Source organism: Cheilinus undulatus, linkage group 14 (genome assembly GCF_018320785.1).
Source record: "Cheilinus undulatus linkage group 14, ASM1832078v1, whole genome shotgun sequence".
Classification (NCBI taxonomy): Eukaryota; Metazoa; Chordata; class Actinopteri; order Labriformes; family Labridae; genus Cheilinus; species Cheilinus undulatus.
The window spans coordinates 43,593,828-43,665,345 of record NC_054878.1 but is presented as its reverse complement, the minus strand read 5'-3'; the positions used below and the strand labels follow the sequence as shown (position 1 = coordinate 43,665,345).

The window sequence follows — 71,518 nt, the reverse complement described above, 5'->3', positions numbered from 1 at the left end:
TGTTCATGTACTTTTGTTCCATCTGACAGTGGGACTCAGACTGATTCGTAACCTGTGGCTTGTGCAACCTGTGTTGTATTAGGGGGTGAAAAATTATAACCCCAGTTCCAAAAAAGTTGGGACACTGTGTACAATGTAAATATAAACAGGAGTCAGTGATAGTTAAATCTCATACATCCATATTTTACTCACAATGACACTGCTGCTCATCCCACAAAAACATGTTCCTTACAAATGTGGCACCATTTAAAAAAAGGGAAATAAACGGGCTTTCCAACAGTATAATATTTATAGTCAAGCAGCATTGCTACAACAAAGAAACAATCTATTAAACACAAATTTCCCTACGTATTGTGCTAAGTTAGGATAATTAAGGCTAGGAGCTTTTGACTTCTTCTAATATTTATTCCTAGATATTTAAATCTCTCAGTGGAAATTCTAAAGGGTAGGTTATTAAGATATTTGAGGTCAAGGCCATCAGAAAGTGGCTAAAGAATGCTCTGATCCCAGTTAATCCTAAACCCTGAGAGCTGTCCAAACTTCTGTTTTAAATCAATAAGAGGTGAGAGGGACATCTTTACATGGGACAGAGTTAATAATCACACCACTACAGACCTATGGTGGAGACAAATGAGCTGAATGATATTCCAGAGATCTTGGGACATGTAAAAGAGATTTATAGAAATAATACAATAGAAATGAGAAGAAACTGCAAGAGGTTTTAAAGCAAGAGTGAGGGACTAAAACCTTTAATGAAACTCTAGAACATTTAATCTTACAACTAAGATTTAAACTAAATTTAAAATAGCTGACAAAATGAACCCTCCCATGTTTCAAAACACGATGCATTCATCCATTTTCTACACCACTTATCCCGTTCAGGTTCACAGGGGGCTGGAGCCTATCCCAGCTGTCACTGGGCGAGAACTGGGGTACATCCTGGACTGGACGGGTCACCAGTCAGAAACAGAGCTGACATGCAGACACAAACAACCAGGCACTCTCACACTCACACCTACAGCCAATTTAGAGTCACTAATTAGCCTAACAAGCATGTTTTTGTGGTGGGAGGAAGCCAGAGTGTCAGAGAGAACAGACACATTCACGGGAAGAGAACCAGGAACCTTCATGCTGTGAGGCGACAGCCTTAACCCTTCACTGCTCTGCAGCCCGTCAATACAATTATCCTCTAAACATGTAAGAGCTTTGACAGCAGAAGAACAAACCTTTAGTTCTGCTCAGATTAGACCTCAGACATGACTGACCACTAACTCCTTAGCTGCTAGCTCAGCTGATTTTACATGTTTATATTAAACACAATCATCAGCATACATTTGCACATCTATACCATGACACACTTTAACACATGTAAAGATAAATCATAGAAAGAGAGTAGTTACCGCCAAACCGGAGCACAAAAATGAAGACCAACCCCAGCAGAGCCATCCTCCATCTGGTCTGAGGAAACTGGCAAAGTTCTCGAGGTGTTTCCTTGTTTGAACTGAAGTTGAGATGGTTGTGCAATTTCCTTTAATGTAGTTAAGTTTCTGAGATAAGCTCATTTTAATACAGCATCAGACACGTCAAGGAAAAATACCCAGAAAGTTTTAGGGCGGAGGGTTATTTCAGAGAATTTTACATCAATGCAAGAAATATCGTAATCTTTTCAGGTGCAGTGAACATGAATGAAATTAGTTCATCTCATTTCTCTAATTTGATATTTTATGGAGGAGTGTTCTCTCCTCTCCAAGTCTGATGTCTGTAATAACAGCAACATGCAGAGCAGAGCATGCAGAGCATCTCTGTTGGCCTGTTTGAGGCTTTAACACAAGCTGTGAGCTGCAACGGATCAACTCAACAGCGACTCATTAAAATCAGCCTAAACGTCTGTCTAAAGGTGTGTTCTACCTGATGATTCTCTCGTCTAAGGCCATGATGACTCAAAGAAGTGCGCTGTCGCTTTAAATGTGGTCAGAGAAGCAGCTGTAAACATGGTAGCGGCACTGCTGCTAAAACTAAGCTGGATCAAGGAGAGACACGTGACTTCTTCTTTTTTTTTTTTAAGATTTTTTGAGGGCACTTTTGTGCCTTTGTTACGATAGAGGACAGTGGATAGAGTCATTGAAAGGGACGAGAGCAGGGGAGAGACATGCAGTAAAGGGCCTCAGGCCAGATTTGATCCCTGGCCGTACACGTATATGGGGCGTGCCTTAAACCACGAGGCCACCTACTCCCCTATACACTCTACTTCTAACAAATTCTTTAGAATAAGTCTGTAGTTCTTATTCTGCCTGAGGGCTATTATTGTGAAAGTCAACGACACTTGAATGAGAGGCATTTACTCATTTGTCCTCTCACTCTTCACACACATACATCCCTCAAACAGACCAAATGATGTGTCAGGAATGTGCCATGTGACCTAGCAGATATTAGGACTCAAACACAGAGTTGTTGGAGTTGTAGCTAATAATACAGGAGCTGTATTCACTCTGAGGTATCAACTATAGTCTATCCCAAACAGATTTACCATGACACTTTGTAGTTTCATTACAAGATTTGCAGGAGGCTCTAACACTGCCAGACACCCACCAGACTGTTAATAATGAGTGTACGCCCCCTGCAGGACATCTGAGGTAGAAGTCACTGCTATTTCTAACAAGGAAGATAGTAAGAGGTGCTGCTACCACTCTGAATCATCAAACAAGCCTCCAAATCAGTGCCTCCCAAAGTCTGAGGGCTCCAGAGGTACTGCAGGTCGTAAGAGGACATTTGCTACAAATAAAATATATAAACCTATTATTAGAATTGAAATAATGGTTAAAATATAAAACAATAACTTCATTTCCTGAATCAACTTTATACTGTGTTTGATGTCAAAGCGGTGTCATGGTTTAACTGGTGTTGGATTAACTGGTGACACTGTTAAATATTCTACTGTGGCACATCACAATTAGAAGAAATGATCAGTGCCTTTGGAGACAGAAAGCATTTGTAGGGTCACAGTGTTTAAAGAGATAAATATTAAAGAAGAAAATAAAAGTGACTTTGCAGATGCCTGATCAAACATAAACACTATGGTCTATGTCTATGTGGACTTTGTGACTCTGCAGAGGCTTTCCTATCAACAATGTCTCTGAAAGTGTTTCTCTGTATATGAAGTCAATGATGGAGGTAAATACTTTGGTAGTCATGTTTTGGTTGTCTGAGGGTTTTGGTGGACCCCTGAAGATTTTCAGGTTTCACTGAGGGCCACAGCATGCTGAAGTCTGGGAAAGGCTGCTCTGAATTATTGAAGAGATCTGAGACACTCAGAGGGATTGTTAATAAAAGCCTTTATTTCATCAGGACTACAGACTCATACAAACATGACAACATGTTTCAGGCCTTCAGTAGGGTAAGTACAAAATGACCACCAAGCTGCTTCCTTTAAGGATTCACATCAGGTCACATGATCACTGCTAGTCACATGATCAGCTAAATAGTAACTCTGTTAAAGCAAATGGTTAAATCTGCACAAGATGTCAAAGTAATGAAACGATAATAAAAGAAATATATATTTACAATTCACAGAGTTAGCATGGAGGAATGCTCTTCTGAAGTTAAGAATAGAGAAGTCCAGTCCCACATTTAGACCAGGACATTGAGCTGTTTTTAATGTTTATATCTAAAATGACTCTTTGTAGAGCTGTTTTATCAGTCTGCCTCTCTGATTGAATTTTAAATATTCTCCTGACCTCTCTGTGCTCTCCAACTTCAGGCCTAGCTATAAACTGTCTGTCCTGTCTGAAGCAGAGGTTCTCAGCCTGGGGTTCAGGACCCTATTGGGGGTCACCAGAAACTGAGAGGTATATTTTTCCCATTTTTATAAAAGTATGTACATAGAATTATTTAAATGCAAAATGTAAACATGGTCATTTGGTGAGATTTACACTCCAATGAAAGAAACATTTAAAAAATTCTGAAAATATGAGTCTGACTATTTTTGACTGTGTATGGCTGTGTTCGACTATGCCTCGACCATCTTCAGGTACAGGTTCTTTGCTGGGAGGTGTTTTCTGCACGCCTCCTGACCGACCTTGGCATCAATTAACAAAGAACCAATGAGATGAAAGCAGTGAGGTGGGCTGTACTGCTGAGAAGATCAACATGTTATCATGTACAGAGGAGGAAAAGACAAAGATAATGCTGACTCTGTCAGTCATCTCCCACTTTCAGAGACACCTAATGGTCCATCATCTGATGAAATGGTGCTAATGTTGGATCAGGACCAAAGCCCACTAATGACATCAGACCAGCTGCAAACAATAAAAGATCCAAAACTCTGGAGGGTACGTGAGTTTATCTTGAGAGGCTGGCAGAATAACCTGGACAGACTTTCTGCCTTACAGAGACAGCATGACCTGAGTGTTCAGGATGGATGTGTGCTGTGGGGAGCCGGCATTGTCCCACCAGAGAAAGGACGAGCATCTTTGATGGAGCAGCTGCATTAAGCGCATCCTGGGATGAGCCGCATGGCCTCAAATGTACAGCCACATGGAAAACAAGGTAAAGTCATGCAGCACATGCCAGGAGCACAGAGAGGCTCCACTATGTGGACTACTTTGGAGTGGCCTGAGAATCCTTGGAGAAGACTCCACATTGATTATTGAGGATCTTTAATGTGTAAAATGTTCTTGTTAACTGTTGATGCACACTCAAAGTGGCTGTAGGTAAACCCAGTGAGCTCTGCTACATCAGAAATGACTGTAAACCACCTTAGAATCAGTTTCAGCACACATGGCACACCAGAGACGATTGTGTCTGACAACGCCCAGTGTTTTGTCAGTGAACAAATGAAAGCGTTTATAACACTACATGGAATCAGACACAGCGGTTCCTGATCATCCTTCATCTAACGGCCTAGGTGAGAGAGCGGTACAGACTTTCAAAGAGCTCATGAAAAAGGGAACAAGAGACATCAGCAGAAAATTCAGTCCCTTCCACCTATACCACAGCCAGCCACAAGAGGGCGACTGAGATATTTTAGCCACATATTTCTAGGGCTGTCATGTTGTTCATCACGGGGTTAAAGTTAAATATGTCTAATCCTGATTGGTGAAAAACACAGGCAGTAAACAGCTCTTTTGTTTTTAATATCCAGGCAGGGAAATTGGTAGGTTGACACCGTAATCAACAGTTCTAATCAAGAATGGACTGATGAGTGTGTTTATCATGCTTCTTATTTACTAGTAATGGCTGACAGGTGGATTTTTGTGAAACTGGTCAAACACCAAGAAAATCCAGAACAAAACGGCTTAACCTCAGTTAATTTTAGGGTTCCTTTAGGAATTTGTGAAAATGAAAAGACACTGTAAATACCATTAAACATTTTCCTCACATTTTCTTAATTCAATAATCTTCAGGGGACCGGAAGGGAAGCTGTGACTTTCTCTTGACTTAATCTTGATCTGGAAGTTGTTGCAGTTCGATGGAAGCAGCACCAAATGCTTCATCATTTTCATTGTCGGCTTCAATGACATCCTCATGCATCTGTGAAATACAACACAACACATGAGATTCAAAACAACAAGAGTCAACAGAGCAAACTCTGCAGAGTCCATCGTCTCAGAGGTTTCATCAGTCAGAAGAAATGTCACACATGGTAGGAGTTAGTTTAAACTCACGCTGGTTTCTTTACGCCGTGGTTTGATGTTACCTGGAAGTAAATAGCAGCATTAATGTTTTACATATGATTAGTTTGAACTATTTCTGCCACATTGATGGTGTTTATTTCCTCACCTCTGAGGGTGAAGACCAAAACAGTGCTCACGATCATCAAAACAAGAGCTGAAATACGCAGAACGAGCATGATGGAGCTCAGAGGAGACCAGTCTGTTGAAGTTTTATGAGAAAAAGAAACATTCATAAGTGAATAACTGTAACTGAACATGTAAGGATATCTGTTAGTTAAGAAGGCTCTGATTGAATTATTAACCCTGGCATTCTGGTCACCACAGTGGCAGCTCTTTAGAAAACATCTTCTACCCTACACTTCTATCTGTCTTGTCATCTGTTTTGTTCCACAGATCTTGTTGAAGCATAAATAATGGTCCTACCTGTGAAGACAGGTGTGTAGTCGGCCTGTATCTCCACATTGTTCTCCTCATCAACAACCTGGCAGGTGAATGTCTTGTTGTGTCCGCTCTGACGAGTCACATTCAGGTCAGAGAAACAGCCTTCATCTCTGAAAGTCTCTGTAACACCGTCAGTAATCTCAGCTCCTGTCTCATTCACCCAGAGGAGACGGTATGGTGGACAAAGATGAAGATCTCTGAATCTGAACAGAGAACACTCTAACTGGAGTTCATTGTTGCTCGTTGGATCAGAGTCTGTCGGTTTTGGAGAGACTGAAGGAAAAAGATCAAAATCTCAATTTAAAGATATTTGACATCTGAATTTAAGTTGACATGACCCTGACAAGTCTCATCTTATCTTTGTCCTTTTTAGCATAACAACCAGGACTGAAGTAGGACTAAGATCTGGTAATGAATGCTAATTTAGAAAGTGACCATTAGATAGAAGAGGAAGGTTAAGCCCACATATCAGATATCTGCTGGCTACACTGGAAGTCTAAAGTCTTGTCTGTCAGATGATAACTGATGTTTCTGAGGTTGAGTGCTGTGCAATACTTTAAACTGATGATAATGAAATGAGACTTACTTAAAAACAGACTGAGATACACTCTGACGCTGTAACGATCATCATAATTACGGCCACACGTGTAGAGACCAACATCCTCATCAGTGACACGTTTGATGACCAAAGAACAGTCGGAGTCCAAACTCAGCCGACCAGCTCGGAGGGACCTAGGATTAACCTTTCCTTCGTTGGCCTCAGTAAAAGCCTCTGATGAAGCTCTGCTATAAAACCAGGACATGTCGGAGCATGGGAGAGGTCCAGAGGGGGACGGAGTACCACAGGGCAGGGTGACGTCTTGTTCAGGTAGGGAGAAGTGATAGAAGTCTTTCTGACTGCTGCGTACTGGAAAGAAAGAGAGAAGAGGCTGAAAACATCAGGGGCTGAGCTCCATTTGAGTCAGAAATGATTCTGAAATATAAATAAAGAGAGAAAATCACAAACATTTAATCCTAACACTGAAGAGTTTTAACTCTTAGGAGTCAAAGAGCCACTGTCAGGAAAAACACTCCTGCATCACTGAAGTCTACAAGTTTGTTGTAGATTTTCATAAGTGGGTCATGTTGAGTCTCCCTCCTTACCTGGACCCTTGATGCTGTCACACAGGTTGTCAGTGAGACTGTTGGTGATGTCCAGCAGATCATCAAAGTCATTGACGATGTACATGTGAGTGTCATGTGGGTCAGAGACGATGGACTTCAACTCTGTCTGATTAGCATCACCCACACCTGAGAGAAAACTGTGGTTAGTAAGTTGAGAAACAAACATTATGCTATCTACCTAAAGACTACCAGAAGAATTTTGACGACCAAATTCTAACATACAAATGAACAAAATGTTCAAAAGCAAGGTCTTCCCATTATCTCATTATCAACCAAAGATCTATTTACAATAGAACATACACAACACAAGCCTTTGTGAAGATTTCTCTTGTGTTCAGTAAAGTCCACACTGTGCAGTTTCAGAGAAGCTCTGTGGTTCTTCTAGAACCTTCTGTTTCACCATGTGGAGGTTGTAATCCTGTCAGCTGAAATACGTCAGTTTAACTTTGAACTCATGATGGTGAAGTGAAGACCAACAGCCTGTGAGTCATGCTGCCACCTCCACCTGAGACACTTTTTGACCAAAAGTTCCAGGAACTTTTAGTTCCAGGAACTTCACTCCAAACAACTTAATGGTTTAGTAAGGGTCATGTTTCTTTTAATGTATTTGTTTGTAAAACACTTTGTTCTACATTGTTTAGTTTGAAAAATGCTAAATAAAGATTTATTGATTGATTTTCAACTCAGTGTGTTTGGTACCTTAAGTATGCTTCTGACGCGTTCTGTAAATTTCAAACCTTGTTGTATCTCTGAATTCTCTTAACTATGATGACAAACACTCATTAAAAAATCTCACCGATGGCGTACAGCTCGATGCCATTATCCCTCAGGTTTTGTGACGGCATGATAACGTCGTCCTGGGCTTGTCCATCTGTAAAGAGGATGACAATTTTTCGTGAGTCCTCTCGCATCCCAACGTTGGGTTGGAAGTCATTCTCCAGGATGTGTGTCAGAGCCCGTCCTGTAAGAAAGGAGGTCAGAGGTTTACTCAGACGGTCAACTCTTTTCTGTTCTTTTCATTATTATTTTTATACAAATACAACCCAACTGCTATGAACAACCAACGAAGAAGAGGAAGAAGCAAAACCAACAGAAAAGTTAGTTTCAGTTAGCTTCCTCTCTCTGTTCTCCACTTCTCTGTGCTGATTTTTAAAAGTCTCTGGATGTGAAAGTAGAGAGGGTCTAAAAATTACAGATACAAATACACACCTCCCTGAATGTGGGCAACCAGGGCGCCCCGCTGGACCCAGACATGATAGAGGAGCTTGACAGCAAGGATCTGATGGTGGGACTTCCCAGTTACACCAAAATCCCATAAATACAAATTTGTGTACTGTAGACTGTGCACAGGAGTTTGTCTGAATGATTTGACTTCTACATTTGTTTCTGTGGTATTTAAAAATGTACTGATATTGATTTTACTAAAATCAGATCAGATTAAAAAATCTGGTATCCTGACAACACTAGATTGATCATATGATCCCACAATGCTCTTCTTACCTGTCTGGGTGCCGCCTCCTATTTGCTGCAGTTTATTAACATCATTCATCAGGGATTCCTTGGTTCTGTGGGCGTTCAGGTGCCACTGGGTCCTTGGCTCAAAACTGTACAGAGTCAGACCTGCAGAAAAGACACAGTGAGGGGTAAAAACCACAGGAACTAAAAAGAGACACTGTTGCACCAACATAGAGAAAACCTGTTTCAGCCATAGCACAGTTTTCAAAACCAGTTATAAAACAGTCAAAACTATGGATGAGGAAGGTGAAGATCATGTGATCTCATCTGTTCTACGGCTAAAACAGGAATGTTGAGACCAGTTTGGTCTGACTAAGGTGAAAGTTTTACCGATCTGAACTCTGTCAGGGCCAATGTCAAACATTCCAACTATGTCAGCGATGCAGCTGAGTATGGTTCTGAATTCTTCAGGGTAGATACTCCCGGACTCGTCCACCAGCAGCACGATGTCAGCTTTAGCGGTCGTCTTACACCGAGTTCCTGTAGAGATGATGAGGAGTGAGAAACACAGCTGGTACACCACAGACTGCCGACTTGAGCTTACCCATGGTTATTAAGATGGAGACTCAGAAACATTCACCAGGCTGAGGAAGAGCACGTTGGTCCATAAGTCACTTCTTGCAAATAAATGCTTGAAAAACATGAGCTTCCTTCCAGACCACATAGTTTTCGTTCAGCTTTCTTTAGAACCCAGCACCCATTTACTGATGTACGTGTCTTGTTTTATTTTTTTAATCTTACAGAAACCCTTGCAACACTCTGTGCTGACTCTTTATCATAACATCAGAGATAAGGAGAGCATCTCTCTGGAGTCTGAACTAAGCTGCTGCAGCTCAAATCAAGCCATCACCTGAAATGCACAGCTGATGGATGAGTCAGGAGTGTTAACAGGATGAAGTTTTTTCTGAGTAAAAACTCAAAAATAGATGTAATCATTTCCAAGAAGCAGATAAATTTGGTAAAGGGAAATGAAAAAAATGGCTCTTGTTTTTCCTGCAGGATGCGTGGTGCTATATAAACTAGTACATGAGAAATTCAAGGCTGTAGGAGCTACATTTGTCTGTGGGAAATCAATTTTTTCTCAGCTGATTTTGTACATACAACAACACTGAGCAAGAAAAGCATTCCTGTGTTCATACATGAAGAAAAATTGTAGAGTCACTCTGAAGACCACCCAACAGTCACAGAGTTACTCTGTTTTCTAGCATTAGTGTTTTGCTCACCAAACAATGTGGCTGCTTGTAAGTGATCAACAACAAGGTTAGAAGCAACAGGTGAGTTTATTACCAACATTTAGATAAATGTCAGACTTGTAGTGACAGTTTAGGTGATTAATGCTCTACGTGGTTCTGCTGTCTGTTTTGAGGCGGCTCGTTACACAGGCAGACTACAGGTTGCAGTGAAAACAGGACGTGGAGTTTCTCTAAAGCAGACGTTCTCTCAGTGAGAAAGCAGAAGGATTACAGGGTAGCAGTAAAAGTGTGGTGGGGAGTTTCATTAGTTTAATTGTTCTATTTAGGATTAGATTTGATTGAAAATAGCACAGACAGTTGTGACCCAGTCAAAGTGAGGGGGTCCAAATGGATGATTTTTCATAGTGTGACAGTCATGTTTGGGTCAAAGTGGAACTCTCAGCTTTCTCTAATTAGATTTATCATGTAATCTTACCTGGTTGGAAAGGTGTGTAGTCGGCCTGTATCTCCACATTGTTCTCCTCGTTAACAGACTGGCAGCTGAATTTCCCGTTGTTGCTGATCTGATGCGTCACATTCAGGTCAGAGAAACAGTCTGCATCTCTGGAACTCTCTGTAACACCATCAGTAATCACAGCTCCTGTCTCATTCACCCAGCGGAGACTGTTTGGTTGACAGGAACTCAAACCTCTGTATCTCAGCAGAGAACACTCTAATGTGGGTTCACTGGTGCCCCATGGATCAGAGCGAGTCAGTGTCGGAAAGACTGAAAGAAAAAAGATCAAAATTTAGTTGGAAAATCTCTGATATCTGATGGAATGTTAGTGACACCCAAACAAGACCCTGAAAAGTTTCTACTTTTTCTTTTTTTGACCAAACAATCATGACTAGAGTGGTATAAGGTCTGATAATAGTACTGGTGATAAACCAAAACCAGCAGATGGAAGGTTGGACACAATGCAATCTTTTCTCCCATAAATGTGCATAAAATCCATTATTATAATCTCCGAATTGAGACTTACCTGTAAAAACACTGAGATACACATTTACATCGTAAGGATCAGAACCACTCCGTCGACACGTGTAGAGACCAACATCCTCAGCAGTGACACGTTTCATGACCAAAGAACAGTTGGAGTCCAAACTCAGCCGGTCAGCTCGGGACGACGTCTGCTTCACCTCCCCACTGCTTGCCTCCATAACGGTCTCTGATGGATCTCTGTTATAAAGCCATGAAATATCAGAGCACTGCAGAGGTCCAGAGGATGACAGAGAGCCACAGGGCAGGGTGGCGTCTTGTTCAGGTTGGAAGATGCGATAAATCTTCTCTTGACTGTTGACCACTGGAAAGACACAAAGAGATGAAGAAGTGTCAGAAACCAACCTCACATCAAACTTCACAGAATCTCTCTGGACATTAACATCTGATCTCTGAAGAGCTGACAAAGATGAAAATAAATCTACAGATTTGGTGGATAATGTCTTTACCCAATAATTCCACATACTCTGCTGTGTTCATGCACACTGTAGTTTTGCTCTGACGGTGGGACACTGACTGATTCTTGACCTGTGGCTTGTGCAACCTGTGTTGTCTTAGGGGATGAAAAATTATAACCCAATTCATAAAAGTTGGGACGATGTGTGCAATGTAAATGACACAGAAGTCACTGATGGTCAAATCTCATAAACCCATGTTTTAATCACAATGACACTGCTGCTCATCCCACAAATGCATGGCGCCATTTAAAAAAAGGGTAAATAAACAGGCTTTCCAGCAGTATAATATTTATAGCCAAGCAGGATTGCTACAACAAAGAAACAATTGATTAAACACAAATTTCCTTAAATTTTGGCTAAGTTAAGATAATTTAGGCTAGAAGCTTTTGGCGTCTTCTATTATTTATTCCCAGATATTTAAATCTCTCAGAAATGGAAATTCTAAAGGGTTTTTAAGATATTTGAGGTCAAGACCATCAGAAAGGGGCTAACAGATGTTCTTATCCCAGTTAATCTTAAACCCTGAGAGCTGTCCAAACTTCTGTATTAAATCAAGAAGAGGTGAGAGGGATGTCTTTACATGGGACAGAGTCAATAATCACACCACAAAGAACCTTTCTGTAATATTCTAAATATTTTACATGCGCATGTATATTTGAATCCTCATTCCTGAATTCTGCAGAAATCATTATCAATAAAATATAAAGAATCAGTCTTCTTTTTTTCAGAACTTAATGGGAAAAAAAATAAATTGGAGAGCTGGAAACATAAGGTAGAAATAGAAAAGTTTAGTAGTTATTGGTGAAAAGTCTCTCAGCTCTCTGATGGTGGGGGTGCAGCCCTGTGCACAGCTTTAGCCAAGGCCTGTTGGACGACTGGGTACAGTTCATAGCATGGAAAAATGAGCTGAATGATATTCCAGAGATTTTGGGACATGTAAAAGAGATTTATAAAAATAATACAATACAAAAAGAAGGAACTGCAAGAAATTCCACAGCAAGAGCAGGAAGCTAAAACCCTTAATGAAACTCTAGAACATTTTGTTGTAGGTTTTACAATAAACCATCCACCTTCAGCTTATGGCTGACACGTTTCAAAAAGTGTGTTCTCTATAAAAAATTCGTCTTCTCAGATATATTGAACAAAAAATACAAAAAATAAACTACATAGAGGAATCCACTCCTTATGTTATCTGTCCAACATGGCCTCAAGTATGTACGAACACCTCCACACAGTCTGAACATGGTCAGAAAAACCGTGAGCTCCTCTTGGCTCTCATGCCGTCTACACCCAGTCACCTAGCACCACCAGACCTTCTTAAAGCTACAGTCTCTTATTTTTATCCTTAGCACTCATCAGTACATCAGCATGAAATAACCAAAATACTATGACCATGTAAATAATAATGATACAAATATTCAATCAAATTATACTCATGTAAGACCTTTTAAATGCGATGCGATTTAAAAATCAAAAATTAATAACTAAACTGAAATTTCCATCAATTACACAAACTATGCATATGGCACCTATACATTTAATTTAACAACTAAGACTAAAACTAAATTTAAAGCTGAGAAAATGAACTCTCCAATGTTTTAAAACACCATCCATCCATTTTCTACATTGCTTATCCTTTTCAGATTCACAGGGGGCTGGAGCCTATCCCAGCTTTCTCTAGGTAGAGGCGGGGTACACCAGTCAGTAACAGAGCTGACATGCAGAGACAAACAACCAGGCACTCTCACACTCACACCTACGACCCATTTAGAATCACTAATTAGAGTCACAGTTAACCTAACAACTATGTTTTTGGTGGTGGGAGGAAGCCAGAGTACTTGGAGAGAGCCCACACATTCACGGGAAGAGAACCAGGAACCTTCATGCTGTGAGGCGACAGCGCTAACCCTTCACTGCTCTGCAGCCTGTCAATACAATTATCCTCTAAACATGTAAGAGCTCTGACAGCAGAAGAACAAACCTTTAGTTCTGCTCATATTAAACCTCAGACATGACTGACCACTAGCTCCTTTGCTGCTAGCTCAGCTGATTTTACATGTTTATATTAAACACAATCATCAGCATACATTTGCACATCTATACCATGACACACTTTCACACATGTAAAGATAAATAATAAAATAAAAGAGTAGTTACCCCCAAACTGGAGCACAAAAATGAAGATCAACCCCAGCGGAGCCATCCTCCATCTGGTCTGAGGAAACAGGCAAAGTTCTCGAGGCATTTCCTTGTTTGATCTGAACCTCAGATGGTTGTGCAATTTCCTTTAATGTGGTTAAGTTTCTGAGATAAGCTAATCTTATCACAGCATTAGACACGTCAAGCAAAAATACCCAGAAACCTTATGGCGGTGGGTTATTTCAGAGTGATCATCAGGGAATTTTACTTTGATGCAGGAAATATCGGAATCTTTTCAGGTGCCATAAACAAACATAAAATGAGTCCATCTTTCTTTTGTAAATTTGATGTTTTTTGGAGGACTGTTCTCTCCTCTCCAAGTCTGATGTCTGTAACAACAGCAACATGCAGAGAAGAGCACGCAGAGCATCTCTGTCAACCTGTTTGAGGCTTTAACACAAGCTGCAAGGGATCAACTCGGTTTGTCTTGAGCCCAGCGCTGCAGTGATTCATTTAAAAATAGCCTAAACGTCTGTGCTCTAACTGATGACTTACTCGTCTAAGGCCATGATGACCCATGGAAGCGCGCTGTAGCTTTAAATGAGGTCAGAGAAGCAGCTGTAAACATGCTGGCAGCACTGTTGTTAAAGCTTAGCTGGATCAATGAGAAACACACCACCTCTAACAAATCCTTTAGAACAAGTCTTTAGTTTTATTTGCCTGAGTGCTTTGATTGTGAAAGCCCACATCAGGAAATGTAGTGTTGTCAGCAGCAGCTTGACACACCTCAGCAGGAGAGAAATGAAACTTAAACTTCAAGATCACTGGGGATCACAGGGTTGTTTTAGGGGGAGAAGGGGGTTCTATCACCTGAATATACAAAATAAATAAACAAAATAAAAAAAAAAAAAATAGAATGAAATGAAATAAAAATTAAACACAATATGAATTTATGTCATAGACCCAGCCCTAATGGAAGGCCAACACATATTGCTGTACCTGAGACAACATGACACCAGTATCTTGTGGCTGTTGTGGTAATGAAGAGGCACTCCTAAAACCTTGTCATAGGGTCCTTTACACCCTAAAGCCTAGAGTTGAAAAAATAAACAAAAGAGAATTAACAGAACAATTTAAAACATAGAAGGACAGAGGTCACACAACTCTAATGCCGGGTTAAAAGCTACAGAATGAAAACAAGTCTTAAGATGATTTTACACCATGAATGAAGTTACCCTCTCAGTTAGGGAAGTCTGGTCTGTTGGGACTAAGTTTAAAATACACTGTAAGACTGAACAATTGAAGATTGTTAAAAGAAATTGAGTTGTGTTAAACTTAAAAATCCAAAATAGCTATTTCAGCTCTATTTATCTGAGTTGATAGAATTTTTTTTGTATTTTTAGTAAACAGTACTTGATCATTCAAAGTACTTTTTGCCATTTGTTCTCAAATTATTTTCATATTCATCCCAAAAGACGGCTGTTAAAACAATATCCCCCATTATGACCAGTGTCTCCCTGAGAGAACAGCTGTTTTCATCTCGACTGCTGTGGTGGCAGCTCTGTTTGAGAGCACAGAAAAAGACGTTTAGCTCCATCTTTTGCTAGAATAAACAGAAGGCCTCGGCTGCTGGTGAAGTACCACTGCTTCTTTTGTTTTTTTTCACTCAACCAGTGAGGAAGAGATGCAATCCCTGAGTGGGTTTTCAGCTCTGGTATCAAGCACTCGGCCCAGCATTGGTTGGTGGTGGGTTTGACTGTTGACATGATGCTGTTGGTGTGTTGGGGACGGCAGTTGAGCCCTACAAATGACATGAAGCGGCGGTTTAGCACCAGTGTGTTATGGGATTCAATCTGCAGAGTTTTTCAAGAATGCCTTTGGGTACCGGATACTTTTGCACCATGAACAAAGTTACTACCTCAGTTGGGGACGAACCACCATTCACAATCGGATGGCGTACAAAGCATGATGCAAAAGAACTTCCTGTTCCAGTGTGTACCAATCAGTTATTCTCAGTTAAATGGTGTAAATGTTTAAAGTGTGTAAGAGAAATAAGAGAAAATTCAGTGAGGCTCACTTAAGAACCACCTTGACAGAGTTTCCTCCCTGAATGAAGTAATCTCATCCAAATACGTTTCCCTGTGGGCGTGTTTCAACAAAGTCCATTGTTTTCCTGCTCTGTGACTTTCTCTCTCAATCATAAAGAAAATCTAGACTCATGTTCTTGCTGTATTTTTCTTACTTTTGTGTGTTTGAAACTGAAGGCCGTCTCCTCTTGGCATTGTGGCAGAGTGAGCGTATGGGTTATACAGGGGAAGAGACGAAATAGTGGATGGGAATGGTGGGGAGGGGGGCAAGCTGAGGTGGTTTTGGATTTTATAGAAAATCTGTACATATTTATAATTTTGTTATGGCAGGATTTTCTAACAGGTACTCCCAAGAAGCCTTTAAGAGTTCTTAAGGAGAACTGGGAAGATAGTGTGGCATTCAAATCAAGAGAGATGGGTCAATCATAGAATGAGAGGCAGGGTAGCTTCAAGTCAACACCTCCCCTGCTCTTGCAAGGTTAGGTTAGGAATGGTGGAATTATGGGTATTGTAGTTTCCAACAGAGAGCAGTCTACTGTATATCGCTAATTGTGTGATAGGTGTATTAGGGTTAGGATAAAACACCACCTAATTATCAAAGAATTGCCCCAATATTACAAGAAATTACTAGATAATTCATACGTTATTACTAGGTAAATGCTTCCTTAATATACAATATTTATGAATTATTACTGAGTTATTTATTATCATAAAATTACTGAATAATTAGGGAAAACTAAGTCCTACCAGTGTCTTTAAAAGTATTTTTCCATTTAAAGTTAAAATATGGAGGTTTGTCCTCATGTTTTGGTTGTCTGAGGGTTTTGGTGGACCCCTGAAGATTTTCAGGTTTCACTGAGGGCCACAGCATGCTGAAGTCTGTGAAAGGCTACTCTGGATGATTGAAGAGATCTGAGACACTCAGAGGGATTGTTAATGAAAGCCTTTATTTCATCAGGACTACAGACTCATACAAACATGACAACATGTTTCAGGCCTTCAGTAGGGTAAGTACAAAATGACCACCAAGCCGCTTCCTTTAAAGATTCTCATCAGGTCACATGATCACTGGTAGTCACATGATCAGCTAAATAGTTGCACACTTTAAAAGTTTGAAGCAAATAGTTAAATCTGCACAATACCAATGTAGATTTAAGTTAACAAGCAGGAACACTCTTCTGAAGTTGGTAAGAACAGTTGAATCCAAGATCAGCTACAGGAAAGGAAATAAGTCCAGTCCCACATTCAGACCAGGAAACTGTGCTGCTTTAATCTTTATATCCAAAAAGACTGTCTTATTTTCAGAGTTGTAGCTGCCATGATCAGCCTCTTTGTAATCCAGAGCCATAGGATGTTGTGGATTGACTGTTCTAATGACATGTTTATGTTCAGCCAATCTTGGCTTTAGTTTACGCTGAATTCTCTGGATTGAAAATCAACCACAAGAATATTTGATTCTGCAAACCAGAGAGGAAAAATGCTGTCAGCAGTAATACAAGACATAAGCTATTTATATAATGTTGTCAAGCTGGGCTTTAAGAGGTGTGCTGCAGTAAAGAAGTGATGACAAAAAAGCATTAAATTTTGATTTTTTTTTTTCCATTTTCATGCAAAGTTGGGTAGTGTATGCATTATTTTGTGATTTTTATCATTATTTCAGGGTGAATTTGCTTTGTAATTTTCACAAACATTTTAGAGAACTATTAGTTATTTTAGGGGGAATTTCTTGAAAATATATATTTTTGGGGAATTTTTCACTGAAACATTTGGAAAATATATAAAGAAATTTTGCCAAAAGATTTTCACTGAAATTCAAGGTTAATTCTTAATCTTTCTCTGTTCTATGTCTGTAACTCTGTTCATAGTGCTGCTGCTTATCTTGGCCAGGACACTCTTGTAAAGAGCTTCTTGATCTCAATGAGGTTCTCGTGGAAAAAGGAATAAATAAAGTACTTTCTTTGAAACTTAAGGGGGAATTTGCTTTGTAATTTTCAGTTATTTTCATGGAAATTTTTGGAGAACCATTTGTAAATTTCTAGGAACTAGATTGGGAAACTTAGTCGGATGGGGGAGTGGTGTCTTATGAAGTTTTCAAGTAGTTTCATGGAAGTTTGGAATTTGATTTTCATGTTTTCTTTAGGAAATGCAAGTTGTACATTTTGGGGAGTCTGATAAGAAATTTTAGGAATTTGGAATTTGCTGCCATAATTTTCTCTGAATTTTGATAGATTAGTATGTACATTCATGGGAATTTGCTCTAAAATTTTTCTGAAATTTAGAGGAGTTTGGGGGATTTTTATTCTATTTTTATATCATAATGTTTCATTCAAATATTCTGGAAACATTCAACGACATTTTGGGATAGTTTTGATTGAAAAATGTGCTCAAGAATTTTCCACTGAAATTTAAGGGAATTTCTTTGAAATGATAGGAAATTGTTGATTCTGGAAGGAAGTCAATTACCCTAAGTTAAAGACAGAAGATAAAAAAAATAAAACAAAAAGTTTGTAATGCAAAATAGAGAAATTTCAAACTGCAACAAAAAAAGGAGATTGATCACAAGATCAGGATCAGGAACAGAAAATCAAATATGTTCTTCCAAAGAGCGTCAAATAGCCCACTGGGGCCTTCATTTCTACCGTACACATCTGTTTGAAACCATCATGAGGTGAAAAAGGTCCATACTGTTGCTGAGTTTGGATAAACAGCCTCTGCAATGACTGAGTCATTTAAGATTGAATTAGACCAGTCCTGTAGAGTGACTGTGATGATGTTTGACTTTTTCTTGGTCTGGAAGTTGTTACAGTTTGACAGAAGAAGCAGCACCAAGTGCTTTATCATTGTTACTGTTGGCTCACGTCCTCCTGCATCTCTGAAATACAACACAACAAATGAGAAGTTAAAGGTCAAAACACTGTTCATGAAAACTGACACAAGTGCTGAAAAATGTAGATCAACTAGTCTGGGAAATCTGTTGAAGCTTAATAAGAAGAAAAATACTAAAAACATATGAATAACTGTAACTGATCATATCAGGATATTAGCCAGGTTATGATTAAATGCTCAACCCTAGCATTCTGGTCACCACAGTGGCAGCTATGTTAGAGCCTTTTTCTACTAAATACATCGGTTTAATGGACTGGTGTGCATGAATAAAGATCCTACCTGGGAAGACAGGTGTGTAGTCAGCTTTCATCACCACATTGTTCTCCCCATTAACAAACTGGCAGGTGAATGTCTGGTTGTGTCCGCTCTGACGAGTCACAATCAGAACAGATTCACAGGATGAAGGTCTTAAAGGATCTGTAATGATAGCTCCTGTCTCATTAAACCAGCGGAAACTGTTTGGTCCACAAGGAGTGTAATCAGGGAATTTCCACACTTTGCACTGTAGCGCGACATCATCTTTGTTTGATTCCTTTAGATATCTGCTTGTCGGTATTTGATAGACTGAAAGAAAAAAATCAAAATGTCAGTATAAAAATATTTGGCACCTGCTGGAAGTTAGAGAGTCTTACATGACTCTGGCAATTTTGTTTGTATCTTTGTCCGGTGTTAGCAAAACTATCCTTTCTAAAGTGGTGCAACCCCAATTCCAAAATACCCTGGATGCTGTGTCAATTGTGAATAAAAAAACAAAACGCAATGATTTGCAAACCTCTTAAGCCCATATTTTAGTCAGGAACACTAACTAAAATACTAGAAACCCCAATATAGATAGATAAATTTATGGCAATTCATATTGAATGCATAAAATAGGTTCAAAAGCCTTAAATCCCTAGTGGCAAGAAATTGAATATGATGGTGCAACAAGCCTTATGCAATAAAGGAGGAGGCTGGGGTGGAGGAGGTGAAGCCTTATGCTATAAAGGAGGAGGCTCGGGTGGAGGAGGTGAAGCCTTATGCTATAAAGGAAGAGGCTCGGGTGGAGGAGGTGAAGCCTTATGCTCTAAAGGAGGAGGCTGGGGTGGAGTAGCTGAAGGAGGAGGCTGGGATGGAGGAGGTGAAGCCTTATGCCCTAAAGGAGGAGGTTGGGGTGGAGAATGTGAAGCCTTATGCTATAAAGGAGGTGAAGTTTTGCCAGCAGCAGCAGCATGGTGAATGTGCTCTGATGCAAGCAGAAATGAGTGAGAATGATGCCATATATACAGACCACAGTGTTGAGAGAAAGAGCTGTGATTGGCTGTGGGAGCTGAAGGGAGATAACCCTCAGCTGGTCACAACTGGATGTATGACTTCTGTGTCCTGCGTGAACTAACGCTAAGCGTCATTTTATTCACATTAGAGCATAAACAACATGTCAGATGTTGGAACTAGGATATTTTTCCATTTGCTGAGAAGTAGAGAGAGGTTTTAGAGCAACATACACTCCCATCCAGACAACGTCTCTTTCAGGGAAGGCTTTGACTATTTAAGCAAGACAATGCTCATCTACATACATCACAACAGCATGGCTTCACAGTAGAAGAGTCCAGGGGCTGAATTGGTCTGCCTGCAGTCCAGACCTTCCACTGACAGAAAAAGGAAAATCTGGCAAAGAAGACCCAGGACTGTTGAGTAGCTAGAGCCTTACGTCAGACAAGAATGGGACAACAGTCCTGCCCCAAAACTCCATCCATTGGTCTCCTAACTTCCCATACGTTTAAAGACTGTTGTTAAAAGAAGAGGGGATGATACATAGTGGTAAACATGGCTAATATTTCCCATGAAATGTTAAAATGTCTCAGTTTCAACATCTGATATGTTGTTTCTGTTCAATTGTGAATCAATATGGGTTTATAAGACTTGACAATAATTGAATTCTGTTTTTACTGGCATTTTATACAGTTTCTTAATATTTTAGGAGGGAATTCAGGTTGTTTCAGGATCTCCAAGGTACTAATAGTAATGAAAAACATGACTTCTAGACAGAAGTAGAAGTTTAGGCCCACATATCTGATATCATTTATCAGAAATCTGCTAGAAGTCTAAAATATTGTCTGTCAGATGATAACTGATGTTTTCTGAGGTTGAGTGTTGTGCAATACTTTAAATTGATTATAATGGAAATGAGACTTACTTGTAAACAGACTGAGATACACATTGACTTTGTAACGATCATCATCGTTCCAGCGACACGTGTAGCGACCAACATCCTCAGCAGTGACACGTTTGATGACCAAAGAACAGTCGGCGCCCAAACTCACCCGACCAGTTTTGAGTGACCTCGGGTTAATCTTTCCTCCATTGACCATATTAAAAGCCTCTGATGAAGCTCTGCTATGAAACCATGACATTTCAGAGCATGGTAGAGGTCCAGAGGGCATTGGAGTACTACAGGGCAGGGTGACGTCTTGTTTAGATTGGTAGAAATGATAGAGGCTTTTACTGCTGCCAACTGGAAAAAAGGAAGAAACAAAAGAAAACCAAAGACATGACAAACTCAGCAGCGTCTCTCTCTACAGATAATAACACACCAAGTTTCCTTTTTACGTTTAAATGAAAAAATGATTGTCTTGCTCTCTGTTTGGTTCCTGCATGTCCAAACTGAAATAGGAGGCATCACCCTAAGACACTGGTACACTGCCCAGAAAGATATTCACCTCCTTGGATGTTTTACCTTTTTATTGACTTTAAAAGTTCAGCCATGGTAAATATAATTCAGCTATTATGACATGATTTTTTTAAAATCCTCTTTAATGTCAAAGTGGAAACAGATTTCTACAAAGTAATGTCAATTAAATAAAAATATGGAGTGTAAAATAAGTGACTGCATAAATATTCACCCCCTTTAAAGTGACTGACCTAATTCATCAGAGGTCCAGATAATTGGGTCTAGTAGTCTCACAATTGGTGAAATGTGGGTCAGCCGAGTGCAGTGAATGCATCTCAGTGATTGTAGTATGAAGACACATGTGTCTTGAAGTCCAGTCACTGGTTCATCAGTATTCTTGGCTACCACTACACTATGGGGACAAAAGAACCCTCCAAGCAACTCAGATAGAAGGTTGTTAAAAAGTAAAAGTCAGGGGATGAATACAAAAATATTTCCAAAGCACTGAACATCCCCTAGAGTTCAGGTAAATCCATCATCAAGAAATGGAATCTGCCTAGATCAAGCTGTTCTCAAGACAGAGACTAGTGAGAGAGACCACCAAGACACCTATGAATACTCTGAAGGAGTTCCAAGCTTCAGCGGCTGAGATGGGAGAGACTCAGCAGCCAACAACTGTTGGCTGGGTTCTTCACCAGTCAGAGCTTTATGGGAGAGTGGCAAAGAGAAAGACACTGTTGAAGAAAACTCAGATTCAATCTGGACTAGAGTTCATCAAAAGGCATGTGGGGGACTTTGATCTTTTTTGGTCTGATGAGACCAAATTGGTGTTTTTGGCCGTCAAACACTGGACATCACCACAAACACACCATCCCCACTGTGAAGCACAGTGGTGGCAGCATCACGCTGTGGGGATGCTTCTCAGCAGCCAGCTCTGGAAGTCTTGTAAAGGTAGAGGGTAAAATGAATTCTGCAAAATAATCCTGCAGGACAATCTTATTCAGTCTGCAAAAGAACTATAGCTTGGGACGAGGTTTATTTTCCAGTAATACAATGACCTGAAGCATACAGAGAAAGCTGCACAGAAATGTTTGAAAGATAATAATATTCTGGAGTGGCCGAGTCAAAGCCCAGACCTCAATCCAATAGAGAATTTGTGGCTGGACTTGAAAAGGGCTGTTCACGCTTTATCCCTGTGTAATCTGACAGAGCTAGAGCAGTTATGCAAAGAAGAATGGAGTAAAACTGCAGAGTCCAGATGTCTGAGCCTGATTGAGACCTATCCACACAGACTCAGAGCTGTGATAGCAGCCAAAGGTGACTCTGCTAAATACTGATTTAAAGGCAGTGAATATTGGTTCAGTCACTTATTTTACATTTCATATTTCTTATTTTGTAGAATTCTACTTTAAATTCGGCATTTAAGAGTTTTTTGGTTAAAAAGTCAACTTATATTGACCATGATTGGTTTATAAAATTAATAAATGGGTAAAACATCCAAGGGGGAGAAGCCTTTTAATGGCACTGTAGGTGAGTTTAAATGATTAGTTATATCTTGCATGTATGTTCCTCTATCATGAATATATCTTAGTTATGTATCTTTACACCACCTTTGTCACCATGAAATTCAGCCTGTTCTATGAAACTGTAGGTAAACTAAGCTGGACGAGCAACTTGAGCCAATCTGAAGGAGCAGGACTGCTTCTGATCAGTCACCAAATATTAAATGTCCAGGAACAACTAAAGTGCTGTTGAAAAGATCTCCTCCGTTGTTTTCAGCTGACTCTAGGTGCTCTCAATTATAAAGACTTTGTCTGAAAAGGACATTTTAAATCAGCACCTCTTCACAGACAAGTCTGTTCCTGCTTAACCTGCCACTACTGTGACCAGGTAGAAGAGAAAATGAACGGATGATGTTGGAATTGAAGCTGTGAACAGCAGGGGCTAAGATCCATTTGAGTCATTAATGGTTTTAAATATAAAGGGAGCAAAATCAGAAACATTTAATCCATTTAATTCTAAGGAGTCAAAGAGCCACCTTCAGGAACAGTCCTGCATCACTGAAGTCTGCAATATTTTACTAAGTTAGTTGTAGGTTTTATCCAAAGATGGATGAAGGTTGAATAAACTCTAATGCAATGTGTAACCTTGACTTACAGTGTGTATGCTCGTGTAAAGCTGATAACGGAAGTAGAAGTTGAGTCTCTCTCCTTACCTGGACCCCTGATGCTTTTACACAGGTTCCTAGAGAGTCCATTGGCGATTGCATGCAGATCTTTAAAGTCGTCAACGTGGTACACATGATCGTCTTTGGATGCAATGCCCTTTAATTCTTTGGTGCTAGCATCACGCACACCTGAGAGCAAAATATACCACCGACAAATAAGTTTTCTTCATCTCTGGTTTGTTGGTGATTTACCCCTAAAAAGGTGCAAACATTATATTATCTCCATACCAGACTGGTACTGGCATAAATACTCAAAACCCAATTCTACTCCTACTTGCAACTCTTATTTCACAGGGAGTGCAATAAGGAGGCAATTTGTTTAATATTGTCCACTTAGAAGTACTTGATGGATTTTTGTCATATTTTGACCACTTAGAAGGGCAATAAAGAGACAAATCTGGAAACAAAGTCCATTCAAAGACCACTTAAGAGGCAGTTTGTCAATTTTTTTCCACTTAAGTGGCAATAAAAAGGCAATTTGTAAAATTTTGTACATTGGGAGGGCAATACAGAGGCAATTTATCAAATATTGTCAACTCAGAGGGCACCATAGAGGCACTTTGTCCATTTTTGTCCTCTTTAGTCACTGTGAATATTTCAGTTTACAGGGGTAAACAACACTATTGTAAGTGGAAAATGTCTGACTTTCAGTCTTAGAGCGGAGCTACAGTTTGCCAGCTAGAAAATATATATCAGAAACTATCATACCTTGACTGGTTTAAGTCCCATCTCAAAACATATCTCTACAGTTTGGCTTTTGAGTCTGAAGCCCAGTGACCTGGTCTTAAAATTAAACATAGCTCGAACAATTTATTAATATTTTTTTTCTCTCTTTCTCTTAATCTATATAAATTTTTAATTTCATTTTTATTTATTGTTTGTTTAGTCATTGTAATAATTTGTGTCACTGCTTGTAGTTTTACGGGTGTGCATCCTGACTTTTCTGTGTGACTCCCTGTCTTGTACAGCACTTTGGTCAGCTGTTGCTGTTTAAAATGTGCTTTATAAATAAATTTGATTGATTGATACCAGCAGGTGTCATTCATACATACATACATACATATTCTACATTTAGTGGCCGGTAAGGGCAAACGGTCTGCAAAAGCCAGACACACTCCAAATGAAACAAAACGGCTTCAATAAGAAAAATAATTCAACTTTGGAGATGTAATCAAAAGTCCAAATGAACTTCAAAAGGGAAAACGCGATGCAACTGACAAAACGCTCTCCAAGAATCAAACAAAAATTCATGAATGACAAACGCGCTTCTAATACACAAACGGTTCCACACTCAAAACAATCCTGGTCCAAAACGCTCTTCAAAACCAGAAACGACAAAAAGCACCAGGCCTCCAGGGGGCGCTCTAGCAGGAAGAGTGAGAGAGACAGACAGATGGAAGAGAGAACAAGCCGAGGACGGACTTGTGATTGTGTTTTTCAAGTCATTATGCAGTAAAAATACTCGTTACCAGTTGTGTAGTTTTATCATCTGTCTCTTCCATCTGTCTCTCCCTCTCCTTTTCCTGCTAGAGCACCTCCTGGAGGCCCGGTGCTTTTTGTCATTACTGGTTTTGAAGAGCGTTTTGGATCAGGATCGTTTTCAGTGTGGAATCGTTTCTGTATTAGAAGCGCGTCTGTCGTTCATTAATTTGTTTTTGATTCTTGGAGAGCGTTTTGTCAGTTGCATCGTGTTTCCCCTTTTGAAGTTCATTTAGACTTTTGATTGCATCTATAAAACTGAAGCGTTTCTCTTATTGAAGCTGTTTTGTTTCATTTGGAGTGTGTCTGGCTTTTGCAGACCGTTTGTCCTTACCGGCCACCGTAACATTTGTCACACTTTCATGTCAATTTCTAGTTTTAAAACTTAACATTTGTTGTTTTCTGTAGCCCCCTGAATATCCTTGCGAGAACAATTTTTTAAAACTTACCTAAGGATGTTTTTTCAAATGTTTTTAGGTATTTATTTCGACATATTTACTTTTACGCTGAAACTGTCATTTTTAATAATTGATTTAAAAACATTGCATTTGTTGCTGCTACCTGTTTGTATGTAAGACGACAATAATTAGGGCCTGAGCACCGAACCCCGAACCACTGGTACTTGATATATGATTTTCCTCAGTAACCCAACATTACATCTTATGTCAGCACTTTGACTTAATGTTGTCTCTAAAAGACACAAATGATAGCTGTTTCATAGTTCAGTTTTTTACAGACATCACTGCGGCAGGGTACTGTTCTGATGACGCCACAACTAGACATGCACCAAGACCTGAAATGTGCAAAAGTTTCGAGGGCTTGTTCAGTGCTGCTTGCAACCCAGTTTATATGGAATAGTATTAAGTTTTAAGCATTTTAAAATGATTGTGATCTTTGAAGAAGAAATCCTGTTCAACTTTACTGGAGCTTTGTGTATCTTACACATAATAGCACCAAAAACTATAAGAATTTTAATTATGATTAAAGAATATCAAGATCAATATCAGTGTTGGCACATATGTACTGGAACCAGATCAGAACTGAAAAAGTGGATTACTGCATCTGTACTCGCTGCTATGATGACAATAGAGTATTGCAGGAACACATCCTAAAACGCGTAAGTGATTTAGCATTTTAGCACTTGCAGTTCCCTCGTCTCAAAGTCTACGGGATTTTTGAATTAGTTTTTGGTTAAAATCCTGAAATAAGGTCTGTGGTGAACACAAGCTCAAATGAGTTTAACGTTTTATCCTACAACATAAAATACATCTGAAATGTGCCCCACCTTTGAATTGTGTATTTTTTCATGTCTTAATAAAGGCGTTTGCTAAAGGACAGCTAACAAGGACTACAGTGTTTGTTGGGAAGATTATGCGTCATCATCCGAAGCATGACAACTGAGCCTGCCGTTCAGTTGTATCAGCAGGTGATGACGTAAAATTCAGTTGACTGTGTTGTAGTTCAATACAGCATGACGTTAGCTTTTTACTTTCATCAGTAAGATAAACGAACCAGCTCTGATGCTTATATTATCAAGTTATGATGATTATCAAGTTATGATGATTATCTTTATGGACAAAAGTTGTAAGTAAAGTAAGATCTTACTTTCAGCAATGATCCAAAAACCCACTGAAAAATCACAGTGGCTTGCCACAAGGAACCCATGTGACGCGAACTTCTGGGTTTTCCTACAAAATTATGTCATGACTGCACCACTCTATTGTCTCAGGACTTTATACTGGTATATTAGCCTCATCGTTATACAGATCGCAGCTAATGTTTGTCTGAAAAATGCACCAGGTTACATTTGTGAAATGCTGCCCCCTTATGAGCCAATGCGCAGCCTTAGATCCCCAGGTGGGGACTTCCTGGTCGTTCCAAAGTCGAGGCTGAAATCTAAAGGAGACAGGGCTTTTGCTGTCAGGGCTTCTCGACTAAAGAACAACCAAGGAGATAAAGCTGGCAGATTTGGGGACGTTTTATATCACTCCTTAAAATCACTTTTACAGACTTTCTTTTGTGTGAATTCCCTTCTAACTTTTTATCTATTTTTCTTTTTCTTTCTTATCTCATGTTCATTTACTTTATTATCTCATGTTTACGTACCTAAATTTTACTCACCTGTCCTCGTTTCTATTACATTTCTGTCTTGAATCTTATCTTTGTTTTATCCCCACTGATGTGATGTGGTCATCTTCATGTATTTGTTTGGTTGTTTGTTTGAATATATGTATTTAACTCTCTCTCCTTTTCCTACATCTTTCGTAATATTATCATAGGAATCATATCATTTTTCACTGACTCCATTATATTTAAGATTTTATATTCTTCTAGCTGCCATTCAAGATTTACTTGTGTCATTTACATTTCTTTTATTTTTGTTATTTTTCCTCTGTGGCCACATTGTTCTTCCCTTCTTGTTTGATTTTACAGAGCTCCTCTTCTGCTCTGATTGTTGATGTTTATTTTTTCCCTGAGTTTTTGCTCTTGCTGTGTGTAAAGCTCTTTGTAACAACTGTTTTTAAAAGTGCTATATAAATAAAGTTATTTATTATAAAGTTATTATAAAGAAAACTCATCTACTGGATATTATGGTACTCATTGTCACATCTTTGTTTCTGGTTATGTGCTGCAGTTGTGTTCTGTATCTTTCAAACCTCACTGTATCACACACATGCATGCTACCTCAACCTCTCTGAAAATGTTGGACCCAGTCTGACGCTGGTCTGGGTTTTTGGACCCATCATTCTGTTTTATATGAGAAACTTGGTTGGTTGTCCTTATATAATAGAAGGATGAAACATTAGTATATCTTTTTTTATAGGGCTATTTTACATGAATTACCTTCTTATCTTTGTTCTTTACTGACTCCAAAAGCTGTCAGTAGCTGTAATCTTCGTTCTCAAGGATTCATCGTGTATGAGATTCCTCGAACTCACTCTGTCTTAGGTCAAAGAGCTTTTAATGATTTTGCTCCGTTGTCTTGGTCTGAGTTACAGGGCCATCTTAAACTTGAGTGTTGTGTTATTTAAGGAGATTTCAAAGCTAGAGTTAGGAACAACTGACCAGTATGTGTACATGTTTTTCTGCTGCGAGCTGCTGATTTGTTGACTGATGTAACCTTTATTTTTATATCCCGTTTAATGTCATATGTGTGAAACTCATGCTGCTGTCTTGGCTGGAACTCCATCGCAAAAGAGATATTTGTATTTCAAAAGTCAAATAAAATAAATACAAATCACTGAAGTCTTTTTAACTCTGATGACATACACACTGGAAAAATGAAATAGCTCACCAATGGCATACAGCTCAATGCCCTGTCTCTTCAGCTCCCACGAAGGATTGACAGTGTCATCTTGGGAAGTTCCATCAACAAGGAGGACGACAATTTTTCGAGAGTCCCTCCGCATCCCAGCCATAGGTTTGAAGTCATTCTCCAGGATGTGTGTCAGAGCCGCTCCTGTAAGAGAGAAGGTCAGAGGTTTACTAAATATTCACATGGTCAGCTTTTTCTGTTCTTTTAACTATGTTATTACAAATACAACCCAACTGCTATGAACAACCAATGAAGCAGACACAACAAGACACTCCAAGAAGAAAAGTGAGCTTCAGTAGAGACCAGCAGAGCTCAGACCTTCTCTATCCTCAGCTGCTGTTTTAAAAAGCCTCTGGATGTGAAAGCAGAAAAGGGTCTAAAAGTTACAGATGCAAATACACACCTCCCTGAAAGAAGGGCCAGACTTGGACGGGGAGCTTGACAGTGAGAATCTGATGATAGGGGCTTCTCGATTACACCAAAAATCCAAGAGTTACATACTTGTGTACTGTAGTTCACAGGAGTTTGTCTGAAAGTTTTGAACTAAAAACTGGGTGCCATGGATTGATATTGTTGATTTTTACAGGAATTACACAGCGTTCCAAATATTATGCAATTTGATTTTAGTGCCATAAACATTGACTTCTTTGGTTTTTAGTTAAACTCATGGATGGTATTGTGTCTCAGGACTCTTTGATCACTGAAATCAATCTCAGACACCTGTGATAATTAGTTTGCCAGGTGAGCCCAATTAAAGGAAAACTACTTAAGAAGGATGTTCCACATCATCAGGCAGGCCACAGTTTTCAGCAATATGGGAAAGAAAAAGGATCTCTCTGCAAAAAAGCGTCAAATGGTGCAATGCCTTGGACAAGGTATGAAAACCTTAGAATTTTCATGAAAACTTAAGCATGATCATCGTACTGTAAAGAAATTTGCGGCTGACTCAGAGCACAGACGGGTTTGTGCAGTTCAAGGCATAATGAGGAAGGTTTCTGACAGACAAATTCATCAGATTAAGAGAGCAGCTGCTAAAATGCCATTACAAAGCAGCAAACAGGTATTTGAAGCTGCTGGTGCTCTGGAGTCCCACCAACCTCAAGGTGCAGGATCCTCCAGAGGCTTGCGGTCATGCATAAACCTACTATTCAGCCACCCTAACCAATTCTCACAAGCAGGAACTGTTGCAGTGGGCCCAGAAATACATGAAGACTCATTTTCAAACAGTCTTGTTCACTGATGAGTGCCATGCAACCCTGGGTGGTCCAGATGGAGGAGTAGTGAATGGTTGGTGGACAGCCACCATGTCCCAACAAGGCTGTGACGTCAGCAGGGAGGGGGTGGAGTCATGTTTTGGGCCTGAATCATAGGGAGAGAGCTGGTAGCCCCTTTAGGGTCCCTGAAGGTGTGAAAATGACCTTGGCAAAGTATATAGTTACTGACTGACCACTTTCTTCCAAAGCAAAATTTTCTTCATGCATGACAATGCACCATCTCATGCTGCAAAGAATACCTCTGCGTCATTGGCTGCTATGGGCATAAAAGGAGAGAAACTCATGGTGTGGCGCCCATCCTCCCTGACCTCAACCCTACTGAGAAGCTTTGGAGCATCCTCAAGCAAAAGGTCAATGGCAAAGGCAATGAGGGCGGGAGGCAGTTCACATCAAAACAGCAGCTCTCGGAGGATATTCTGACATCTTGCAAAGACATTCAAGCAGAAACTCTCCAAAAACTCACAAGTTCAATGGATGCAAGAATTGTAAAGGTGATATCAAAGAAGGGCTCCTGTAAGCGCCATTTTCCAGTAATAGCTGTGTTTATATTGTTTGAATATTACAGTTTACTAAAAGAAAGCAAAGAATATAATTTAAGTAAGATGAGAGGAATATTCTTGAATATTTAGTGTTATCTAGTCCAATATCTTATTTTGAAGTTTTGTCGTTATGCTTTAAGAATTCCGTAGTCATGCGATGTATACAGGAAGTGAAGTGTTTTATTGTGAAATGCTGCCGAAGTCAATAAATGAGTGATGGCAGCAGAGCAACACGGTTGTTTTACTGTGGCTGTGCGTAGCCATATGCTGGCTCAATGTGTAGAGCATTGCCATGTTGTTACTCATGAGTGGTTATGAAAGAAGTAAGGTTTAGAAATATAAGAGTAAGCAAGAAGTCTAAAGATAGCCACTACAGCTCCTATGCTAACACGTAACTTGGCCTGTTAAGATGTTTTAATCTGAAATAGCTTTTGATTTCTGTAAATATGACCTCCTAATAATGCAAATTCAAAATGACCATTTTCAGCTCTTTACAACCTATCAAATGTTTTGAAACTCTGTTGTGCATAATAATTTGGAACAGTGCATTTTGAGTTTTTTTTTTTTTTTCAACTCAAAGTTATCATTGAGAGGTTTGTTCACTAAAATTTGAATTATGCGCTTAAAGTTGAAATATCATTTGCATAATAATTTGGAACACAGTGTATACTGAAATAAAAAATCTAGTATCAAATCCTAGATTGAACATGTAAATCCAAAAGGCAGTTATTTACCTGTGTTGGTGTTACCCTTTTTGTATTGCAAATTGGCAAGAGCATTCTTCAGGGATCCCTTGGTTCTGTACTTATTCAGGGACCACTCGGTCTTTGCGTCTCCACTGTACTGAGTCAGACCTGCAGGAAAATACAGTAGAGGCTAAACATAGTAACAAAAAATGGACACTTATGCAGCCATTGCACAGTTTTCAAAACCATTTATAAAACAGCCAAAGCCATGGAAGAAGAAGGTGAAGCACATATGACCTTACCCTGTGGTTTCCTCTCCTTCCTCATTGCATTTTCCCTTTACTGTCCATACTTTCTTTCCATTTTCTCCAAATGGGAAAAAAGCATGAAAGCAGAAAAGCTGGTACAATGAGTAGTACAACCAAGGTTGGAGTTAGTGTGTAAAGGCAGTTTGAGGCGATATATATATATTGCATGAGGTGCATTTGCTTTAACATCACCCCATGGAAGACCTCAGAGGTGCAGACCTTTGTGGGGATTATGGGTAATGAGTAGGTGCAGAGGGAGTTGGATGGCGCTGTGATTAAAGGTGTTCTACCTGGTGGAGAGGATGACTGCAGAGGGGTTCATGAGAGTGTCAGAGTAATGTCAGACCAAATGCAAGAAACTCCAGAGTGAATATAGAAAAATTAAAGACTGAAACAGGCAGAGCAGCGCCCACAGAAAAAAAGAACTGGGAGTGGTTGGACCTGATGGTTAAAAAGGGGGGCAATAAAGTTTGGCTTTACAACAATCAAAGTTGAAGAATCAAAGGCCAACTCTGCTAAACTTTCATATAAACGGGATTAAACTAAGGGGATAATAATCACAAATATTTCTTTAATGTGGCATCAAAGTCAGTTTTGATTGGGTGAAATGGCCAAAAACAAATCAAAGATAAAGAGTTCTGATGTGCATCTAAAACCTGTGCGATGTATGGTGATGTGTTTCTTTCACAAGAAACTTAGTTTAACGTGTTTCAGAAGTAAAGACACTAATAAATACCAACAAATAAACAAACACAAACAAAAAGGCACACAAACCAACCAACTCTGGTCTCAACTCAGAATAATTCTCTTCTTTATAAGAGGAAATTAAGAAAAAAGGATAAATTACAGTTAAAAACCCAACCAAGAGACAGTGATGCTGGGGTCTCTTGGTAGTTTATTTTGCTGTTGTTAGAGTGTAGGTTTTTGCTCTCTTGCCACTGACTCTTTCGTACTTGAAATAGTTAATGAATAACTTATATAACACTCTCAGAAAAGACTGTGATCAATGCAAACACTGAGATAACATGAATAAAAATACCTGAATATGGAGCATTTTGGATCTCAGTGGTAAAACAACAGATGCTAAAGTATGCATAGCCCCCACTCTGCACATGCCAGCAGGAATATTGAGAGAAGTTTGGTGTAAGCAAGATGAGAGTTTTACCAATCTGAACTTTTTCAGGGCCGATGTTAAATGCTTCAACTATCCGAGTGATGACGTCGCAGATGATTTTGAAGTTATCAAGTCCAACACTTCCAGAGCCGTCCACCAGCATCACGATGTCGCCTTTAGCGATGGTCTTACATCGAGCTCCTGCAGAGAGACGATGAGGAGTGAGAAACAGAGCTGGTACAAAACAGACAGACTACTCCAGAGTCTGCTAGGTTTAAAATGAAAAATACGATTAATGTTTGAGGTATGGTACAGAAAAAGTGAGAGGAGGTGTTGTTTGATGCATCAGAAAAGAAAAAGTGCATGAGATCATCTCACAGTCAGTGTGTGCAGCAGAATGTTCACCACAGTTTATGAAACACAAAAATCAACACTGGGAATATTCTGTAACTACTGTCGTTGCTGAATTATCTGCTCTCTCTCTTTGGGGCCTTTTGTCTCTGTGTCTCAGTACAAATGTCTGTGGGATATTTGTACCTAGTAGGAAATCTGCCCTCATCGAGAAGTAGCCTAAGAGCAATAAAAAGTGACACCAGTGTTGTTTTTATTCGCTAGTACACATTGGCTACATGGTTCTTTGTTTTGATGGTTAATCAACTAAATTTGCCTTCATGTGCCTTGATCTTCTGTATAGTCTGTTATAAATACATTGCCTGAAAAAAATGTTCATCCTCTGGGATGTGTGATGCCTTTATTAATTTAAAAATCAATCATGATTGATATCATTTGGCTTTTTGACCAAAAAAATACAAATGATCTCCTTAATGTCAAAGTGAAAACAGATTTCTATGAAATGATTTTAACTGAATAAGAAAATGTAATGTAAAATCAGTGACTGAATATTCACCCCCTTTAAAGTGACTGACCAAATTCAACAGAGGTCCAACTAGTTGGTGCCAGCAGTCTCACAATTAATGAAATGTGAATCAGCTGAGTGCAGTGAATGTGTCTCAAGTGATTGTAGTGTCACTGTAGTAAGGTCCAGTTACTGGTTCATCAGTATTCCTAGTTACCATTACACCATGAAGACCAAAGAACACTCCAAGCAACTCAGATAAAAGGTTGTTAAAAAGTCAAAGTCAGGGGATGGACACAAATACATTTCCAAGTCACTGAACATCCCCCTGAGTTCAGTTAAATCCATCATCAAGAAATGGAAGGAATATGGCACATGTGTAAGTCTGCCTAGATCAGGCCGTCCTCAAGAAGGAGACTAATGAGAGAGGCCACCAAAACACCTATAGCCATAATTCCATCAGGGGTTCTGGTTTGATTGAGTACAGTTTAGTATGGTTTGGTACATTAAACCCAAAAATAGTTTAAGTTTCCACAGACACCCATGCCCTGACTTGGTGGATGAGCTGTAAATGCTAAGAATGTGAAGTCATTTGCAGCACGAGTCTGCTGTTCCAGCTGCTGAGTTATAGACAGGATGAGTGGCAGAAGTCACAAGGAAATAAGCATTAAACTGCTTTAATTCAGCCGAAAGTGCTTTAAACTACATCTTAATTAGTTAAACATGGTCAGGACAGATCCTGAGCTGATGGAATATGTGTACAGAAATGTTTCGAGTCGTAACGGTATGTTAATACATCTAGTCTATAAAAAATTTATACAACAAAATATAAAAGTTTAGAGCTGTAACATGAGAATTTGTCACATCAAAAATAGAATAAAAGTTAAGCTGGTGTTAAAATCAAACTAGGTTCAGTAAATATCCTGGGTGTATTGATCTTGTTCTCAAATAGGCTGCAGCCTGAAGGTTTATAAACGCGTTTAACAGCCACAGAGCGATGTTTTCAGAAGTTACCCAAAGAAGTAGATGAATAACTAGTTACACTACAGAGAATCAGTTGATCTAAGGCATCATATTTACAAAACTTCAGCAGTAATTTAGTTTCACATCCAGCATGGATAGACCCAGCTGATGTGAGCCTTCAGGCTCTGCTTTGTATTCTTAAAATCAGGTCCAGATAAACATCAGGTAATTTGATTTGTGTCCACATACCAATATCCAGACTAGGAAACAGTTTGGATCTCTTTCAAGTCCAAATAGCCCTGATTTAAGCAGATATTATTCTGTTTTTCTCCCGTTTTTACCCACTCCTTACAGAGACTTCCATGTTTTGCAGCCCGTAGCCAAGCAGCTGTTGTTATGTGTGTAGCTCCACCTTTTTGGGGCGGATAGGTAAGACTGGTACTCTTACGGAAGGGTGCCGAAAAGTGGGAAAGTATGGGTCATTTTTTGGGGGCCCTTTCCAAATTTTGCTTTATAACAATGCAAAAAAATGCATGTCGTTCTGCACCGAACTGAACTGAACCAGACGGCTTGATGGAAACGACCTATATGACTACTCTGAAGGAGTTCCAAGCTTCAGCAGCAGAGATGGGCAAGACTCTGCATACAAAAGCTGTTGGCCTGGTTCTTCACTCTTCTTGGTTAGTAAGTTTAATCAGTCAATATTTATTTTAATTCCTTTTCACTAGTTTTTAAAAGATAAGTTATGAGATTGCAGCTATACCAATCAGCCTGCACTGAGAGATCATTACAACTCAACTTAAAAAGTAGAACTGATTATCATTTTTTACATTCATTATAGTTGGCAGGTTTGCTGCAGAATACGTGAAATTTTACTTATTCAGGGGATTCAACTATAACAACTGTCATCAACAACAGTCTGAAGCTAATTTACAAAACTAACAGAAACAGAAGTTTCGGGTCGTATTTGAACTTTCATCTTATTTGACTTTACTCATCATATATGATCTTACTTGGGACTAAAGGTGTGAAGTCGTCCTGTATCTCCACATTGTTCTCCTTGTTAACTGCTTGGCAGGTGAATTTGCCGTTGCTCTGGCGCGTCACATTCATGTTGCAGAAATAGTCTGCATCTCTGGAACTCGCAGTAACACCGTCAGTAATCAGAGCCCCTGTCTGATGCACCCAGCGGAGAAGTTTTGGTTGAAAGAAACTCGCACCCATATATCTTAACAGAGAGCACTCTACTATGGGTTCATCATTGGTCCACGTATCAGAGATTGTCCGTGACAAAAAGACTGAAAGAAAAAGAGCCAAAACAGTGACAAAATATTTGACATATTTGGAATGTCAGTGACTCCCAAAAAAGACCCTGAAAAGTTTCTACTTTCTCTAATTTTGACCAAACGATCATGACTACAGTGGTGTAAGTTCTGGAAATAGTACTGGTGATAAACCAAAAGTGATCAGCCGTAGGAAGGTCAGACACAATGCAATCTTTTGTCCAAAAAATGAGCATGAAGTCATTCATGATAATTATAAAAAAAATCAGACTTACCTGTTAAAAGACTGAGAAAAACAGTGACATCATAACAGTCAGAATCACCCCGTCGACAAGTGTAGCGACCAACATCCTCAGGAGTGACCTGTTTAATCACTAGAGAACAGTTGTCATCCATACTCAGCCGGTCAGCTCGGGTCGACGTTTGCTTCAACAGTCCTCTTCTTGTCTGAAAAAAGGTCTCTGCTAGATCTACGTTATAAAGCCATGAAATATAGGAGCACGGAAGACGTTCGGAGGCTGATGGAAAGCCACAGGGCAGGATGACATCTTGGCCAGGTTTGAAGGTGAGGTAGATTTTTTCTTCATTGTTGCACACTGGAAAGACATTTTATTATGTTTTTATAAACTGAGACAAAGAATGTTCCATCCTGGTCCCCAAACTAACAAACAGCTTTAAGGATTTTAAGATTAACAGGATTTTTTTGTTACACTTAGCAGAAACAGGTGAATGTCAACAATCCAAATAAAAGATTTAACCAAAAGACAAAAACACTGAAAATATCAACTTAAACGAGCGAGATTCAACGGGATTTACAAACCTTCCAAATTACGAATTATTCACAAAACCACAATTTCTCAAAACACACTAGCTATAGCTTGAAACAGTGAAAAGGTGCTGCTGTCAAAGATGCTGCAGAGTCCTCCTCTTCTCTTTGGTGTTTAGAGGTGGTTTGTCTGCAAGAAATGTTGCATTATTGCCTACCACCGGTGTAGAGCATAATCTACATTATTCTAATAAGAGCTGTTCCGATTCTGATACCAGCATTGGAAATATGTCCGAAACAGCTTAAAATGCAGGTATTGGTATCGGCAAGTACACAAGTTTATGAACCAATCTAATACTGTTTGGTTTAGCTTATGTTTTGCTTCATTAAGCCATGCTGAATGCTTGCGCAATCAATCGCAAATCAATTCTTCTTCACTGCCTGAAAACACTGCATGCAATAGCTACTGTTTTTAGAGCAGTGAGGAAGAACCAAAGGACCCACTGCAGCAGCCAAGAATGGAGGCTGCGTGACAGTCTTCTCCGAATGTGATCATTAAAATGCCTTCCAGACTGGCGTTGTTGTACATGACAAGAAGAGACACAGTTTATCCAAAATTGAAAAACTTTCGAACCATAAATCATTAACTCTTATTTGGTGTTTCCTCTTGAAGCTAGCTATTGCTCCGTCCCATTGACACTATCGATGCCTTTGAATCTCTTGCGCCAGCATTTTCAGGGCCTGGAACTCATGTGACCACACCAGTAAACTCTAACCTTGCAAAGCAGATGGAAACACCCTTTTCCATGTTTCTCACTGGTGAATCCATCTTGTTAAGTTCTTGTCTGGACTGTTTGGGTCCAGTTAGAAAGTGACAGGACAAATCAGCGTCAAGGGGAAGTACTGTCGGGCGTGGCAGAGTCATGACGTACGCAAGCAGTGACAAGAGGCCGGTGCAATTATGGCAAAAGACTTAGCAAAGATGCTGCTAAAGGGCCAGTTACATCAGAACTTGGCAACATTCCTTCGTTAAAAGAAGAACAAAAAACAGCGGTGGGTTGTTTTCTTTTCAAAAACAAAAGACAAAAGTTGTGTACCGACTGATTCTGACAAGTTTCTACTTCCTCTAATTTTGACCAAATGATCAAGACTAGAGTGGTTGGCTAAGTTCTGGAGATAGTACTGGTGATGAACCAAAAGGGATCAGCTGGTGGAAGGTCAGACACAATGCAATCTTTTGTCCAAAAAGAGAGCATAAAAGTCATTCATGATAATTATAAAAAATCAGACTTACCTGTTGGAAGACTGAGAAAAACAGTAACATCATAACAATCAGAATCACCCAATCGACACGTGTAGCGACCAGCATCCTCAGGAGTGGCCTGTTTAATCACTAGAGAACAGTTGGCGTCCATACCCAGCCGGTCAGCTCGGGTTGACATCTGCTTCACCAGTCCTCTTCTTGTCTGAAATAAGGTGTCCTCTTGATCTCTGTTATAAAGCCATGAAATGTAAGAGCATGGAAGAGATTCAGAGGCTGGTGGAAAGCCACAGGGCAGGATGACATCCTGGCCAGGTTTGAAGGTGCGGTAGATTCTTTCTTCATTGTTGCACACTGGAAATACAGGTTATTATGTTATAATAAACTGATAAACTGAGACAAAGAATTTTTTGTTCTGGTCCTCAAACTGACAAACAGCTTTAAGGATTTTGGATTAACAGGATTTTTTTTTTACACTTACTTAGGACAAACAGGTGAATGTCAACAATCCAAATAAAAGATTTATCCAAAGGACAAAAACATTGAAAACACCAACTTAAATGAGCGAGATTTAACAGGATTAACAAACTTTCCAAATCACAAATTATTCACAAAACCACAATTTCTCAAAACACACTAGCTATAGTTTGGAACAAAGAAAGGGTGCTGCTGTCAAAGATCATGCAGAGTTCTTCTTTTGTCGTGTTTAGAGGTGGTTTGTCTGCAAGAAATGTTGCATTATTGCCTACCACTTGTGTAGGCATAATCTGCATTGTTCTAATAAGAGCTGTTTTGATACCAGTATTGGAAATACATCCGATATGGCTGAAAATGCAAGTATTGGTATTGGCGAGTACACAAGTTTATGAACCAATCCAATACTGTTTGGTTTAGCTTTATAACCAACTTAAAAGGTGCTGCTGTCAAAGATGCTGCAGAGTCCTCTTCTTCTCTTTGGTGTTTAGAGGTGGTTTGTCTGCAAGAAAAGTTGCATTATTGCCTACCACTGGTGTAGAGCATAATCTACGTTATTCTAATGAGAACTGTTCTGATTATGATACCAGTATTGGAAATATGTCCGAAACAGCTTAAAATGCAGTTATTGGTATCGGCAAGTACACAAGTTTATGAACCAATCTAATACTGTTTGGTTTAGCTTTATGTTTTGCTTCATTAAGCCATGCTGAATGCTTGCGCAATCATTCACAAATCAATTCTTCACTGCCTGAAAACACTGCATGCAAGAGCTACTGTTTTTAGAGCAGTGAGGAAGAACCAAAGGACCCTCTGCAGCAGCCAAGAATGGAGGCTGCGTGACAGTCTTCTCTGAATGTGATCATTAAAATGCCTTCCAGACTGGCGTTGTTGTACATGACAAGAAGAGACACAGTTTATCCAAAGTTGAAACTTTCGAACCATAAATCATTAACTCTTATTTGGTGTTTCCTCTTGAAGCTAGCTATTGCTCCGTCCCATTGACACTATTGATGCCTTTGAATCTCTTGCGCCAGCATTTTTAGGGCCTGGAACTCATGTGACCACACCAGTAAACTCTAACCTTGCAAAGCAGATGGAAACACCCTTTTCCATGTTTCTCACTGGTGAATCCATCTTGTTAAGCTCTTGTCTAGACCGTTTGGGCCCGGTTAGAAAGTGACAGGACAAATCAGCGTCAAGGGAAAGTACTGTCGGGCGTGGCAGAGTCATGACGTATGCAAGCAGTGACAAGAGGCCGGTGCAATTATGGCAAAAGACTTAGCATGGATTACATGCCAGTTACATCAGAACTTGGCAACATTTCTTCGTTAAAAGAAGAACAAAAAACAGCGGTGGGTTGTTTTCTTTTCAAAAACAACAAAAGTCGTGTACTGACTGATTCTGACAAGTTTCTAATTTATCTAATTTTGACCAAACGATCAAGTGGTTGGCTAAGTTCTGGAGATAGTACTGGTGATGAACCAAAAGGGATCAGCCGGTGGAAGGTCAGACACAATGCAATCTTTTGTCCAAAAAGAGAGCATAAAGTCATTCTTGATAATTATAAAAAATCAGACTTACCTGTTGGAAGGCTGAGAAAAACAGTGACATCATGACAATCAGAATCACCCAATCGACACGTGTAGCGACCAGCATCCTCAGGAAGTGCCTGTTTAATCACTAGAGAACAGTTGGCGTCCAAACTCAGCCGGTCAGCTCGGGTCGATGTCTGCTTCACCAGTCCTCTCCTTGTCTGAAATAAGGTGTCTTCTTGATCTCTGTTATAAAGCCATGAAATATAAGAGCACTGAAGAGGTTTGGAGGCTGGTGGAAAGCCACAGGGCAGGATGACATCTTGGCCAGGTTTGAAGGTGCGGTAGATTCTTTCTTCATTGTTGCACACTGGAAGGACATATCCACCTTGGGGGAAACATAACATAACAAACTGAGACAAAGAATGCTTCGTCCTGGTCCCCAAACTAACAAACAGCTTTAAGGATTTAAAGTTAACAAGAAGTTATTTTTTTCACACTTAGCAGAAACAGGTGAATGTCAACAATCCAAATAAAAGATTTATCCAAAGGACACAAACATCAAAAATACCAACTTAAACGAACGAGATTCAACAGAATTAACAAAATTTCCAAATTACGAATTATTCACAAAACCACACTTTCTCAAAACACACTAGCTAAGTTTATGCACTGATCCTATACCGTTTAGTTTAGCTATATTTTGCTCTGTTTAGCCATGCTAAATTATTGTACTATAAACCGCAAATCAATTCTTCTTCGCCACCCGAAAACACTGCATGCAAGGGCTACTGTTTTTAGAGCATTGAGGAAGAACCAAAGGATCCACAGCAGCGGCTAAGAATGGTGCCTGTTTGACAGTTTCTCTCTGAATGTGATGGCGCTGTTGTACACGACAAGAAGTGATACAGTTCATCAAAAGCTAACCAACTTAACTCTTCAACCATAAATCATTGCCTCTTTATTGCTCTTCCTCTTGAAGCTAGCCTTTCTACCTTTCCATTGATGCTATTGAAGCCTTTGAATCCCTTGCGGCAGCATTTTCAGCAAGTCTGGAACTCGTGTGACCGTTCAGGACTTTAATGATTAAATCCACACCAGTAAACCTGATGCTGAATGTCTTTTAATCCATTTTAATCGAATTATGGTCATGTATTACTGCTACGTTGAATGCTGTCATATTGTTTACCCTTTTTGAGGATCTGTCAGCCAATAGCAGGCTGTTCCGTAATCACTTCACGCTGCCAGAATAGAGCATAATAGCGAGATAGAGAATCTGTGAAGCAGCCCCCTGTATTATTATTATTTTTTTAATATTTAGCAGTAAAACTCAATAATCAGCAGAAAAACAACCTTAGGGTCACAGAGTTGTTGCATATACTATTTGTTGAGTCAAATTTAGGCCTAAAATAATTAGCTAGTCTGCACAGTCAGTCCAGAAAGTTCACACTGCTATTGGATCAGTACTTGATATCAGCAGATACCCAACAGCTTGGTCTCGGAATCATAATGGGAAGGGAAAAATGGTATAGGAACGTCTGTAATTCTTATTCCTCAGTACTAGCAATAAGAAGGAAAAACAAATAACTGCATATAAACACAAAATAATATATCTAGTCACATTAATCTTCCCACTTCTCATCCAGTTCACCAAAGAGGCTGCTGGCCTACACGGTCTTGGACATAAAGACCTCTCCCATAGTACTTTCAGACAGACATGGTTTTGGTTCCATTCTGGAGTGTCAGAACCTTGGCGCTTTCTTGTGAACCAGCCTGGGTTCACACCAGTTTAGACGGAACCAAAATGGGAGAAAATGATGGACAGTCAGTTTTATCTTATCGAGCATCTCAATCTTGGAATCGAATACCAAGTAACATACATGACTTACCAACACTTACTTCTTCTGCTAAGCATCTAAAAACATGGTTGGAGAATCAAAGCTGCAGTCACAATGAATGAATGGATATACTGTATTGTTATGTGTATTGTCAAGTGTACTGGATGTAATTGGTGTTATTTTTTTTGTAGTTGTTTGGTTGTTGGGGATTTTGTTTGTTTGTGACTAGCCATTCTAGAGACTATATGCTTACATAAATTTATGAATGCAAATTTTGTGATAGTGTGTACATAATCTAAACTATGTATGCTAACCAGTGCAATAACAACTACACACACGTCTGTGTGTGCAAAATAAGTGCAATAGTGCAATATACAACAGCACTTTAAAACTCTAGCACTCAAGCACTTTCGCATATAAAGCACTTTAGCACCGAGGCACTTTAGCTTAACAAGCCAAATCCCCAAGGTTTTCTTTTTTCTGACCCGTCATGGGTTTATTGTCTCTGTAGGTTGTTTATTGTACTTTTCATTCTTATTTGCCATTTTTATTCTCTACCTTTTATTGCTATTGTACCTCTGTTTAATTGATTGTACATTGTTAACATCAACCTGCCCAGGGTCAAAGGACGGAAATTAGCCACTGGCTACAATCCTACATATTTACATGGAAGTGTTTAATAATATGTACTGTCCCTGATAGTTCAAATAAAATAAATACAAATACATGTATCACCATGTCCAGCTCTACTATATTGCCTGAGTCTCTCTTGCTGTCTCGGGATTCCTTCTTCAGTTTCTTGATTTTTTTTATTATTCTGGCGTTTGAGTAAACCCTGCCGTCATCATCTCTTTTACAAGTTCTGCCTGTAACTTTCTCTTCCTTGTACTACTCTCCTAACCTTGGAAAGCTGATAGATACGCCCGTTTCCATGTTTCTCGTTGGCGAATCAAACTTGCAAAGCTCCCATCTGAACCGTTTGGGCCCGATTAGAAAGTGACAGGACCAATCAGAGACGAGGGACAGTAGTTTTGGGCACAGTGGAATCGTGAAATCCATCTGGCGTGCCAGGTTACTACTCTGCAGGGACGTGCAGAGACATTTGGGGGGGCAGGGGCTCAAGTGAGAAAAAGGGCACTTCTCTTAATCTATTGATAAAAATGCTTAAAACCCTCACCTCTGACTTAATAATCAATTTATTTTAATAACCTCACATTAACATAGTTGTTGTATACTCAACTTATTTCTACAAAATAAATCAATCACACAAAAACAATGTCTTCTTTGGGTTTAGAACGGGAGAGTTTTCTGGGCCTCTGCCAAACTGGAGGTAAATCATGGTCAATTTTAAAGTTAAGTTGTGATATCCATATAATTTTTTTTTTTTTTCAACTTGGATAGGCAGAAGAAGATGGGTTGATATTTTAATCTTTTGTGCTGAAGTAAATAGCTTTCTTTAAAATGTAAATCCCTTTTCTTAAAAACAGAAATAAAATGGGTTAAATGGGATTTCAAAAGTTAAAGTTAAAAGTGACAAAAATTATTCAAAAGTGAAAAAACGCGGCAAAAATGGGTTAAAGTGGCAAAACAGGCATACAAAGTGGTTAAAGGGGATTAATAAGTGGCAAAAAATGTGTGGAAAATTTGGTGAATGGGAAGAAAAATCGGTTTAAACTGGAAAAAAATGGTTAACTGAGGCAGGAACATAGGCAAAAATGGGCAGAAATGGGTTAAACTGGCAAAAACAGGCTTTAAAATAGTGGAATATGGTTAAATGGGCAAGAAATTAGTAAAAAGTGGTTAATAGTGGCAATAATGAAAAGAGTGGTGGAAATGGATTAAAAGAACAAAAATGGGTTTTGAGTGGCAATTTTGAAAAATGGGTGTGAGGTGGCAAATGTGTAACTTAAAAATTTAAAAACTTAAACTTACTTAAAAATTAGACTTTATAATTCTACTGTAAACAGATGAGAGACTCCAGACAATTGAATTTCCCTGTCAGGATAAATAAAGTTATTGTATTGTATTGCATTGTAAAATTATTAGGTTTTTTTAAAGGCATGTGGAGACCTGTCTGCGTCTTGCTACCCCCATTGGGGTCCTGGCCCCCATGTTGAGAACCACTGCTGTAAAGACCATGAAATGCTTAGTGCATGGTGCTGGGAGAAACATAAAGGACAACGCCATCACAATCACAGTAAAAGCAAAGGCAGTCATATCATTTATGTAAATGGTAAATAAAAAATGGCTGAGGAACTCCCTTTGTAATGAGGAGTAAAGAGAAGCTGATATCACCTGCCATGAAGCACTGAAACCTGTCTAAAAGAGCAATATTAAACTGTTTCCAGCTGTAATGGTCAAAATCTAATCATTAAAGCACTGAGAGGTCGACTGTGCATGAAGGTCTTTGCAGCACCAACTGAAAGCTTCTAATGCGTCTAAAATTGACAAATTGTACTAAGTGGTTTTATCATGTTTTTGACTTTCCTTAAAATTGAGAATTAAATTAAGCAGTATAAAAGATATCAAATTTGAGCTGTAATGAAAAACTTTAAGATTTAATAATTTAAGGCTGAAACAACAGTTTCTTTCTGTAGCAATCACCATCACCCTAGCTGCCTGCACATTTGTTTTTACATATGTATATAAAACAGAATCATTGGCAGAGATTTGCAGGTCTATATCATAACACACTAATAATTTAAGACGAAATGTTAGAAAAGAAGTAGTTACCTCCCATCTGAAGCACAAAAATGAAGATGAACCCCAGCAGAACCATTCTCCGTCTGGTCCGAAGAAACAGGAAATGTTCTTGAGGCTTTTCCTTGTCAGACTGAAGTCTAACTGATGGCAAAGTCTGTTTTGGTGGTTAAGTTTCTGAGCAAAGCTCAATTTATTACAGCACCAGACTCCTCCCATTCATACAAAAATACCAAAAAAACTTCAGAGATGTTGCTTACTTGAGAGTGAATTTAGAAAAAAGTTTAAAAAAAAATCACACTCTCACTCTCAAAACCCCTTTAGGACATTGGGTATATTTAGAAATATTAAACATGAAAGAAAAAAGGTTTCCTTATTTTTTGGTCCTTAACTCAAGTCCTCATCACACATATCAAAGGTGAATTCATGTTTAATAATTTTCATTTTTCACCAGACTCTTACATCCATAGAAAACACCCAAAGTAGTTTTAGTTGATTCTAACTCTACTACAGTCACTGATATATCTCATCAGTTCAAACAAGGTCATTATCTCCCACAATGCCTCTCTGTAAACATTGAAAAGTGGCGAAACTTGGTGGCATTTTTTTGGTGTGCAAATATTTTTACCTCTGAATGACTGAATTACAGAGGAATTAACATGATTTCTTATTTCTGTATTGCAGTGGAAGTAGAATGAAAATAATTGGTTTTAATGGTAGTTAATGAGGCCTAAAAGGGCCTTAGGAGGGAGAGTGTGAGTTTTTTGTCCACACAGTGGAAAATTCTGTCAACACAGTGTGGATAAAATATTTCAAAAATTAATTAAAAAATGAACATCTTTGTCAGATATCATCTTAGCATGATAACTGCCAAAGAAAGAGCAAAAAATACAATTGAAAAGCCCTAAAAGGGCTCTGGGAGGGCCTGAGGGTTAATCAGGTTGGTCCCACTGAGATCGGAGATGCGACAATACATGAAAAATAAAAGAGAACCCAAATGCAAAGGCACACAAATACTTCAGATAAAACTGAAGGTACAAATCTACAACAAAAACTGTTTTGAAAAGTCCAAAAATACAAAATCAGAAGCTGACTAAAAACACTGGAAGAAGAGGAGGAGACTGGAGGCATGCACAAGAGATTCACAAGCAGACATCTATACATGCAGGGAGACATCACAACTAATTGACAAAGGACTAAGAGACACACTTACATTAAATACACAGGCAGATATTGAACTCAGGTGTGACGAAAGTGACACAAGCGGACCCAGTAAGTGCAATCAACATGGAGGGTAAAACACAAGGGCAGAAAGACGAGTACAGATCAAACACAAAGGAAGCACTCTACAAAATAACAGTACATAATAACCAGGGGAGAAGACTAAAATGACACTAGAAATCAAAACTGGGAATTTCTAGAAGAAGAAGAAGAAACATAGGAGGTATACACAAACACAAGGAACAAGGGAAACATGACAGCAATCTGAAAAATAACACTAGAGTTAGCAAAACCATGACAGTACCCCCTTAGGGATGGCTTCCAGACATCTCAGCATACACAAAAGTCCAGAAAACAGTTCAAGAGAAGCAGGATAGAAGGAGGGCAGCTGGAGGACTGACTGGACAGGAAAGACAGACCCGAAGAGTGGACAGGGAGCTGACCTGAAGGACAGGACAGATCAGGCAATGGCCAGGAGGCCCACTAGGGGAACAGCACTGTTAGTCAGCAGCAGGACCCATGACAGGATAACAGGAGTGATGGTCAGCAGGAAACCAGGAACAATGGTTGGTATGACCAACTAGTACCCAGGTGCAGGTGTCTGCAGGACCTCCAACAGGAAACCAGGAGCTGGGGTTGGCAGGACCTCTGATAGGTGGAAACACCCCTGCACTGCCAGGACATTAGGAACAGGGAGTTGCTGGGTCACTGATTGGAACCAGTTACTTAGGGTGGCTGGGCTCTTGACGCTGAATCAGGAGAGCCAGGTTGATCTTACAACGTCCCAACAGGGGTCCAGATGTGCTCAGCAGGAACAGGTACCAAGCAACCGAGCTGGGAGTGGCTGAACAGCAGAAGGGGAACCAGGACAGCAAGGGTGATATTCAGATCTCATATTTTTTTGGGAAACAAGACCAAAAATGGCTGCAACACACAGTTTCAACAACTTTCAAAATAAATAATAAATACAGACATGATTACACTGCTTCAACAGTCGCGTACAGAAAGGGTTCTGTTCAAGAGTTTTCACAGTGAACTTTCAAACATTTAGAGTCTCCAGGTTTTCCGGTTTAAGTTCAGTCTGCAGAGTGTTTCGAGCAAAAGGCCCAGGAAGTCTTCTTTCCCATCTCAGTTTGGACTTTGGAAATGACAAATAGCATTTGCATGACGTGACGACTTAACAGCCTGCCATTGGTTGTCACAGCTCAGTCGATCAAAAGACATTCCATATTGGACTTACTGTTGTGAATTTAAGGTTTACAGACCCTAGGAAGTCACCAGGCTCACAGGAAAACATTCTGTAAGAGCTATGAAGGCATAGACAGAGCCATTAAAAACAGTACAGAGGGCTTTGTGAGGAAAAAAAACAAGGAAGTGGCTAAAGAAGAAACTAGCATAAGTGTTATTAAAAGCTTCAAGAATGGCAGCAGTGTTAGTTCTGTTTTTTTCTGAATCTGTATGGAGATGGAAGCCAGGCATTCTTTTACTTAATCAGTGACCAAGGTTTTAAGCACTTTAGACAACATGGTCAGTTAAGAGATCAGTCCATGATTGTTCAAAATGTTTGGACCTCATCTTTAAACAGGAATTAAAAAGGCAGATTTCCAATACTCAAGGGTCTTACTTTCACTCAAGATGATAATTTAATTTACTTTGTATTACAAAATGAAGTCATGTTAACCCAAATTTAGTTTGTTTTAAGGAAGTGGGGAAGTAGAAAAAAGCACAGTCAGCATTTCCTTTTTTTAACTTTTATTTTTTATTACTTACAGTAAAAGTACAACTTTTAGAGCATTTTGCGCAACATCAGGAAGCATTTAACAAAATATATTTTAAAAGCCTTTAAAAATAAAATGAACACGCAATGGTGGCATTTGTTGCCAGTAACAGTCATGCCTTCATAGTACAGAGTCGCCAGCTGGTCAAGCCCCGCCCTGCCTTAATGCACAGGCTTACCAGATACTAGCGTCACAGGGCCCACCCAAGAGAGGGGGCCCAGTAAGGCCAGAAGAATAACAACAATCATGCTGGTGTGGTTCTGGGGACACTGGAGGAAAACATCAACAACTTGAATAAACTAAAGTCATTCTGATTGGTAAATAAGAAGGAGGCCTACCTATTGTCTAACGAATGAGATGACAACTGTACATATAACTTTTTGTTACCTCCGCCAAGGAGGTTATGTGATCAGGTGGGTGTGTTCATTTTTTTTTTTTTTTTTTTTTTTTTAATTTGTTAGCAACATAACTCAAAAAGTCACGGACAGATTTTCAGGAAATGTCAGAAATGGCATAAAGAAGAACTGATTAGATTTTGGGACTGATCCACCGTCTGGATCCAGGAATTTTTAAGGATTCTTCACTATTGGGAGATAGGGCTAATGGCGGAGGTCTGCGCTGTTACCATTTTACACCAGGAGACGGCGAACATGAGTAACTTCAATCCCAGCAGCATGTTTTTGGTGTGTTTATATTCAAAGTTTTGGAGTCTAAAGAGTTTGAAAGACACACGCCTGGTCGAGGAGACGAGTCTGAGTGTAGCAGAGAGAAAGACAGCAAATTGTGGCAAGAATACTCACAATGCTGGGAGGAATAGAGGAATATTCACCCTCTGCCATGACTTCCAGTAGTCCAGTGAGACCTTGGGTGCTTCCGCCCTCACAGTCCACATGTGACAAAGCCAATGCTTTGCCTCACCATGTCTCCACCCCACTTGGGAGGGAGTAATCGGTGAATTAGATTTTGGGAGTGATCCGGCTCCAGGAATGGATCCAGGAATGTTTTTAAAGGATTCTTCTTTACTTGGAGATAGAGCTGATGGCAGAGGTCTGCGCTCTCTGAGTGCTTTTCTAGTTTTCAGTGCAACCATTTGCAACAATAGCTGTTGGTGTGGCACAGAAGCAGTAGTTGATAATTCATCAGTGTCAGCGTGCCATCCGACATTCATTGTCATTAACAACATTAGCTTTGCCCCCCATAGGCGGGACCTCTGTAATTGAGACAGCACGTTCACTCATGGTGCATAAAGGTTTGGTACCCAAAGGTATTCTGAGAAAACTTTGCAGATTTGTCATAACCCAAAAATTTGAGTTAGGACAAAATTACTCATTTTTTGAGTACTGTTCACTTAAAACTAAAATGAGTCCTATTATCTCATAAAAATAGAGCTGAACTAGCTGTTTTGGATTTTTAAGTAAACACAACTCAATTTTAACCACCTTTTTACTTAATTTGTTTAAACCAAGTAAAATAAAGAAAATTGAGCCATTCAGCTGTTATGGTCAAGATGTACAAGTAACTTGTTTATAATAAGTATTTAGCACAGGTTGCAAAAAAATTGAGTTAATTCAACTCAGTGTGTCTGAGAAAAATTGATGTTGCTGTTTACAGTGTGGTGGATCAACACTGTCACATAATTTAAACACTGAAGATCAGAGTTAAAATCAACTCTGAGATGTTTAACGCTGAGATATCAACACACCAGTCTGTGCTGTTTTGAGGTGTGATGAGGAATCATTCTCTCTCTATGTGCTACTGTGTAGTCAACAAAATTGAAAAAGTACAAGAGTATTGTACCCCAAACAGCAAAATCACTAGTGTTAGATTATCACTGAGAGTGTTTTGAGGGTTAATTTAACACTTTGGGAAGTGTTAATATTTCATCACTCACAGTATCAGTTATTTTTACTTACATTTAAGTGTGTAACAGTAGTGTTTAACCACATTGGGTGTAAACCTGAGAAACTAATGAGGTATAATTCAATGATTTACACAGCGCAAAACACTTTTCATTCATAATTAATGTTCATTGCCACTTCACATTGAAGAACTGTAGCAATGCGAAATATCTTACGGCAGCCATGGATTAATGACACAGAGCTAGAATATGCCCTGGGTTGAAAGTCTGCACTCTCTCCTCTAAAGTATGCACGCTAATATTACAGTCAGGAAGTGACAAACTTAGTAGACAACTACGCCCATGGTGCAGAAGTTTTTAAACATCAAAAACAAGTGAATCCCAGCAGTGATCACCGCAACAGGCAACATCTAAACACTTCTAAATACTTCTAAAACGTCTAAAACATGTCTTAACACCTTGCACAAAGGCATAATGGGAAAACTCCACTGCTAGATTCAAAATGGCAGTAGGCAGAGCTTGGATCAACTGACAACAGAGCTGGATTAAAGATCAACACTGTCAGACCACTCCAACACTGATTTTAAAATGTAGTAAAAAAAAGTTCAAGTGCTTAAAAACACTTCTCAGTTACAGTAGTTTAAGTAAATGTAATCAGTTAATTTCCACCCTGCTTATTGTTTTTTTTACTCAATTAAATATCAATAAATAAATCCATCTTATTCACATTTTACAATTAGAGGTCGATGCAAGGTTCATGTCCACTGGCAACAGTAGCTACCAGTCATTCAAATAAGGTTTATCTAGGGGACATAAAGGAAAGAAAAATGCAGAACATGGTTATATTGGACTCAGTTAACATAATCGTGTGCATTCAAACGTTACGATATTTTTGAGGCCAGATGGGTTAGGACACTTCCTTTCCAGATGTAAAATCTGCTGAGGTTTACACTCAAGCAACCCATCTGCCAGATGTGGTCTGGTTATTTTTGGCTGTCCGTGTACTGACTGGTGTTATATTAAATTAGCGTTGCTCACAAACTTAACCACAGAAAGGGAACTGTCGTCACCAGTAACAGCTCAGCTCTAACAAGGAAAAGCTTTGAGAACGGTTCCTGTTTCTTCAGATCAGACGGAGAATGGCTCTGCTGGAGTTGATCGTCATTTTGGTGCTTCAGTTTGGGGGTAACTACTTCTCTAATATTCAGTCTTAAAAATGTGCCATGGTGGATCTGCATATAAATGCCGATGTTACGGTTTAACATAGGCTTGTAAAAACAGCTCTACTTGAAACGAGGAAGTTGATGATTGCTTAAGGAGAAACAATGTGGTAGCCTGTCATGTTTCAAACTTAGCATTGGCAGAGCTAAAGGTTTGATCTGCAGCAAAAACAGTTTACCAGGTAAACAGTTTCACTGAGGTTTGGTGGACTGAAACAGTGAGTTCAAACACTGTGGTACAATGCTCTTTTAAAAAATGAATTTTAAGTCACGTCAAAGAAGTAATAAAACCATAAAATGCAATTTGTCAGATTTTAGACACATTGGAGGTTAATATTGTATCAGCTGTTGGGAACAAACTAGTGAAACAGTAATTAGACCACATAATCTGCTGCACTTCTAAAGATTGTTTTAAATAAACCAACTCAGAACTAAAAAATCTACTTTGTTCCTTCTTTTAGAAATAGAAAACATGAGATAAGGTGTTAATTTCCAGAGAGTTACTCTCAGTGTTTTTTTTTTCAGTTCTTCTTTTTGTGTCTTTCCAGTGGGCAACGGTCAAGAAAAGATTTACCACATCTTCCAACCTGAACAAGACGTCACCCTGCCCTGTGGCTCTCCGTCATCCTCTGGACCTCTACAGTGCTCTAAAATTTTATGGCTTTTTAACAGAGATTTTTCAGAGACCTTTGTTGAGTCAAGAAGAGGAACAGTTAATCGGAAGTCACTCCGAGCTGACCGGCTGAGTTTGGATGCAAACTGTTCTTTGGTCATTAAACGTGTCACTGCAGAGGATGTTGGTCTCTACACGTGTCGACAAAGGGATTTTCATCATTATGATGTCAGTGTGTATCTCAGTCTTTTTACAAGTAAGTCTCATTTCCATGACTATAAGAAAGGACTTTCATGCACATTAAGGGAGCCACTAACTTTCCAGCAGGGGTCAAATACTTTCTTACTAAACTTTGATCTTTTTCTTTCAGTCTTTCCGACACCTACTGACTCCGATTCAAGGAGCAGCAGTGATGTCAGATTAGAGTGTTCTCTGCTGAGATACAGAGGTTTGAGTTCTTGTCAACCAAACAGCCTCCGCTGGGTGGATGAGACAGGAGCTGTGATTACTGACGGTGTTACAAAGAGTTCCAGACATGCAGACTGTTTCTCTGACCTGAAAGCCATGTGGATCGGCAACAATAAGACATTCACCTGCCAGTCTGTTAACCAGGAGAACAATGTGGAGATACAGGCTGACTACACACCTTTGGTCAAGGGTAAGAACACATGATAAATGCAATCAAAATAAGGTCAAAGTTCAAACATGACCCAAAACAAAAGCCTAACATTAACACACATGTAATCAAAAAGCTAAAAACATTAGCTTCAAATGTAACCACAGTGTTTGTGCTGTTACTCTGATGACTACTGAACAGAGCGTCAGAAAATAGAACTTTTACAAGCACCTTAGCCCTGCTTAATGTAAAATATCCTGCAATGTCTCTTACTGCTTCACTTCATCTCAAATACTTTAAGAATACTGTTAAGAATGAGACAGACAGCACATTCATCCAACCCCTGGGCCAATATATAGTCACATGCTCTTCCTGATAGGTGTACTTATACAGATATAACAGACTCAATATGGCAATAAATGCTGGGACAGCAGTTTTAATTAAACATCCCCATGAAGCAGTCAACGTAAAGGCAGCAGATGCCAGCAGACGCTATACTGCATGATGCAGCACATGCCTCACACTAAAACACAGGTGGTACTCACACCAGTGACACGGATCATAGTGTCTATCGACTGCTAGCGAGAATAAAAGCACAGATACCACATTTTGGCTTTCTTCAAACACCAGAAAGTCAGGAGTTAAATCATGCAAGCTGTGCAATAAACAAGGTAAAACACTGCAACAAAGATTTATCAAGATCCTCAAAATCTTTTGATTATACGATGGACTGTCGATGGTAGGAAAGGCCTGTTGCCAGTCAACCTCATTTGTTGCAAAATGCTCCACCAGCTGTTTTCTTTAGTACCACTTGCTTTTCAATCTTTTTGTGCCCCGTTTCTATGTTTTGAGATGTGTTGCTGCCATCAAATTCAAAATGAGCTAATATTATTTATGACATATTAAAATGTCTCTATTTCAAAACCTGATATGTTGTTTATATTTGACTGTGAATAAAATATGAGTTTATGAGGTTTACCACTAATTGCATTCAATACAAAAACATCTCCTTTCCCTTTTGTTGCGTAATACCTCAAACAGTAATCTTATTTTTCATTCTGTGCGGTGTAACAATTGTGTTTCTCACTTCTCATCATCTCTCCGCAGGAACTCAGAGAAACACCACCGTTAAAGCCGACATCATGCTACTGGTGGATGGCTCATGGAGTATTGGCCGCACAAACTTCAGAACTATCCGCAGCTTTATCGCTCGTATAGTTGCAGCGTTCGACATCGGCCCTGACACAGTTCAGATTGGTAAACCTCTCACTTCAGTCATACCAAACTGCTCTCAATATTCCTGTATTAGCTACACATGAGATCACATGACCTTCACCTTCTTCATCCAATGCTTTGACTGTTTTGTAAATGGTGGGGAGAACTGTGCTATGGCTGCAACAGTTTTTTTCTAAAGCCAGGCATACACTGTGCAAATTTCTTCCGAGTCAGCCATGAATTTTGAGTGGCACGATTCACTTTAAAGTCAGGCCAATTTTCAATCGGGCCACGTCTGTTGTGTTGCGTACAGGCGAATACGGTGGCCGACCAAGGCACAACTAAGACCTGACAACCTGTTAAGTAGTTTCTCAGTTTCTCACTGTTAGTTTTGTTTACACTCACTCACTACTCCATATTCTCCAAAACTGCTTGCATTAGCATGGTTAGCATTTAGACCTAAACTATAAACTATTGTTTACACACTTCTACTCATGAACTGTCTCATCAACCACTTGTGCAAACAAAGTAAAAACATTTCAAACTAGTAAAGTCTTTGTATGACATTTTGAGCACATTTTACTAACCTGTGGCAAGAATAGGAGACACACACGTTGAGCTGATATCTTTTTTTTAAGAAGGAAGGTTTATTCTTCCTCTGCGCTCAAACGCTACTCTATGCCACCAGCGCCACTGCACCCTCTAGTGGATGGATATGGAATAGCTACACAGAAACGGAAACTGCTGTGAAATCATAGAAATGTTTAAACAAAGGAGAACAGATATAAAAAAAAATAAATAATAGGGGTGTCTGTTTTTATCAGTTTTAGTCTCCTAGTTTAACTTGGTCCAGATTCATTTCTATAGTCAACTGATTTCAACTCTCTACACCAGCAGAGTAAACAACCGACAACTCCGTTGTCGGACAACGTTCTTAATCACCATGACGACAGCTTGAATGACTTTCTGATGCCCCCACCTTTGCTTTGATAAAGGAAATAGCCTACACAAGCAGGAAATATTCCAACTCACGGACCTGCAGCTGACATGGATGGTGATGCTGTTTCTGTGTATGGAATAGAGAGATAAATAAATAGAGCTAGCGGGACAGAGAGAGAGAGAAGCCCAAATGGCTGGTAGGGAGATGACGAGCTCTGTAAGACGCTCCCCCTCCCCCCTCGTTCTCCTGCAGCGCGGCTGTGAGCACAGAGACAGGCAGCAGCAGACCCCAACCCTCAGCATTTTGCTTTTTTGCAGTTTTGCTTTTTTTTCTGGTGTTTCTACTCTCGGAGGTGAGTGCTGATAAAGGAAGGTCTCAAGTTCACAAATTACAAGACCAAACATAGCTAACGTGTGTTGCTAATGTACACATATTAGCCACTAGCTGATGTAATAAGTTCGGTTTAGCTAAGGCTCTTCATCATGGTCATGCAGGCTAACATACTGTACTAAAGGGGAGAGACTACAGGTGAATAGAGGTACGTGTATCTTAAACTCCACCATCAAAATCGCCGCAGTGATACGCTAATTATGTGCTTTTAATTAAAATGCGCTCGTTTGCACACATTTGCCAAGGCATTGTAGGTGAATAGGACAAAAAAGGGAACTAAAACAGATCACCATCAAACTTCCCCAGTAAATTACGGTTTTTTCCCCTGAAATGTTTAAATATGTAGAGGAACTTGGTTGGAGAATTTAGGGGAAATCTACAGCTGAAAAAAGACAGAGGGAAGTCAAAATAAACACCATCTATGTGCATTCTTGGAAGTTTTCTTTCTTTAAGGGTGAAAGAAGACATGGATGCAAAATAGACCAAAATCTCTAAAATGACCAGAACATGAAAACACAATGTTCTAACCTGTAGAGTCCTGTCTGAAACAGTTACTGCATCATTCTGACTGCAGGCTCCTCAGCTAACAACTATTCATTCTACTAGATGTTTGATACCAGACAGACAGACCTCCTCCAGATGTGAAATATGCACTACAACTAAGATCATGTCACCATTAGTATGTGCTTATATGTGCAAATAATAATGATAGAAATAATAATAATAAAGGAAATAAAAAACAAAAACAACAATAATAATAATAATAATAGATCATTGATATAAGGATTTTCTGTATTGTGTTGCTAGGCTATAGAAGCTTACATCATTTACATTTTAATCATGTCTCATGATGCCATTTCCATTTTGTCAATATTTCTTTTTTGCAGTGATTTTCAGTATTTCTGCTGTTTTTCTCCAGTAAAATTAACAAAGTGAGCAGCAGAGGAGTGCAGATACACTAAGCCTTATTGTTGCAACTAATCATTGGTCCAATAGCAGTTTGTAAGGTAGTTTGGTTTGATTATTTATGGAGAGAATAGTCTTTTTCAGTTCACTGTTAAGATAATGTTTATTTTTAAGTACTTTTTATTTCAACTACACCAAAATATTTCAGGGAATTTATTATCTTGTGCAAAAAATAAACAAATTATTAGTGCATTTTTTTATTTTCTTGAAAACTTTTCCTTCACCATGCCCCTCTCTCTAGTAGCTACAGTCAGTTATTACCTTCACCAAGGAGGTTATGTGATCGGCAGGGTTTGTTCGTTTGTTTTTTTGTTAGTTTGTTAGCAACACAACTCAAAAAGTTCTGGACGGATTTTCATCAAATTTTCAGGAAATGTCAGAAATGGCATAAAGAAGAACTAATTAGATTTTGGGACTGATCTGGATCACCATCTGGATCCAGGAATTTTTTAAATACAATAACTTTATTTATCCCCACAGGGAAATTCAATTGTCTGGAGTCTATCTCATCTGTTTATGGTAGAATTAGAAAGTCTAACTGCTGATGGAGACTTTATAATTCTACCGTAAACAGATGAGAGAATTATAAATCTGTTAAAGGACTAAAGGATTCTTTACTACTGGGAGATAGGGCTAATGGTGGACGTCTGCACTCTCCGAGTGTTTTCTACTTCTAAATATTTACCAGAGAATAGCAGAATAGAAAACATGACCATGGTGTCAGAGCTTATTTTGTTTTTGCTTGTTCTTGGGATAAAAACAGTAAAAACTAAAGAAGACATTGTCTTTGTGTGAATGATTTATTTTGTAGAAATAAGTTGAGTATACAACGACTATGTGAATGTGAGGGTATTAAAATAAACTGATTGTTAAGTCAGAGGTGGAGGGTTTTAAGCATTTTTTATGAATACATTAAGAGAAGTGCCCTTTTTCTCACTTGAGCCCCTGCCCCCCGAAAATGTCTGTGCACATCCCTGCACTTCACCCTCAGTGTGTGAGACATTTTAAAAAGGAAACTGCAGATTTCTGACACAGTCCATCCCGACATTACTCGTACAGTGTGAGCACACAACTCATGCACAATGGTCGTGCATCGTAAGTGATTCAGTCGCACAGTATGAGTTAATATTCTGCCACGTCTGTTTTGTGGTCGGCTTGAAATTGCACAGTGTATACTGCTTAACTTGGAGCATCAGTGTCAGCTGTTGTTTCTTGGACTTTACCCTCCACTATGTTATTTTATAAAGGTCTGGCTCAGTACAGTGGAGACCCAGAGACAGAGTGGCACCTGAATGCCCACAAAACCAAGGAATCCCTGCTGAATGCTGTTGCCAACCTGCCATACAAAGGAGGAAGCACCATGACAGGTAAGAAGAGCACTTTGGGTTTTCATGATCAAGGGTTGGATACCAGATTTTTTTATTTCAATATGATTCCAGCTGGTATGGATTCTAATAAAAATCAAACAATATCAACACCTGTTTTGTTACCATGGAAAGAAATGTAAAGTCCATGGCACCCAGTGGTGCAAATTTTTTTTTACGAAACAATTCAACTCCTGTGCACTGTCTACAGTACAGAAATATATGTAATTATTGGATTTTTGATGCAATTAAGTTGTCGTGCCGTCAAGCTCCCATCCCAAATTCCCTTTCAGGAGGGGTGTATTTGCATCCGTAGTTTTTTGATACTCTGTGCTTTCACATCTGCTGGTCTCAGAAGCAGCTGGGTTGTATGTTTAACAAAACAGTTAAAAGAACAGAATAGAGCTGACCATGTGAACAGTTACTAAACCTCTGATCTCCTCTTTTACAGGACTGGCTCTGAACTACATCCTGAACAACAACTTCAAACCTGAGGTTGGGATGCGAGAGGACTCCCATAAACTTGGCATCCTCCTCACTGATGGAAAGTCCCAGGACAATGTCATCATGGTGTCACAAACCCTGAGGGCTAAAGGCATAGAGCTGTATGCTATTGGTGAGATATTTCAATACTCAAAAAGATTTCAGTACTATAACAAAGATGGAAAATTACACAAGTCTGAAGCACACCTAAAGTAACCAGAATCAAAGGTTTGAAAAGCAAATGTGCATACTTTAATCAGTATTGTGCATTTGAATGCTCAAGTATGCTTTACTGGGATTTAAAAATAATTTAAATACCAGTCAGATTTGGAGGGTAGTATAATATAATATAATATATGCACTTTTTGGGAAAAATAATGAAGAGGACTACAAACTGGAAATGAATTTTGGGTCATTTTGTGGTGGTTCATTTTGCTCTCAGGTGTGAAAAATGCTGATGTGAATGAGTTGAAGTCCATCGCTTCTGACCCACATGAAACCCACGTGTACCACGTCTGGGGCTTCAGTCATCTGCTGGACATTGTCGACAATCTCACTGACAACCTGTTTAACAGCATCAAGGGTCCAGGTAAGGAGGGACATTCAACATCACCCACTTCTGCTTCTGTTATCAGCGTTACACAAGCATACAGAAGTCAGTCAAAGTTGACTTATCTATGTAGATAACATGACATCATGAGACTTTGTACAACTTTGGATAAAACCTATAAAAAACTTCAAGTTCTTTATATCTGACAGCATCCAGAGTCAGCTGTTTCAAACACACAATAACAGTTTTCAACATTTCGGCTGCTTCAGGACATTTAACACTTGGTGACTGGTCAGCAGCAGTCCTACTCCTCTGATTGGCTCAAGCTGCTCATCCAGCTTAGTTTACATACAGTTTCATAGAACAGGATGATATTAATTGTGACAAAGGTGGTGTAAAGACACAAAACTAAGAGATAGAGGACCATTTTAGAGAGGCAGAAGTAAGTGGGCAGAGGTTCAATATTCTGCCAAAAGCTGTGTCTGAAAATTGTAGAACAATTTTGACAAATGTTTTCCAACATAAAATTGTGAAGACTTTGAATATCCAACCATCTACTGTCCATGATATCATCAACAGATTCAGAGAATCTGAACAAATCACTGTGAACAGGGTACAAGGCCAAAGGTCAATATTTGATGCTGGTGATCTTGGGGCCCTCAGGGGCCATTGCATTAAAAACAGGCATAATTCTGTACTGGAAATCACTGGATGGGCACAGAACACTTCCAGGAATCACTGTCTGTCAACACAGTTCACTGTACCATCCACAAATGACCATTAAGGCTGTATCATGAAAAGAAGAGGCCATATATGAACAGGATCTAGAAACACTGCTATCTTCTCTGGGCCAAAGCTCACTTAAAAAACTGATGCAAAATGGAAAACTGTTCTGTGGTCAGATCAATCAACAATTTCAGACTAAAGAGGTGAGGAACTACTCAACTTTTTATAATTGTACAGTCCAAAAGCCTGCATCTCTGATGGTACAGGGTTGCAATAGTGCCTATGGGGTGAGCAACGTACACATCTGGAAAGGAACTATTAATGCTGAAAAGTAGAGAGTGACTAGAGCAACACATGCTCCCATCCAGACGTCCCTTTCAAGGAGGGCCTTAACTATTTCCGCAAGAAGACAACGCTAAGCCTATACCACATCCATAACAACAGCATGGCTTTACAGTATAAAAGTCTAGGTGCTGAACTGAACTACCTGCAGTTCAGACCTTTCACCAATAGAAAAACATTTTAAGCATTTTAAAAAGAAAAATCTGCTAAAGACCCAGGACTGTTGAGCAGCTAGAATCCTACATTAGACATGAATGGGACAACATTCCTCTCCTAACATTCAGGCAACTTGTCTTCTCATTTCCCAGACATTACAGACTGTTGATAGAAGAAGAGGGGCTACTACACTATGGTAAACATGGCCCCGTCCTTTTTTTTTTGAGATGTGTTGCTGCCATGAAATTCAGAACCAGCTAATAATTTTCATGGTCAAATTTCTCAATTTAAGCATTTGATACGTTGTTTATGCTCTATTGTGAATCAAATCAATCAATCATTACACTATTTTATTTATATTTTACAAAGCGCCCCAACTTTTTTGGAATCAGGATTGAACACGCAAGATATAATGTAGTTAAATGTGTCAGGTTGACACACCCCATTTCATCCAATTGTTCCTTTTTATTTAACAAAACCTGAAAAGGAAATCCTTGATGTTTTTTAATCTTCAGAGAGATGCTGTTAGATCTGTCACGTTTTTTGATTTTCTTTTGTTCTTTTTCCTTTTCTTCCAGTAGGTTGCAGTAGAGAAGACTTCTATCACTTCTCCCAACCTGAACAAGTCATCACTCTGCCCTGTGGTGCTCCGTCCCCCTCTGGCCGTGTACAATGCTCTGAAACGTCTTGGTTTTACAGCAGAACTCCGTCAAATGCTTTAATTGAGGCAAATGAAGGAAAGACTAATCCGAGGTCGCTCCGAGCTGGTCGGCTGAGTTTGGACGCCAACTGTTTTTTAGTCATCAAACGTGTCACTGCTGAGGATGTTGGTCTCTACACGTGTCGCCGGGGTGATTCTGAGCGTTATGATGTCAGTGTGTATCTCAGTCTTATCAAAGGTAAGTCTCACTTCCATGATTATCAAACAGGTGTTTCATAGGACACATCAATTATCATCTGACTGGCATAATTTTTTTACACATCCAGTGTAATAAGCAGATATCTTGATAAATGATATAAGATACCTGTGCTTAAACTTCCTCTTCCATCTAACGCCTGCATTTTTAGATTGCCATTAGCACCTTTGACAGATCTTATCGCTGTATAATTTATGAAAAATTAAAAATGAGTAGAAACTTGTCTGACCCTTGACTCTTTTTCTTGTCAGTCTCTTCAAAAGCAGCAGACTTTGATCCATCGAGGAACGATGAAATCGCATTAGAGTGCTCCCTGTTGAGCTACAGAGGTCTTCGCCTATGCCGACCAAACGGTCTTCGCTGGGTGAATGAGACAGGAGCTGTGATGACTGACGGTGTTACAAAGACTTTCAGAGATGAAAGCTGTTTCTCTGACCTGAATGTGACCCACCAGAGCGGCTACAACAGGAAATTCACCTGCCAGTTTGTCAACAAGGAGAACAATGTGGAGATACAGGCCAACTACACACCTGTACACACAGGTAGGATTGTTATTCAGGCTTAAACGAAAAAACTGTTTTGTTTTTACTGTTGAAATGAACCCTGCATGCTACAAAATGTTGGCTTTACCAAATTAACAATGCCATTATCCTGTCAACAACCTCCCCTTTTTATGGATACAGTATGAAGAAAAGCACTTGATTTCTACAATTTGGAAAATATAAAATGTTTCCAATATAGGCTGCCATATTTGTGCAGTGCCTTCTGGGTAGTGATGTCATCTTGCTGCATTGTTTTTTTCTTTCCATATCTTACCTCAGGTTTAAGGTTGACACTCCACAGGAAGCGGAGTGATGTGATATGACTGCATAATTCTTCCTGAAGAGTATCATCCTTTAAACCTTTCTAATTGTAGCTGATGCTGAAAAGCCTTTGAAAGGGTGGAGTGGCAATACTTGGCTTATGTTCTCTCTAAGTATGGTTTTTGGACCAGTTGTTATTTCTACCAAAAGACCATGTTTTTAACAGTTAACTGCGATGCCAAGCATTCAAAGTATAAAAATATCAGAGGTGTGAAGTAAGTAAGTACAAATACTTCGTTACATTACTTAAGTAGAAATTTTGGGTCTCTATACTTTACTGGAGTAATTATTTTTCAACCTACTTTTTACTTCTTCTCCTTACATTTTCAAGTAATTATCTGTACTTTCTATTCCTTACATTTTAAAAATAGCCTCGTTACTCCTTTTTCATTTCAGCTTGTTTTCATTCCAGCTTGTCATCGTTCAAAAAAAACCACTAAAAAAAACCCAAACACCTATCCAGATAAATCGCGCCATCCGAATAGAGTGAATTTGATTGTGGTTGGATGAAATAATACCATTCCGACACCCTGTTGGTTTGTACACGATCCATCGCACATGACACAAATCACGTTACACTCCAACAAGGAAATAGCAGACATATGTAGCCTAGTATGAAGATGTCCGTGGCAGAGACTCGAGAACTCGAGCGAAATGTCCCAACCAAGCACCAGTGAGGTAACCTTGCAAAGCAGATGGATACGCCCGTTTCCTCGTTTTTCACTGGCGAATCCATCTTGTTAAGCTCCCGCCTGAACCATTTGGGCCCAGTTAGACAGTGACAGGACCAAATTAGTGACGAGGGGCAGTACTTTCAGGCACGGCAGTGTCGTTACGTAAGCAAACAGCAGCAGGAGCTGGTGCAGTTACGGAGGAAGAGATTAGCGTAGATGCTGCTTAAGCGCCAGTTATATCAGAACTTGACAACATGTCTTCATCAAAAGAAGAAAAAAGAACAGCAGTGAGTTGTTTTCTTTTCAAAAACGAAAAAAATCGAGTACTTACATGTCTATAGTCGCCATGTTTTGCGTTATTCCTCACTAGCTGCGCAGGCGGAGCTCGATAGCAGCTATGTCATGTGTTTTGTTGCTCTGATTGTCCCGTAGAGATGTGAGAGACAGAACGTTCATCCAATCACACTGAGTTTTTTTCAAACCCTCTGCCTTTTCTCAAATGTTTCCTATTGAAGCTTTCCCAGATGGATATGTGAAACAAATCCATCTGGCTTGTCAGGTTACCAGTGAGGGGGTTGGTAGTACACTTATATGATTCTTGAATGTATTTGCATTGTACTAAAATGCATTCATTTTCAAAGGGCATAAATGAGGCTGAAACAGGTGCATCCCAAATTTTTCAACAGTAACATTTTAATATAACATTTTAGTCATTATGGCCTTTAGAAAAATGTTTTTTGGGGAGGTGGGGTAGTGCACTATAGGCCCCTGTGGCACCCTAAGCTTTTGTCCTTAATGGCATTTTTTCCCCCCTTACATTACTTTTACTTTTATACTTTAAGTAGTTTTAAAACCAGTTCTTTTACACTTTCAGTTGAGTAAAAAGCTTGAGTTAATACTTCAACTTCAACTGAAGTCTTTTTAAACCATAGTATCTATACTTCTACCTGAGTAATGAATGCTTTTGACACCTCTAAAAAAATATTAATATTTAGTAAGTCCACATAGAAAAACAACCTACACAGACAGTGCAGATAAGTCAATTTGCTCTTTTCTTATCTTAATGCTGTTTCTTCCATAAGATCTCATTAACTTCTGTCTTATTTCTCAGTATCTCATTATGTATAGCCAATTGCTTAGAAATCTTATAGATAAAAATGATTTATAACACAGTACTTTTAACACAGTAAGCATTTTAACAATAACATGAATTATTTCTCTCTTTTCCTAAACACTTTCAGCATTTAATACAGCTTTTTAATACATTTAATTCACTTTAAATCATGACCTTACCTAGTTAACGCTTTAACATTAAATAAACTTACCGTATGAACATAACATAAATAATTCTTGTTTACTGAATAAACTTTGATTTTTAATCATTTATATCTATTAAACCAGCAATAAAGTTGAATTTACATAATTTTCCAGCGTTAGCCTCACAGGGGAGCTTTAATAGTTAAAAATGTAGCAATGCTCCTTTAAACTTCACCAAGCTGGTCAACCTTCAATCTAAAGCCATAGATTAGCTTAGCGATTAGCTTAGGCTACCGGTTAGCATATACAATGCATTTGCTTTCGCTAGCGATTAGCCGCTAGCGTTAGCATTAGCGATCTTTTTAGCGCCACAAAACATGCAAAAAACGTCGTCTAATATCTTGTAAAACATCCCGATAACCTCTGTTGGTCTTTAGGAACAACATCTGAACATTTATATCACGTTTTCTAACTCATTCTCGTCAAAAACAGTGATTAAAGCAGGCTAGGTTAGCACATATTTGACTCACCAGGGATTCAAGCAGACAAAACTTGACAAAAATCTTCCTCCGTCCGTCACAGGTAGTGTTTTTACAAAATTAAAAGCTTAGTAGCTCGTAATCCAGAGAAAATATCAATTTTCAACTACTTTAAGGCACTTACAGCTCTTAATTTTAGATATTTTCAGAGCTAGAGCATAACAAATCCAGGTGGATTGAGATCTACAGGCAGAAAGACAGCAAGGTGAAGCAGCAGGTCATGTCACATCAACTTGATCTCAGCAGAAGAACTATACGCCACCTCATGGACACATGCTGCAACTACATTTTTAAAACATGAGTTTAGTAGCCCTATATTTTATATGGGTTACATACATAAAAGTTATCATCTTATTTCTAAGAAATCATTCATGAAATACCACTTAATCACTGGGGAATTGCTGAAATATAATGAATAATTTCTTGATAATGAATGCATTATTACTGGGTGCACATTTTCTCAATATTATCCATTTCTGAGATATTACTGGATAAAATTCTAAGCTACAACAAGGAACTTACCACACTATTATTGAAAGATTTCTAGATAATAAAAAATTTTACTATGTTATATTGCTCTAAAATTACACGGTAATCAGAGACCACTTAAATAAAGTGTTACAAAATTCTTAATTCTGAAGCCATTTTTTCTGTACTTAAAGTTAAATATTGAAAAAACACAAATTATAAAAAAAAGACATGAATGTATAAAGCCTTCGTCTAAAGTCTGGACGAGTGTCGTGTATGGTGTTTCGACAAAGTGGTCTGGTTCGGTTCAGTACTAGCCTGGCACGCAAGATGGATTTGCTTCACTCATCCATCTGAAAAACCACTCATACACAGCGTTTTGGAAAGGGCAGAGCCTTTGAAAAAAAAAAAAAAAACTTTGAGGGTGGTTGGATGAACGTTCTGTCTGTCACATCTTTACGGGCCAATCAGAGAAACAAAACACCTGACGTAGCCGCCAGCGAGCTGCGCCCAGACCGAAGGAGTTGCTGCATAACGCGACATGACTTTTGTCATTTTTGAAAGAAAAAAACTCACTGCTGTTCTTCGTTCTTCTTTTATCAAAGAAATGTTGTCAAGTTCTGATAAAACTGGTGCTTTAACAGCAGTACTGCCCCTGTTGCTGATTGGTCCTGTCACTTTCTCACGGTTCAGATGGGAGCTTTGCAAGATGGATTTGTCAGTGAGAAACATGGAAACGGGTGAATCCATCTGCTTTGCAAGATTAGTTAGGAACAGTTTTGCCATAGTTTAGCCCATTAAACTCTGATCTTATCTCTGTTTCCTCAGCTGATGCCTGTAAAGTCTGGGAAATCTGTCTCTTAGAGATCCAGATCATTTGGCTCAGCTCAGTAGACCTGGTTGTTATGCTCCCAGATGGCCCTTCATTTGGTACCAGTCCGGCTTTTCAAATGAGGATTGAATAACAACAAAGGATGGAGGAAAGGAAACTGGCACTCAAATGGGAGCTGGCTACCGTGCATGGAATACTCTCCAGACTGATCTGAAAGTGTCTGAACTCATTCCACTGGGAGCCTTTCGTCCTGTCTTAAATGACAGACATCATCATTGCTCTTCTGGTTCCACTGATGGTAAACAACAGCAGCTTGTTGAGCTTTTCTTAGCAGTGGCACACGCCTATTATGTCTGGTTCTGCCTTTCCCAAACATCGTGATGTTGTCCAGATGGATGTGACGTATATCCCATGCCATCCATATGTAAACAGTCTGTATAACATTTCCTCTGAACTCATGAACAATCTTTTTTTTTTCTTTGTCCTCTATTTTTTCTTCTAGGGAGCAACAGTCGAGCAAACCTCTATCGCTTCTCCCAACTTGAACAAGCCGTTACCCTGTCCTGTGACACTCCATCACCCTCTGGACCTCTACAATGCTCCAACATTTCATGGCTTTATAGCAGAGCTTTATCAAATGCTTTAAGGGAGACTAATGGAGGAAAGATTAATCCGAGGTCCCTCCGAGCTGGTCGGCTGAGTTTGGACACGAACTGTTCTTTGGTTATCAACCGTGTTACCACTGAGGACGTTGGTCTCTACACGTGTCGACGGGGTGATTCTGATCATTACGATGTCAATGTGTATCTCAGTGTTTTCACAGGTAAGTCTTATTTCCATTATAATCTAAAAGGACATTCATAATACTAAATACATCAGTGATCATCTGATAGATGATAGCTTTTGGCCTCCATTGTAATCAACAGATGCCTGATAAATGATAACAGACACCTGAGCTTAAAATCCATGGACTACCATTCATTACCAGATCTTATGACCACTTTACACTGTTAAAAAATTAAAATGCATGTACAGTAGTCTGTATAATTGGCAGTCAACAGGATTTTTCATTCCTTAACAGTTATATTGTAATCTGGATTTGTTTGATAAAATTACCAATGATTGCAATGGAAATTTTGTGAAAAATAACTTAAGATACAGTGTTCCAAATGATTGAAAACAGAAATCTGTGGTAATTTTTTGCATTAGGAGGTATTTTCTCTCAAATCTTACTATTTCAATCAGAAACATCTTCCCAGATCCAGTTCCATATTAATATAGGAGCCTTTCTTTGATATACCCTTAACAACTCTACCATCCATTGAACGTGTAAGTCAACGTAAAGTTTCTGTTTGTATTTCCTCTGAGGATGCTAAAATTGCCTCCCAGACGCTCCTGTTTTCAGGTAAACTGCGCTCCAGCTTTATGCTCATAGCAGCCAAGGCCTCAGTGGGGTTTTTTGCAGCATGACATGGTGTGTTGTCTTGCATGAATAGGATTTTACTCCGGAAGGCATGGTTCTTCTTTTTATACCATGGCAGGAAATGCACAGTTCAACTCAACATATTTTGCTGAGGTCATTTTCAAACCTTCAGGCCCCTTAAAAGGGGCCTACCAACTCACTTCCTGTGACTCCAACCTAAAACATCACTCCACCACCTCCTTGCTGATGCTGCAGCCTTGTTTTCTGTTTGAATTTCTTTGCAAGATGTCAGAATAGCTTCCTAGAGCTGCTGTTGTGATGTGAACTGCCTCCCACCCTCATAGATCTTTAGCTTGAGGATGCTCCAAAGGGTTGAGGTCAAGGGAGGATGGGGGCCACACCATAAGTTTCTCTCCTTTTATGCCCATAGCAGCTAATGACACAGGGGTATTCTTTGCGGCATGAGATACTGCATTGTCATGCATGAAGATAATTTTGCTGGGGAAGACACAGTTCTTCTTTTTGTACCACTTTCTGACTGACCACTTTGAAGAAAGTGGTCAGTCAGAAACTCTATATACTTTGCCAAGGTCATTTTCACACCTTCAGGGACCCTAAAGGGGCCTACCAGCTCCCTCCTCGTGATTCCAGCCCAAAACATGACTCCACCACTACTCCGTCCATCTGGACCATACAGTGTAGCACGGCATTGATCAGTGAATAAAACTGTTTGAAAATGAGTCTTCATGTATTTCTGAGCCCACTGCAATCATTTCTGCTTGTGAGCATTGGTTAAGGGTGGCTGAAATACAGGTTTAAGCACATCAGCAAGACTCCCAGATCCCTCATCCAGAGGTTCGTAGGACTCAAGACGCTCCAGCAGCTTCAAATACCTGTTTGCTACAGATCAGTGATACTCTCTTAATATGATTAATTTGTCTTACAGAAATGTTCCTTTATCTGATTGAACCCATCTGCGCTCTGAATTACACACAAATCTTTTCACAGTTTGATGAACTATAAAGTTTTTGTGAAATGTCCAGTGTTTTCATACCTTTTCAGAGATACTGCACTATTTTCCTCTGCAGATCTTTCTTCTCCCCCATATTGCTTGAAACCTGTGACTTGCTTAATAATGTGGAATAATCTCCTTAAGTAGCTTCCCTTTAATTAGGCTCACCTGGCAAACTAATGACCAAACCTGTGTGAGATTGATGTCAGTGATGAAAACTAATAGGAGAAGCAGCAATCTGGAACACTGTGTAGTCAAACATCAAAGATGATGCATGAGTCACTAACTTTCCAGCTGATATCGTTTATTTCTAACAGTTTCGGCTCTTTTTCTTTCAGTCTCTCTGATACCAGAAGATCTAAGACGCACTGATGAACTCACATTAGAGTGCTCTCTGCTCAAAGACAGAGATCTCCATTCTTGTCAACCAAACAGTCTCCGCTGGGTGAGTGAGACAGGAGCTGTGATTACGGACGGTGTTACAGAGAGTTTCAAAGATGAAGACTGTTTATCTTCTCTAAATGTGATGCGTCAGAGCAGCAACAAGACATTCACCTGCCAGTTTGTTAACCAGGAGGGCATGGTGGAGATACAGGCCAACTACACACCTGTCTTCACAGGTAGGATCACTGTTTATGCAACATCAAAATAATGTATTTTTTTCTTTTAACAAAGCAGACGACAAGAAAACAGCCCATCAGACCTGTGTATTTAGTAGAAAATGTTTTTAAATAGCTGCCACAATGATGAGCACAATCACTGCCTTCTTAACTAACAGATGTCCTTTCCTGTTCAGTTACATTTATTTATTTATTCCTGTGATTTTCCTCTCTAACATTCAACAGACTGGTCTCCTCTGAGCTCCATCATGCTTGTTCTGCGTATTTCAGCTCTTGTTTTGATGATCTTGAGCACTGTTTTGGTCTTCAACCTTAGAGGTGAGGAAATAAACACCATCAGAAATAGTTCAAACTAATCATATGTAGAACATTAATGCTACTGTTTTGTTCCTTTTCCTCAGGTAGCATCAAACCACCTTGTAAAGTGAGTTAAAAACTAAGTCTGAGATGATGGACTCTGCAGAGTTTGCTCTGCTGACTCTTCTTGTTTGAAATCTCATGTGTTGTGTTGTATTTCACAGATGCATGAGGATGTCATTGAAGCTGACTATGAAAATGCATTTGGTGCTGCTTCCATTGAACTGCAACAACTTCATGATTAAGTCAAGAGCAAGTCAAATATCATCGTAGTCACTCTGCAGCAGTGATCATCAACGGGTGGCTCAGGGGAGGGGAAAACATCAAGCCCCCCACATCCTCCCATCCGGCCCCCAGAGCATCACCAAGTTCAGAACATGTGCAGAGGAAAAGATATGTTGTAGTATTTTTAGTTTAGAGTTTAATGAATCTACCAGGATGCTCTTCCACCGTTACAACCCTCTGAGGCTTACTGAGTACAACTACCTGCAGAATGCTTGTACAATGTACCAAGTTTTCCATAAACAAAACGACAAACTAAGTAACCTCATTCCAATCTTTCTACCAAAGCACAGTTACACAGCCAGGAGCAAAAATAAAATCACTGGGGAAAAAAAACGTAGGCTACAGTGCACTAGCTTCAGCATTGTCTGCAGAGGACCACAGATTTGGAATGAGCTTACAGAGAAACTGAAAATGTCACATACAAGAAAAATCTAAAAAAGCAACTTCCATCATTGTATGTCTAATCTACTGCTTATATGAACCATCTTGTCTTTGAAAATCACCTGTCATATTATTCCACCTATCCATCTTTCTAGACATATATGTATCCATTATTGTACATCTGTATGAACCAACAAACCTAATCCAACCAGATCACTGGGACTGTGTTTTTTTGTTTTGTTTTGTTTTGTATGTCTACCTTATGTCTGGTGTACGCTGTTATATCTTACACATATTTGTTGTTTGTTATCTGTAGAAAATCGGGCCCCCTTTTAAAAGCTTTAAATAGCTTCCTTGGAGTTTGTTGCTGCAAATGTTATAGATTGTTTAATCGTTGCTTGTGTGTGACCTGCTGAACTTGTTGAACTTGAACTTTTTCTAAATAAGCTCCCAACAGCTTTTGAAACAACTCCACATGACTTTATGTTTGATCCATTTTTCAGAAAACCACTTGTCAGATGTTACTAGCAAATATTATGCATGTTAAGCACAAATATATCAGTCCATTCCTGATAAAACTGCTATTTCATTTGTTAACTTTTGGCTTCAGGAATATTCAGCGAAAATTTGTTAATCGCCCCCTTGTGGCTGACTGTGATAAATAGGATTGATCTCATTGTTAGAGCCTAACAATTACATACATTTGAAAGAAGTTACAATATTTCAAATAAAAAGATTCCATTCTACACTCTTTGCAAGAAAAATTAATTTTGAAATTTTTGTGGAACTTCATGTGTTTATGTGTGTTTAAAAAAATTTCTGCTTTTTTTTTTCTCCTCAAAAATGAGGTATAATTTCATGCAAATGATGTCTATCATGCCATAGATTACAAAAATGTGTGTAGCATTTATGTTAACATGTTGGAAACAAGTTGACTAAAAGGTGCTACTCAGAACTGTGTAAACATTTTATACCTCACGCTTTATAAACAGTCAAACAAGACCAGGTCAATTTGACCCAGGAGGACAACAGGTGTGACTATTTGCTGCCTTTAAAAAAATAGAAATGGTTTTAAAACAATATTCAAACTAAACTTTGACATATACCAAACCCTGACATTCCATCAAATTTTGTGGCTCAGATTGAAGCTATTGTTAAAATAATTCAAAATGTTATCTTTTTTAAAATTAAAAAATGTGGTGTATTTTATGTAAATGATGTCTGTCATAACATAAATAATAAAAACAAGAGTAAAATATATGTCAGTGTGTTGGAAACAAGTTTACTAAAAAGATGAAACAAGAAATTTGGTTACCATTTTATAACTCACGCTTTATAAGCAGTCAAACAAGACTGGGTCAGTTTGACCCAGGAGGACAAAAGGTGCGTAGTAAATGGTCAGTATGAGGGTTAAGAGATTGGCCTCCAGAGTGCCTGTATGGGAAAATGCTGGCCCTTGTCCAAATGTAGTTGGTAACCCCTGCTCAACAGGATTAGGGAGACCATATGTCCTGATTTACCTGGGAAATCCTGTTTCCAAGCTCTGTGTCCCAATAAAAATCTACATGTTCCGCTTGTGAACAACCCCTGCCTTAACTTTTGCCCACTGGAATACCAATGCCTGCTACACTGTCTCTGTATTTGTCCGTATTTTCAGGTCATTGAGAAAGTACTCACACCCTCTTCACTTTTTAAAATTTTCTTATGTTGCATCCTGATGGTACGAGTGAAATTAATTATTTTTATTCTCATTAATCCACACTCAGTGCCCCATAATGATAACATATCAGAATTTTTGCAAATATATTAAAAATAAAAAAAGTTAAATATAAAATATACATCAGTATTCAAACCCTTTGCAAAAACACTTGAAATTCTTCTTTACTGGGATGTTTCTAAATCTTGATTGGAGTCCACCTGTGGTAAAATAAGTTGACTGGACATGATGACGTCTCTTTTGAAGGCCTCACAGCTAGTGGTGGGTAAAAATATCGATTAATCGATGCATCGCAATATTTCCTCCCTCAATTCAATATCGATTCAGCAAATCCTCTGAATCGATTCACCTCCTGGCCAGTGGGGGTCGCTGTGCGTGTGATTCGAGTCGTATGCGTTGTATCGAGGCCGCACTCGACCAAACAACAACTAAGCATAACCATGTTATGTGAGGTTTATCACAATTTCCAAGAGGACAGAAATATTATTTAAGTTTACACGCACTTTACTTTTTCAGTGTTTATACAGAACTGTCATGTTTTTTACTTTTGTACTCCATATGCACAAATAAGTTATTATTGTGCAAATTTTGATTTTCAGATGTTTTATTGCTAAAAAAAATGTGAGGTGACTTACCAAATATGTTCACATGAGCATGAAAATAATTATTAAAAAATTGTCAACAGGTTATTTGTGTATTTCTACTTCTTACTGAATCGACATCGAAGCATTTAAATCAATATCGAATCGAATCGATATTGAATCGAATCGCAACCTAAAGAATCGAAATCGAATTGAATCGTGAGGTTCTTAACAATACCCAGCCCTACCCACAGCTATGCTGCTACATTTAAAGGATCAACTTCCTTGTTTTCAGCATCTTTAAATGAAAGTTCTCTCCTAAAAAAAACAGAAAGAAAAACTGAGGATGCTTTCACACCAGAGCTGTTCGATGCTTTTAATGAACTCTGGTCCATTTGCCTGGATAGTCAGGTTCGTTTGGAGTGGTGAGAAAACTCTGATGCGGATCAAACAAACAGACCCTGGTTCACTTGAAAACAGGGGGTCTCGGTTCGCTTCAAACAAACCCTGGTGCGGTTTGTTCGAGGTGTGAAAGCAAGGCGGACCAAGTTGTGAACCAAAGGCATAAGGTGGCACAAAGTGTAAGAATTTACTGATTCATATACTGTATGTGATTTAATACACACAAATACATGTCAGAACCTCACTTGGCATCTGTGAAGCCATAGCAACACTTCATAGTCTCTCACTTACATGTTGGTTCGCCTTTTTCTTCGGTGGACAGCTGGACAGCTCGCTGCCTTGCTTGCTGCTCATAACGCCCCAAAACAAAAGCTGAAATCCCAAGACAGGATAAATTTGGTGTTGTTTCATTGCTTTCGTGGAAAAAAGGACCAAGGAGAGATGGACTTCCAGTTTCCTCTTCTTCCACATCTCCTTTTCTTCTTCGCCACCCCTGGTTCAGGACAACAGTGCCACAGACATATGGTTTAGTTCATCTGACTATGGGCAATGTGAACCAAACCATAGGAAAGAGCAACAATGTTGCAATTTGAGTTTTGAACCAAGTCCCCCGGTAACCTGACACACCAGAACCTTCCATAGACAGTGTTTGGGAAAGGACAGAGCATTTGAAAAAAATATTTTGATGGTGATTGGATGGACATTCTGTCAGTCACATCTTTATGGGCCAATCAGAGCAATGACACACGACATAGCTGCTACAGAGGTGAAAACTCGATAGAGAGCTGCATAATGCGAACCATGGCGACTGTAGACGTGTCAGTACACGACTTTTGTCATTTTTGAAAAGAAAACAACTCAGTGCTGTTCTTTGTTCTTCTTTTAAGAAATA

The 71,518-nt window shown here is 39.2% G+C and overlaps 5 protein-coding genes across 5 annotated transcripts in view; 1 reads left to right on the top strand and 4 right to left on the bottom strand.

Moving 5' to 3' along the window:
• Positions 1–1,446, bottom strand: part of LOC121521173 — an 11,768-nt gene extending 10,322 nt beyond the window's left edge. The window contains exon 1 of the mRNA XM_041804928.1: positions 1,401–1,446. Coding sequence (XP_041660862.1) covers positions 1,401–1,446 — 46 coding nt within the window. The remainder of the gene's footprint in view (positions 1–1,400) is intronic.
• A 3,882-nt stretch (positions 1,447–5,328) lies between these two features.
• On the bottom strand, positions 5,329–6,877 carry LOC121521172 (the record flags this gene model as incomplete). The annotated part of the gene is made up of 5 exons (XM_041804927.1): positions 5,329–5,529; positions 5,664–5,695; positions 5,779–5,880; positions 6,096–6,386; positions 6,700–6,877. Coding segments are annotated over 5 exons (696 nt in total), but the record flags the coding sequence as incomplete, so codon positions are not given.
• Positions 6,878–7,975: 1,098 nt separating this feature from the next.
• On the bottom strand, positions 7,976–11,246 carry LOC121521946 (collagen alpha-1(XII) chain-like). Its single transcript, XM_041806160.1, has 5 exons — positions 11,008–11,246; positions 10,461–10,751; positions 9,123–9,272; positions 8,778–8,897; positions 7,976–8,238 (listed from the first exon to the last, which is right to left on the bottom strand). The coding sequence occupies exons 1-5, from the start codon at positions 11,183–11,185 to the stop codon at positions 8,060–8,062; spliced, it is 918 nt and encodes a 305-aa protein (XP_041662094.1). The 5' UTR covers positions 11,186–11,246; the 3' UTR covers positions 7,976–8,059.
• A 7,096-nt stretch (positions 11,247–18,342) lies between these two features.
• On the bottom strand, positions 18,343–47,107 carry LOC121521171. Its single transcript, XM_041804925.1, has 14 exons — positions 47,038–47,107; positions 45,808–45,925; positions 45,669–45,753; positions 39,529–39,710; positions 39,372–39,382; positions 37,347–37,667; positions 35,017–35,301; positions 32,236–32,385; positions 30,811–30,930; positions 28,243–28,407; positions 23,457–23,597; positions 20,768–21,085; positions 18,874–19,158; positions 18,343–18,580 (listed from the first exon to the last, which is right to left on the bottom strand). The coding sequence occupies exons 1-14, from the start codon at positions 47,105–47,107 to the stop codon at positions 18,552–18,554; spliced, it is 2,280 nt and encodes a 759-aa protein (XP_041660859.1). The 3' UTR covers positions 18,343–18,551.
• Positions 47,108–49,751: 2,644 nt separating this feature from the next.
• Positions 49,752–69,037, top strand: LOC121521082. Its single transcript, XM_041804812.1, has 14 exons — positions 49,752–49,902; positions 50,486–50,806; positions 50,921–51,208; positions 52,274–52,423; positions 55,925–56,044; positions 56,493–56,657; positions 56,967–57,113; positions 58,877–59,197; positions 59,467–59,757; positions 64,351–64,671; positions 66,622–66,903; positions 67,129–67,221; positions 67,305–67,327; positions 67,425–69,037. Exons 1-14 carry the CDS (start codon positions 49,857–49,859, stop codon positions 67,503–67,505), a joined length of 2,649 nt encoding a protein of 882 aa, XP_041660746.1. The 5' UTR covers positions 49,752–49,856; the 3' UTR covers positions 67,506–69,037.
• The last annotated feature ends 2,481 nt before the right edge of the window (positions 69,038–71,518 follow it).

What these genes read in the sequence shown, in the direction of transcription:
- LOC121521171 (XM_041804925.1), bottom strand. Translation starts at nt 47,107, where the DNA reads ATGATTGTTGTTATTCTTCTGGCCTTACTGGGCCCCCTCTCTTGGGTG. An exon ending in CTTCACACCTTTAGTCCCAA is followed by an intron (nt 32,386 to 35,016) that starts GTAAGATCATAT and finishes GTCTCTCTGCAG; the next exon opens with GAGCTCGATGTAAGACCATC. An exon ending in AAAGGGTAACACCAACACAG is followed by an intron (nt 28,408 to 30,810) that starts GTAAATAACTGC and finishes TCTCTCTTACAG; the next exon opens with GAGCGGCTCTGACACACATC.
- LOC121521082 (XM_041804812.1), top strand. Translation starts at nt 49,857, where the DNA reads ATGGCTCTGCTGGAGTTGATCGTCATTTTGGTGCTTCAGTTTGGGG. An exon ending in GTATCTCAGTCTTTTTACAA is followed by an intron (nt 50,807 to 50,920) that starts GTAAGTCTCATT and finishes TTTTTCTTTCAG; the next exon opens with TCTTTCCGACACCTACTGAC. An exon ending in CTACACACCTGTACACACAG is followed by an intron (nt 59,758 to 64,350) that starts GTAGGATTGTTA and finishes TTTTTCTTCTAG; the next exon opens with GGAGCAACAGTCGAGCAAAC.
- LOC121521946 (XM_041806160.1), bottom strand. Translation starts at nt 11,185, where the DNA reads ATGGAGGCAAGCAGTGGGGAGGTGAAGCAGACGTCGTCCCGAGCTGAC. An exon ending in CTACACACCTTTCCAACCAG is followed by an intron (nt 9,273 to 10,460) that starts GTAAGATTACAT and finishes TCATCTCTACAG; the next exon opens with GAACTCGGTGTAAGACGACC. An exon ending in CCCTGACAGAGTTCAGATCG is followed by an intron (nt 8,898 to 9,122) that starts GTAAAACTTTCA and finishes TCTTTTCTGCAG; the next exon opens with GTCTGACTCTGTACAGTTTT.